This window comes from Ostrea edulis, chromosome 1 (genome assembly GCF_947568905.1).
Source record: "Ostrea edulis chromosome 1, xbOstEdul1.1, whole genome shotgun sequence".
In the NCBI taxonomy this organism is placed as follows: domain Eukaryota; kingdom Metazoa; phylum Mollusca; class Bivalvia; order Ostreida; family Ostreidae; genus Ostrea; species Ostrea edulis.
In genome coordinates this window covers 7,021,833-7,093,921 of record NC_079164.1, presented here as the reverse complement: position 1 = coordinate 7,093,921, position 72,089 = coordinate 7,021,833, and the positions used below count along the sequence as shown (strand labels likewise).

The window sequence follows — 72,089 nt, the reverse complement described above, 5'->3', positions numbered from 1 at the left end:
TCCAAAATCAAAGTTCTAAGCATTCGACAAAGGAAAACAAAGACAATTGCACTGTATGATGAACAGAGTTCCCAGATAGCATGACTACGTTGGGCCAACATTGGTAAATGGTTGTATGGTGGGCGTGGGGTAGACACGTTGGGCCAAGATTGGGCCAATGTTACCATGCCAATCTTCTCAACCATGTTGGGATTTCTATGTTGGCCCAACGCTGGTTCAACTTAAACTAACTCCTAGTTGCTTTATTTTCCGAGAATGTTGGGATTCTGAAGTTGGTCCAATGTTGAAATGCATCTTTAACAAAGAGCTGGTAATAGTACGCTGGCCCAGCGTTGGCCTGGTGTTAGCATGAGGTCTTTTATATATTAAGTGTTTCAAGTTGGGGTGATTACAATTGGCCCAATGTTGGCCCAATAGCTGTACTGCGAACTACATATATGTAAATGCAAGCTGGGGAGCATTACGTTGGGCCAACGTTGGTTCCACGTTTGTAAACTTTTTATCTTGATGTTGTGATTGCGTAATGTTAAAGAATGCTGCATTGAAGAGGCAGATTCTGATATAGTTAGAGGACATTCCTTGTTCATGCATGCAATTGGATGACTACATCCATTTATATTTGTTTTTAAGAACTTAAGAATGTGACCAACACATTGAATAGTTGTTGTTGTTTTTTTTTCTATTATTTAGATTTGAAATCCTAAGCTCAAAATTTTAACCCAATCTATGAATGAATGACTTGTTTCATGAATGTTGCATTAGAAAACTGAATAAAAGTTTTCTTATAACAGTATAAGTTCCCTGGGACAGGATGTGAGTAAATATATAAATCAAGACACTTCAACCAGTTTTATAATTACATTGAAACAAAGCTCAGGCGAGTTGTTAAAACTGGGGAGTCGCAGCGATTAGAACACCAAACTGTGGGATGAGCTGTCAAATTCAATTACTCACAGGTGGTTGATGAACTCAATATGCAGAGCAAGTGAAGGGCTTGGGGGTAATTTATGGAGTGGAGCGGAGTGGAGTCGTGGAGTCATGGAGAGGAGTCTCTGTGCATTATTATCAGCATTACATGTATCTCCCAACCGCCACTCTAATGTGGCATACTATAAAACCTGGCCTGGCCCCATTGGCCTGGCCTGGCCTCAAAATTGGCCTGGCCCCAATTTTGGCCTCTAATTATGTTCCATTCCAAATTTTGGCCTGGCCTCAAAAGTTGGCCTGGCCTCAAATTTGGACTCTAAAAAATTTTTGGCCTCAACCAAAAAGAATAAATTTTTTTATTCAAAATTTCGATTGAATTCATTGATTTATTATTGGTTTTAGTTTTTCAAAGTCATAGCACATAAATTATATGTTTCTGTTGTTTTGTAAATGTGCACTTTAAAATAATCATGAACTACCACCCATCTGATTGATTTTATCGAATATCTATTGATCAGTTTATTGATCAAATCTTTTCCCTTCATATCTGTATGTACTAGTATACACCAAAAAAAGTATATATAACTAAAATAAATGAAAGATTGGCATAGTGATTTTTTTTCAGAATTATGATTAATTTCATTGATTTATTATTGGTTTTGTTTTTTCAAAATTGTTGAACATGAATGTTATGTTTGTGTTATTTTGTGAATGTGCACATCAAAATAATCATGAACTACCACCAATCTGATTGATTTTATTGAATATCTATTGATCAGTTGATTGATTAAATGATTTTCCCCTTCCTAACATATGTACTAGTACACACCAAAAAAGTATACGGAAGTAACGAAATTATTGGCTTATTGATTTTTTTCACAATTATGATTGACTCCATTGTTTTATTATTGGTTTTGATTTTTCAAAATTGTTGTACATAAATGATATGTTTGTGTTGTTTTGTAAATATGCACATTGAAAACTCTCATTTTACTAATGATCCACTTCACTTATTGATAATGAATTAAAAAAACAAATTCACACTAGTTTAATGATGAAACATCACACTTCAAACACTGCAATGTAGTGTACCGCCTTAATCACTCTCATTGATAAGAACAATGAGTTTGATATCTAGGTATAAAAATACTACCATAAATCATACAGATTGAAACTACAACTTTTGATGAATTAAGGATGTCCACATCTGTTTAAACTATTTGAAATAAACATGTAACACTAGTACTGCAGTGGGATATCAGATTATTTACAACATTAATTTAACACAGAGTTCTACAGCCCGGGTCTTGACAGGAAGTCAAGGTTGAGGTTAATCTATGGTATAGGGTTTGAAATGTCACACAGCTCTGCACAGAACGTTTGTTTTCATTAGTTATCAGAATGAAAAGATGATTTTGATGACAGTCTAAAAACATTAAGAACAAAATTAAAGCTGCACTTTGTGAATTTGTAGATGCATAAACTTTTTTTTATCCATTATAAGACAATATTATGAGCAGTACATGTATCTGATATTTGCTTAGATATAGCTGCTGCAGTGGTTAGATAGAGATACAAACGAATTTTTTGTTAACTAATGCAGGCTTTGATATAAAATAAGAAAAGGGCCGATGGACAGGTTGTAATTAGTTCTGTTTTACTGTTGCTTTATCACAAAACCAGAAAAAAAAATCACAATTTTGAAACTTCAGACAGACAATTTTGTATACCTTATTTAGTTTAGACACAATCATAAGATGAGTTACTAATTAAAATATTTCTGTTGTATCAAACACACCCTATTTGCAAATGTTGGACTGCTCCATTGTTTCTGTACAATGGAATTTCCAACTTCAGCCAAAGTTTTCATCACAATCCTTTAATATGGTGATAGATATTCCCTTTATCCTGACAGGGCACGCCTTCAGAGCATGGGAACTTGTCACTTTTGCAATGAATATTGAAACTTAATTATGAAATCAAGAAAGAAATGTTTATAATGCATCATATCCGTTTTAATCAACATTGTTCATTCTACGTAAAGTATAGAAGACTAAAATACAAATCTAAAATCCTTAAATCATTGGCTATTATCATTATGCTAGCAAACACTTCACTATGTTTATTTTGATTTTTTAAAAATGTCGTTTATCATGCATTGGAAATTAAACAATTACACTAAATGCGTGGTATCTGCACATTGAAAACATTAAGACCACATGCTCTAGCTGTTCTGAATGTGCGCTGCTCATTATAATGACAACACAATTGTAACACTTTCAAAATATGTAAATTGATATCAAATTGAATTCTATTGAATACAAAATATATCAATAAATCAATCATTTCATCAGTATACTTTTTGGTGTACTAGGAAGGGAAAAGCAAATGATTTTGTCAATAAACTAAACAATAGATAATCAATGAAATCAATCAGATTAGTAGTAGTTCATGTTTATTCTAATGTACATATATCATTTTATTTCTACAACTTTGAAAAACTAATACCAATAATAAATCAATGAAATTAATAATAATTCTGAAACAAAATCAATATGCCAATTGTTTCATTAGTTGTGCAATCGGTTTTGTTGTGAAGGGAAAAGAAAATGATTTATTCAATACACTGATCAGTAGATAATCAATAAAATCAATCAGATTGGTGTTAGTTCATGATTATTTCAAAGTGCACATTTACAAAACAACAGAAACGTACCATTTATGTGCTATGACTTTGAAAAACTAAAACCAATAATAAATCAATCAAATCAATAAAAAAATTTGAATAAAAAAAACATTTTGGTTGAGGCCAAACATTTTTTTAGAGGCCAAATTTGAGGCCAGGCCAACTTTTGAGGCCAGGCCAAGATTTGGGATGGAGCATAATTAGAGGCCAAAATTGGGGCCAGGCCAATTTTGAGGCCAGGCCAGGCCAATGGGGCCAGGCCAGGTTTTATAGTATGCCCTCTAATGTAACTCTCAACACTCTCATCCGGCACAATGGGTGTGCTGGAATTTGGTTCAATCTGTTTGTTCTACTTTAGTTGCACACACATCTGTCAAAGCCCCTTCATCCCCTTAGGTGTGAGGAAAATTTTCCTGTCACAAGCGCTAACAATGAGGTCAGATTTATGACCTGCAATGCCAGATTTTAACACTGTGCACTGCATGGCTTTGGCAATGGCATTTCCTATTCATGTGTTTTTATTAAAATAGCTGAGTATTTTTATTTTTTTTTTTGGGTTATGAATTATAGATTGATATAACATATCAATATTATTGATAAATTGACAGAAGTAAATCTAGTATTTTATTGGGTAGCACATGAGACAGATTAAAATGGAAGGGGTTTAGCCTCTCTCCACAGCAGTGTAAGAGGGGCTAAGACATTACATGATTTTTTAAACTTATCTTATTTGATTGGCTATAGTTATGTTGCATAATTAACAGAGCCATAATTCAAGTGCAATTATTTTATGCTAATAGTCAAATTACGCTAATGCTATATTAATTTCTGGTTAAGAGTTGCAAAGTCGTGGTCAGTTAATTCCTTCAGTACTGCATGTTAATTCTTTTATTTTATTTGTAAGCAATTTTATCAAAGTCCTGTGTTGTGGTTTGTAAATGTTTATCCTATATATGATAAACATGAATTTTATTCATTGACTCCACTCCATGACTCCACAACTCCACTCCACTCCACTCCACTCCATAAATTACCCCAAGCCAGTGAGAAGTGGGAGTTTAAAATTTTGGATTATTCAACTGTTACATGCAGCTGCTTCTTAAAAAAGATGTAAGTATGAATATATTTATAATCATCTTTAATATATTTCAAATTTACTGTGTAAATTGTTCCCATTCTTATCATGTTTATGCTCAAAGGCACTTGAAGTTAAAGTAAATATTCAGTACCTCGTGCTAGGTGCCTGTATTTGGTTGGGTTCACTTCAATACTGTACAATACATCGTTTGGTACATTTGTACATGTATCTAAAGGTCGTTTCAGTTAACTAATATAAATAATATAAATATATGTTTCTGATTTAAAGCTTGGAAAACGTGTATGCATTGGAGGCGACAATGTTCAAACATGTGTTCAGGGATACTGTCCTTTTTGATGGCGACAACTTTAGCATTGCAATTAAATTGCAGTGGGAAAGGAACAAATAGAGGGCAGTCAAGTAGAATTAAGAGACATAATAAGTAAGTAGTAGAGCACTGAACATCTTTCTCGCAACTTGTCTCCATCTAATGTTTATTGTATATACATGATCATGTTTTTGATAGAGATACTAAGGTTTATAGACCAATATGCACCTGTAATATACATGTACGTTATTGTCTTTAAAAGACTTAATTATATGATCTATATGTTGGATTCTGTACCAATATTTGCTTTGTTTTCAATACCAAATTATTTGTATTTTCAATTAGAGGCTGTCAGGATAAAAAAAATTTGAAAGAGCGGCAAAGGCAACAAAAGGACAGTGAGGAAGTGAGCCAGGATTAAAATCTTTTAAATCATTATTTTCCAGAAATGTCTACCATCATCTATTTCAAACCTATTTTGTAACTTTTGACAATTTAATTCATATAAAAATCATTTTACAGAGAATCATTTGTAATGTTTTCTTTCTAAATTTATGCATTATGAATGCAGGTCAAAATGTAGACTTGCTCAAGTCTCTATGTTTAATAATCATTGCTCTCTTTGGTGACATTAAGTATGGTAGAGAGCAGATATTTAGACTTCTGAAACACAAAAAAATTGAACGAAATGATAAAGTAATAAAAACAACATAGAGACTTGAGCAAGTCTAGTCAAAATGAGTATTGTACTTTTCCAAACAATCATGGGGAAAGGTCAATATAAGTATAATTTACAAATATATTTTCAACAGGTATTCATTCAATTTGTTTTCATAGATGTAAGTTACTAGTATAGCCAACAATTGACCAACAAAAAAGAAGCTTTAGATCAATAACCGCCAATATCCGATCTATCCTTTCAACCAATGAAGGGCCAACATTGGGCCAACCTATAACCAACCAGTCTATTCGTCGGCTGTTAGTTGGCTTACAATATTATCTACGTTGGCCAAACAATAATGCCATCATTTCAACAAGGGGCCAACATTGGGCCAACCAAAACAACCAACTACCAATATTGGCTGTAAGTTGGCTTACAATTATACCTACATTGGCCCAACAGTATGCCAACATGTTGGACCAACGTTGGGCCGATGAGCAAAATGACCGTGGGCCAACATAGGACTACCAACAGTGGCCCAACGTTGTAAAAATAATTGGGCCAACGTTGGCCCGACATTGTCTTGCTATCTGGGTTGTCAGTGACATAAATTGTCTGACACATGCGCAGTGCCTTTCTTTCGCATTTCCCCCCAATTTTACTATCAGAAAGACAATAATCATGAATCGACATTTTCTGCTAATTTGACGTTTTTTAGCTCACCTGAACCGAAGGTTCAAGTGAGCTATTCTGATCACATTTTGTCCGGCGTCCGTCTGTCTGTAAACTTTTTACATTTTCTACTTCTTCTCCAGAACCACTGGGCCAATTTCAACCAAACTTGGCCAAAAGCATCCTTGGGTGAAGGGCTTTCAAGTTTGTTCAAATGAAGGGTCATGTCCCTTTCAAAGGGGAGATAATCACAAAAATGCAAAAATAGGGTGTGGTCATTTAAAAATCTTCTTCTCAAGAACCACTGGGCCAGAAGAGCTGAATTTTACATGAAAGCTTCCTGACATATTGCAGATTCAAGTTTGTTCAAATCATGGCCCCTGGTGGTAGGATGGGGCCACAAGGGGGGGTCAAAGTTTTACATACAAATATATAGGGAACAACTTTAAAAATCTTCTTCTCAAGAACCACTAAGCCAGAAAAACTGAGATTTACATGAAAGCTTCCTGACATAATGTAGATTCAAGTTTGTTCAAATCATGGCCTCCGGGGGTTGGATGGGGCCACAATAGGGGATCAAAGTTTTACATACAAATATATAAGAAAAATGTTCTTCTCAAGAACCACTGAGCCAGAAAAGCTGATTTTTACATGAAAACTTTCTGACATAGTGCAGATTCAAGTTTGTTCACATCATGGCCCCCGGGGGTAGGATGGGGCCACAAGGGGGATCAAAGTTTTACATACAAATATATAGTTAAAATCTTTTTCTCAATAATCACTGAGTCAGAAAAGCTGATATTTACAAGAAAACTTTCTGACATAGTGCAGATTCAAGTTTGTTCAAATCATGGCCCCCGGGGGTAGGATGGGGCCACAAGTGGGGGGGGGTGTCAAAGTTTTACATACAAATATAGGAAAAACTTTAAAAATCTTCTTCTCAAGAACCATTGGGCCAAAGAAGTTGACATTTACATGAAAGCTTTCTGACATAGTGTAGATTCAAGTTTGCAAAGGGTAGTTTGGGCCATAATAGGGACTAAGGCAAATTTATATGGAAAGTCTTCCGATATGGGCCAAGGTGACTCAGGTGAGCGATGTGGCCCATGGGCCTCTTGTTTTGTTTTGTATTTTGTTTTGCTTCAGATCCACTCTGATCATGCAGCTCGAGAGAAGAGGCCCCTGGACTCTGATTTATATATTCAATCAAAATGTGTATTATTCTATTTGTTCTTTTATTATTCAACTTCTTTACTATCAGCTACAACTTGTATTGCTTTAAAACGCGAAATCTTAATAAATGTGTGTGTGTCAGTAGGTACTGTGTCAGAAGAGCTGAGCAAGGAATGAAACACACGTGTAGTTCCTAATTCTTTGATTTACGGTGATTTCATTATGGCCAGTTCAGAGCAAACAGCCAACGTGTTTGTCACTCCACATATATCGTAATGTGTTCCCTGAAAAGGCCCCAGACCTCGTGTATCATCTTCGCAAGCCAAGTGTTTTCGGTCCGCTTCGATCCCCAGCGGGGAGCGAAGCGGACCGAAAACACTTGGCTTGTGAAGATGTCGTGTATCGGATCACAGGATTTCTCCAAAATTACTTCAACAATTTCACAGCCCCCAGAAACAATGATGAGACTTTTATTTCCCCCACAGCTACACAGTCGTATTGTTCTGTCTGTAGATCAAACCCATCAACAGCTTCCAGTACCTAAAACATTGTGCACGCGTAGGAGAAATGCACTAGGCATTTAAAAAATACAAGTGATAGATATCCTCTCCGAACTATACTTTTAACATTTTTCAGAAAGAGCGCTATACAAGCAGTTACGTCGGTCGATAGATCCAGATTTCTTGGAAATACAACAATACTACTCTCATTTTGGTGTTCAAATCTTTTTTTGCAAAAATGTGATTGAAGTCTAGTACTACATATTTCAATGGCAGAAAAATTAAGGTTTATAATAAACTGTTCTTGTTAATATTTGTGTTAGAAAACCCATCCAGTAGCTCTGAATGAATTAAAATTACATTATTGCATTTCCGTACTAAAATTGATTTCTATATAATGCTATATATATTCAATATAGATAGTAGATAAAAGTTAAAGTATATACTTGAACATCTCAATTTAATACTATGGTCATAGGTGTAGCTTGGGTTCGAATATTACCGAGGCAGGGGGTGCGCCCCTCAGAAGCTATCGACATTTTAACAACGTAAAAGTTTTTTTTTTTGTTTTTTTTGTTTTTTTGTTTTTTTTATCGAGGCAGCTGCCTCGGTTGCCTCATTGGAAGCTACGCCACTGATGGTCTTGTAAATCATTGACTTCAGTTGATGGTTGCGAAGCCCCTGGCGATACTGTGGGTTTCCGGAAGTTGGAGTATTCATTTAGAACAATGACACAAATAATCAAAGTTTAATTAATGTAGTACTTTTTTTATAAAAAGAACTTAATTTAAAAAAGTTTAGTGTGGATTCTGGTTGTTACAGCCTTGTTGAATCACACGTGAAAAACATAATATTACACTACACAGATTACACGAGAGATGTCAATACAATACACTACACAGATTACACGAGAGATGTCAATACAATACACTACACAGATTACACGAGAGATGTCAATACACTACACTACACAGATTACACGAGATATGTCAATACAATACACTACACAGATTACACGAGAGATGTCAATACAATACACTACACAGATTACACGAGAGATGTCAATACACTACACTACACAGATTACACGAGAGATGTCAATACAATACACTACACAGATTACACGAGAGATGTCAATACACTACACTACACTACACAGATTACACGAGAGATGTCAATACAATACACTACACAGATTACACGAGAGATGTCAATACAATACACTACACAGATTACACGAGAGATGTCAATACACTACACTACACAGATTACACGAGATATGTCAATACAATACACTACACAGATTACACGAGAGATGTCAATACAATACACTACACAGATTACACGAGAGATGTCAATACAATACACTACACAGATTACACGAGAGATGTCAATACACTACACTACACAGATTACACGAGAGATGTCAATACAATACACTACACAGATTACACGAGAGATGTCAATACAATACACTACACAGATTACACGAGAGATGTCAATACAATACACTACACAGATTACACGAGAGATGTCAATACAATACACTACACAGATTACACGAGAGATGTCAATACAATACACTACACAGATTACACGAGAGATGTCAATACAATACACTACACAGATTACACGAGAGATGTCAATACACTACACTACACAGATTACACGAGAGATGTCAATACAATACACTACACAGATTACACGAGAGATGTCAATACAATACACTACACAGATTACACGAGAGATGTCAATACAATACACTACACAGATTACACGAGAGATGTCAATACAATACACTACACAGATTACACGAGAGATGTCAATACAATACACTACACAGATTACACGAGAGATGTCAATACACTACACTACACAGATTACACGAGAGATGTCAATACAATACACTACACAGATTACACGAGAGATGTCAATACAATACACTACACAGATTACACGAGAGATGTCAATACAATACACTACACAGATTACACGAGAGATGTCAATACAATACACTACACAGATTACACGAGAGATGTCAATACACTACACTACACAGATTACACGAGAGATGTCAATACACTACACTACACAGATTACACGAGAGATGTCAATACAATACACTACACAGATTACACGAGAGATGTCAATACAATACACTACACAGATTACACGAGAGATGTCAATACACTACACTACACAGATTACACGAGAGATGTCAATACACTACACTACACAGATTACACGAGAGATGTCAATACAATACACTACACAGATTACACGAGAGATGTCAATACAATACACTACACAGATTACACGAGAGATGTCAATACAATACACTACACAGATTACACGAGAGATGTCAATACAATACACTACACAGATTACACGAGAGATGTCAATACAATACACTACACAGATTACACGAGAGATGTCAATACAATACACTACACAGATTACACGAGAGATGTCAATACAATACACTACACAGATTACACGAGAGATGTCAATACAATACACTACACAGATTACACGAGAGATGTCAATACAATACACTACACAGATTACACGAGAGATGTCAATACACTACACTACACAGATTACACGAGAGATGTCAATACACTACACTACACAGATTACACGAGAGATGTCAATACACTACACTACACAGATTACACGAGAGATGTCAATACACTACACTACACAGATTACACGAGAGATGTCAATACAATACACTACACAGATTACACGAGAGATGTCAATACAATACACTACACAGATTACACGAGAGATGTCAATACAATACACTACACAGATTACACGAGAGATGTCAATACACTACACTACACAGATTACACGAGAGATGTCAATACACTACACTACACAGATTACACGAGAGATGTCAATACACTACACTACACAGATTACACGAGAGATGTCAATACAATACACTACACAGATTACACGAGAGATGTCAATACACTACACTACACAGATTACACGAGAGATGTCAATACACTACACTACACAGATTACACGAGAGATGTCAATACAATACACTACACAGATTACACGAGAGATGTCAATACAATACACTACACAGATTACACGAGAGATGTCAATACAATACACTACACAGATTACACGAGAGATGTCAATACAATACACTACACAGATTACACGAGAGATGTCAATACAATACACTACACAGATTACACGAGAGATGTCAATACACTACACTACACAGATTACACGAGATATGTCAATACAATACACTACACAGATTACACGAGAGATGTCAATACACTACACTACACAGATTACACGAGATATGTCAATACACTACACTACACAGATTACACGAGAGATGTCAATACACTACACTACACAGATTACACGAGAGATGTCAATACAATACACTACACAGATTACACGAGAGATGTCAATACAATACACTACACAGATTACACGAGAGATGTCAATACACTACACTACACAGATTACACGAGAGATGTCAATACACTACACTACACAGATTACACGAGAGATGTCAATACACTACACTACACAGATTACACGAGAGATGTCAATACACTATGATTAACGTGTTCCTTTCATTTTAGGATTTCTTTTGTTTAAGGAACGAATTAGACAGAAATCAATTTTTACTTGATAATAATAATGAATGAATTATTCCGGATATTTAAAGAACCTGTATGAATGTTCAGTCATGCGGTTCAATAGACCCGGTCTACTCATAAGAATATGGTCTTAATTGTACAAAAATTGGGGGGGGGGGTGTCAACCCAACCCCCAACCCCTCATATAACTTGCTTAATAAGTACATTATTACTTTGCAATGAAGAATATTCATAACTTAGGCTAAATAATTTTAAACTATAAATAATATGACGTAAACTACATTACCTTTATCAACAAATGTATATTTTTATCTATAAGTATTAAAACAGTCATAAGCATGTATGGGTTTATCTAGACTTGCTCAAGTCTCTATGTTTAATAATCATTGCTCTCTTTAATACTTTTAAATAATGCCAAACATCTATGTTTGGTGACATTAAGTATGGTAGAGTGCAGATATTTAGATTTCTGAAACACAGAAAAATTTGAACGAAATGATAAAGTAATAAAAACAACATAGAGACTTGAGCAAGTCTAGGGTTTATCTTAAAATTGAATATTTTGTAGTATAATTTAATGTAATTTTATGTACTATTCCGACTCCTTAAAGGGACATGGGCACGATTTGAGGTGAACATTTTCAAATTTTATTTTTCCAATTTTAATGTTTAGAATGCTTAAATAAGGTATTTCTAATGGTCAGCTAAAATTTGAATGTCAATTGTCGAGGTACATGGGAGATACAGAGCTCACAATTCTTTGTTACATGTATGTAAACAAGGCTCGTGCCAGGTTTTATATTTTTACATTCATTAGATATACTAGTAAAAGTTTCGTTTAAAGCAGATTTTTTTCTATTTTGCCTCTTAATTCTTAACACAATTAAATTTTTCTAGTGTTTGGCACATCTCATTTTGTTTTGAAGATGCTGTTTTTAATTAAGCAATCTAATGTAAACCAACACATGGCACAAGCCTAGTTTACATGACAAAGTGCGAGTGCTTTAACTCACTTATACCCCCAACAACTGATATTCAAAGTTTGGTTGACCATTAGATGTACTTTAGTTCAGTATTGTAAACGATGAAAATGGAAAAATAAGATTTGAAAATTTCCAGTTCAAATCGTGTCCATGTCCCTTTAAAATATTTTATATTTCTATCATCTATATGCAATGCAAAGCAACCGATAAAATTCCCAAACATTACTTGTAGAAAATAAAGGTCTTTAAAAATCTATAAATTCTGTGATTTAAATTAGTACGATAGAAATTTTATAATTAATTAAACATTTCCTATAACCCACTAGGGGCCTCAAGGCGGCCCCCAGCATCATAAAGTTGTGCCCCCTAACCACCATTCCTAGATCCGCCCCTGGGTTAGTCCCACTCGAAAATTCTTTACTCATTTGGCGGTAAAGGGCTGCAAAATTTAGGCCTATGCTCGGCGCTCATGGCCTTTAAGAGATTTTTATCGTGCCACACCTGCTGTAACAGGGGACATCGTGGTTTTTTTTTTTTTTGTGTCCGATCCTTGCTCGACTGGTGTCCTTTGCAGTTTTGTGATCAACTTTTAAAAGTATTATATGTATAATATGCTAGGACAATGGTGTACACGTAGGCCCTATTGCACTATATCTAGAGTTAATTACATTTGACCGAGACTTATGTTCAATGTCAAAACCCATCTTCGCTAGCCAAGGGTTATCACACGCGTAGCCAGGGGGGGGGGGGGGGGGGGTTCGTGGGGTTCATACGAACCCCCCCTTGAAAACTACTAAGCACTATTAAAGTCGGCATTTTGTTTGAATTGTGACTATTAAAGTCGGGATTTTTTATGAAAATCATGAAAATTCATAGTAAAAAAGGCATGATTCCAAAATTCAAATTAAGTGCCAGGAAATTGCTAGATTGCAGGATTTTGCACCAAATACCCCAGAGCTTCTGGGGGCCTTGAGCGACCCCCAGACCCCCTGCCGTAGTGGCAACTCGCGGTGCGAGGTGATAGACTCGCGTTGCGAGTCTATGTAACCCCCCCTTGAAAATTCCTGCATACAGGCCTGCGGTTTTCAGTCCACTCCGCTCCCTATAAACATCAAATTATTGGATCTCATCACCATTATGCAATGGTATACAAAAATATAAAGACAAAAAGCTGTTTTTTGTTGTTGTTGTTGTTTTTTTTTTTTTTTTTTTTTTTTTTTTACATTTAGTAAATAATACATGTGTGTAATAAAGTATTTATCAAGTTAGAAAAAAAAAAAAAAAAAAAAAAAAAAAAAAAAAAAACCCCAACCCCAAAACGTGTTATCATTAATGTGAAGTATGGGCATTCCAGGTAGGGGAGTACATTTTATTATTTTCTTAATGAAACTGTACGGAGTTTTCTAAAGGTTTGTTTAAAAGTAAAGATATTTTTAATATTTATATGTATTTGTTTAGGTGATAAAACTTTGATTCTTTGCTCACATTGCTTCACAGTTGAGTACATAATGAACTTCATCTCCAATGTAAACATGTACATGTATATAGCTGACCTTAATCACCTATTCCTAATTACAATGAAAACCTTACGTTAAAAATAAACCGTTGCTTATGGTACACATTTCTTTGAACTGCTGTTTATCAAATTGAAATTACTGGCATGTGATTGTCGTTGTTCATGACCCTTCTTTTATTTGGTGAAATTGTGCTGCACGTGCCGTGAAACAATGTATCGACCAATCTCTCGACGAGTGGTACGAATAACACAGGTGTATATACGGATGTCGAGAATTTGGGCGTCATAAAAAGTTGTGAACGTCTGCAGGGAAGTCTACATACGGATATGTACAGAAAACACCAACGTATCATTAAACAACAATTACAAGAATTGAATGATTGATAGCTAATTTGTAAGTAATTAATGGGGTGGGGGCATGCATGCTGGCCAAACGAGAAGGTTTTTTGGGGAATCATTTCGGAAATTATTTCTTTGTTTTATCGACGGAGGTACAGGTGACATCCACGGAGATCCTCCGTGGACTGAATTCAATGTCTAGCTCGCGCGGAAAAAAATTAGGACTTCAAAGGTGCCGACAATTTTAAAGGTCCACCGTGTTTGGAGCAAATTTGTTCCACCGCGTTGTCTTCCTCTGTCATATGTTTTTGTGAAGTCAATGTGCATCTCTGTGGGCCTAAAATAATACTTTATTGTTTAAAGCTCCCTATAGTGTTTTCCAATATTTACTCTTTCTCTGCTCCTTTCCCTTTCCGATTTCCTCTGACTCCCACATCGGCCCCTTTCCACTTCAATCTGTGCAGTTTGGCACGCCTAAAGCTCTTACGTAACACCCAAATCCCGTGAATCACGTGTCACGAAACCCCAGCAGTCGCGTTAGAAGGAATGCTGAGAAAAGCGTGCGAAACTTGAAAGTTCAGATTGGAAACTATTAACTGTTATAAGGTAAGTATGTTTGAAATGAAACATGCATTATTGTGCAAAGGTGAGTGTGAAAGTCATAAAGCAGCTGAAAATGAAACAGGACTGTGGAAAAACATGCTGACCGCTGCATCGACAGCGATTCGGCCTGGGTACGCCGAGAAAGGCCTACACTAGCTGCTTTTTTGAAGCCTTTTTTGGCAGGCGGATCTAAACCAAGTGCTTAAATGGAGTGTAACAAAAAATATATCATAAATTTAAAGTAAAGCTTGGATAAAATCATACAGTTGTCCTCTGTAAATTTATTAAAAATCTATATACAACTGGATTTTTAAAAAGTGGTGATGAATCCTATTTCCCGGCATTTGACGAGTTGACACATGCGCAAAGCTACGAGAACGGCCATGATACCTTGAAGGACCCGAAACACGCGCATGATATATAGATTGGTAAGAATGTTGTGATTTTGTTAGTTTAAGCACGTGTGATATTCGAATTAACATTTTTGAGTTGTTTGCAGAAACTTGCATTGCGCGAGAACTGTTGTATGCTGACAGTATACCGCATACCAAGAATCAAGATTGTTCAACAACCCGCAATAATATACATGTAAACCATCGAGCATATACCTCCTATTTCTATATAGATGAAATCATTGATAGGATTGATGAATGCAGAATTTAGAAAAAGATATTGTAGATCTAGTGCACATATTCAAACGTAAACAAATGAATTATATATTGTAAACAAAGAACGACTGCTCTCCCTTTTCTAGTTTTGTTTTTGTTCGTCAATGCATGGCTATATGTAAATGAATGGAATAATAGGCAATGCGTTGATTTGAGAATATATAGTAAGATGTCAACAGCCAATGTTCATCATGCTAAACTTTTAGGAAATAGGGCAGTGACCTACATGGTCTGAACACAATTTCACAAACAAACCTTGTAAAGGTTGAGTTTCACTTTAAGGTAATATCAGGCTAAGGTATGTAGGCCTAATAAAAGTGTGTGGTTCCGGTAAGGACGACTGTCCCAAGATTTTATCCCGACCCTAAACTTTTTTTTAATATAATGCACATTGTTCAAGATTTTTTATGAGAAAGGGATGCATAATGTATACATTACCACTGTAATATATAGGTTTTTGATCCGTTTTCTTTCCAGTGAAGCTTGACTGTTAAGTTCATTATACTAAATATAGCCCACATATAGTTATTGGTATGCTTTTTCACGCACATTCTTCACACAAAAATAGATCTCTAGAAAATTACTACAGAACGTAAAATCTGGGAAATGAGAATCCTGTAATCTGCAAGTAATCAAATTATGAATTGCCCGAAGGTTCGCTGTATCTAAATTTTCACCTTGTATGTGCGTGATGCCATTTTCACACAATTTCTAGGCACATACTAATTAAAATAAATGAAGCTAGGTTTGGCCCTAATATGCCACTTTAAACATGTTAGTTATTTTAGGTTTATGAAAAGGTTAACCTGAAAGCTTTAATTTTGATCTTGTGCAAAAGAAATGAGAGCCGCAAAGTTTATGACATGCAATTATTTGTATTTACCCATCTCGTGCAGCAAAATTAGAAGGGTATGTTTGAATTTTTCTTACCACTACAGTCTCTAAAGCATTGTTCACCAATTGAATTTATGGCTTTGATCATTATCACCGCAGTCTCCATACGAGTAAAAGATTCTGGAGAGGGACGTTACAGGGTTCCAACTTCGACTGAATACCTTATGCAGGGTTCCCAGTAAGTTAAGAAGTAGCAGGTGAATTTAGAAAAAGTAGTCGGAAAAATATATGAGGCGCGAGGCACTAGGGGGGGTCTGGGCATGCTCCCCCGGAAAATTTTGAAAATTAGAAGGCTGTAGGAGGCATTTCCCTGAATTTAGGCACTTGAATCTAGCATCAAAATCATCTGTAAAATATCAGCAAAATGTGTTATTTACATTCAAGTGACTAGTAATTTATTTTTTCTATAATGATAAGGAGATTTTATCGTAAGCCAAGACATGTTTTGTCGACAATGTGCACATGTTCATGGACTCATGGATGCGTATTTCAGGGCTCGAAATTAACATGTGTCCGTCAGGCTGTGACTGGCGGACTGACTGACATGTTTTAGTCAGTCCAATGGGACTGGTTAATTTTCTAACTTCAGCATCATTTTGGAAAATATACTGATGAAATTTTATACACACATTTGGCATGCTTCGATCTGTAGATATCAGATGAATCTGATTCGTAAATATAAATCCCACATTTAAGTGTTACAATATTATCTGAGGCATATTGAATTTAATTTCATTTTAATAACATTAACGAAATATGTTTAATTATTTCTGGAAAACTCTGTTGGACTGGTGAATTTTCCTGCGGACTGGTTGAAATTATACACCATCAGTCCGGCTGGACTGGTTACATAAAAAGTTAGTTTCAAGCCCTGCTCCCATTGAATGCTTCCTAACGTTGGTTTCTTTGCAAAATGACCCAACAGAACTGTGATTTTCTCTATGCTTCACTCTACTTTCGTTTTGCATTAAAGAAAATGGGGATGGGAAATTTTTTTTACTGAAAACAAAACTGGTAATAATCTTTATAAAGTGAAAACTGACTTCCTGTTGTGTTTCGTTCATTCTGTTTAAAGCGTTGTTTACCGTACATTTTTTGGTACCAATATCCTCCATGTGGAGCCTCTTGGTAAAATTAAAATAAGTTTCAAGTCATTGAATTAATAATGATATAGCACGACCTTGTTTTGTAATCTATAGAAAGTAAGCAGTGATTTTACTCAAAGTAGGGGGCAAGAAATCGCCGGATGCTGGCTCTAAATGAGAACCCTGCTTAGGGGCCAAGTGGGCCCCTGAACAAGAAATCCTTTTAGCCTATATGAAAGTTTAGTAGCCCACACATGGAAATTAAATACCACGATTTTGTACAAGAAAAAAGAAACATCAGATCACATTGCAATTCATTTAAAAACTAAAATTATCAATATTCAAATTGTGTTTCCTTCTCCGTAATTCTTTCAAATGCCCCTCTCTCTCATTTCATCAACCTATCAAAAATATCAGAGTTCATGGACTTTATGATCTTCGCGGCGTCTGACTTTAACGCACGTTTCTTCAGACTTATGTGATTTCAAAATTTCAAAGCTTTACAATGCTGTCAAGTTTATAACTCAAGTAAGCTGTCACAACGATTTGACCTATTGTGTCATGTTTTGTACACACAACATGTCATCCCCTTCAAGTCCATGGACTTAATGATTTTGCAGCGTCCCATTTCAACACATGCTTCTTCAGACTTTATATGCGATTCTGAAAGTTCTAAGCTTCACAATGCTGTCAAGTTTATAACCCGGGCAACCTGTCGTAACGATTGGACCTTGTGTGTCGTGTTTTGTACACACGGCACATGCCATCCCCTTTTTGTTGTCTTTGAGCCATATTTTCCCCCTTCTTTCCATATTGGTATAATCTGATGCTTTCTTTTTACTTGAAGTAACCCTTGTGTTGTTCAACTTCTACTGGTTTATGTATTGGAAGGTTTGATGTCCAAGGACTGTCTCGCAAAGTGGCAAACTCGCAACCAGAAATTGAACTTCGTTTATATACTCAGATTGTCGGAAAGAAAAATGTTGATCGGACAATTATGGTCGCCATGAGAGCGACGAGAATGGAAATTTGGGGTGCCCACAAGCAAAGTATAGTCGCCAATGCGAGTGGGTGAGCGGTAATTTGGAACCCTGCCCATTGAATAAACAGACTTGTTCTCCCAAGGACTGCAAAAATGCACACATTTATGTGTAAGAGCAATGGAGCATCAACCTGGAATGCCTGCATTTTGAAATTCCATTAAATTTCGCTGATGCAATTGCCCACATGGCAAAGACAAATTCCCATAACTAAACTTATTATTAGTGGCTTCCATCAATATCTATGATTTGAATACGATCAGATGTGGAGAAATATAAAAAGGAAATTGTTAAATTTTGCACTTGCAACATCTCTATGCGTTGGTTTTAAATATTTGGTACTCGATCCCAAATCAGAAAAGTGCTTGAATGTACTCATTTAGATACGCAGATTCAAACCTTAAGTCAATTTTACAACTACATTTTAAAATCATGTGTGTTTTGTAGTTAAAGTTGTGGATTTATGAGTCCTTCAGACTCTTGATTTGTGTTGATGGGTTTCCAAATACATCATTACAACTTCTCATTTGCAGATTTAAATAAATATGTCGGGAAGAGGACGAGCGCGAGCTCGAGGAAGGGCCCGAGGTGCATCAGAAGACCAGGCTAGACGTCCAGGAGAACAGACCGCACCACCACGGGAGGTAAGTAGTCGTAAACGCCAGGGACAGATGACCAGGACAACAGACCGCACCACTAAGGGGTAAAAAATCCTGACCGGGGACATGGCTTAGAAGGAGGGTGTGTGTATGTAATCCTGAGATTGCTGTTAAGGAATACAATGTGTAATTCATGCAATGCTGTACCATTTCTTTGTAGCAACCACCTTCGTCAGCTCCTGCACCTGCTCCGGCTGGTGGACCCCCAGCAGCCAGTGGTAGAGCCTCTTACAGGGGTGGTGCCAAGGAACCACGGCCGGGGATTGCCAGCGCGAGTGGAGATGTACCGGTGGATGCTATGTCTAAGTTGACTGTAGGGACACGAGATGTAGGGGAGAAACGTGATCGCATGTACTACTCAGATCCTGAGACAAAGCCAGCATGGTTAAGTGACAAGAAAGGTGAATAATGTGATGAGATTGTATTGCATGTGTACAGTCCCTGAGATGAAAGTGGCTGGGCTCGTTTACAGGAAAGAGGAACTTTGGGATCAAAATTACTTGGAAATGCAGTGCTCCCTTGATAAATTGCCAACTTTTATTCCATGATAAATTTATGCAGTAAAGCAGAAGTGGCAATATATCAAATTCTCTTGTTACTGACAATTTAATGAGCAGTCAAAAAAAAATTCTGTAAATTTATTTGGGCTCCATTCTGTTTAGACATTTAGATAATCTTGAGTTTAAATCGGCAATTAATTGTGATTTACCTGACCACCAGAATACATTGTCCAGACTGTCACACTTTACCATACAGCTCTCAAAAGTACAGGTGTGGTAACTGGTGGGTGTCAGGTAATTGGCATTATTATGGAGGGTGAACTACAAAATTTGTTCTTTCAAAATTTCAGACAGTAAGCGTGAGTGACATTATAGGGGGTGTTCAGTATATTGAGGAAGCACTGTACTTATTAAACGTAATTTAAAAATTTTGATGAAATTAAAAATTGAAGGCACTGATAAGTCCTTGAAGTATACATGATTTGTCGCCCAGTTTTGAAGTGAGGACTTTCTATTAGAGTTTTTTTTTATGGGTATTAGAGATGTGCATGTGAGGACTATTACAGAGTGTTTGTATGGGTATGGGTATTAGAGATGTGCATGTGAGGACTATTACAGAGTGTTTGTATGGGTATTATAGATGTGCATGTGAGGATATTACAGAGTGTTTGTATGGGTATTAGAGATGTGCATGTGAGGATATTACAGAGTGTTTGTATGGGTATTATAGATGTGCATGTGAGGACTATTACAGAGTGTTTGTATGGGTATTATAGATGTGCATGTGAGGACTATTACAGAGTGTTTGTATGGGTATTATAGATGTGCATGTGAGGACTATTACAGAGTGTTTGTATGGGTATTATAGATGTGCATGTGAGGACTATTACAGAGTGTTTGTATGGGTATTAGAGATGTGCATATGAGGACTATTACAGAGTGTTTGTATGGGTATTATAGATGTGCATGTGAGGACTATTACAGAGTGTTTGTATGGGTATTATAGATGTGCATGTGAGGACTATTACAGAGTGTTTGTATGGGTATTATAGATGTGCATGTGAGGACTATTACAGAGTGTTTGTATGGGTATGGGTATTAGAAGTGTGCATGTGAGGACCTTAACAGTGTTTGTATGGGTATTATAGATGTGCATGGAGCAAGAATTTTTGATTTTCATAAGTTTTGATAAAATTGCAGATTGTTGAACCAAAAGTTATGAATAAATTTTGCAAAATTCCTCAGTTTTGAAGCCAAGGTCTTTGCAAACAATTTCAGTAATGCCCAATTGTCATCAGTTTCACAAATACCTCTTATTCGCTTACCTAGTTTTTAAAAACAAGTAATGCTATGAATTGTTTAATGTGCAGGAACCTCGGGAACCCAACTACCAGTTGTTACAAACTATTTTAAGCTGGAGATGGCACCTGACTGGCATCTGTACCAATATCATGTGGAGTTTAACCCCCCAATCGATTCCAGGAAGATGAGAATGGCCCTTCTCATGCACCACGAAAACTTACTGGGAAAAACAAAGGCCTTTGATGGAATGATTTTATACCTCAGTCATCGTCTGCAAGAACAGGTTTAAAATTTGACAGATTTTTAGGCCACCTGAGCTGAAAGCTCGGGGTAAGCTTTGCTGATTGCCTGTTGTCCGTCGTCTGTCCATCTATAAGCTTTTTACATTTTTCGACTTGGCCTATTTCAACTGAACTTGGCAAAAGGCATCTCAATGGGGAGATAATGATTCATCAGAAAAATGAGGTGTGGTCATTTAAAATTTTTCTCAAGACCCACTGGGCTAGAAAAATTTACATTTTAATGAAAGCTTCTGGACAAAGTGCAGATTCAGGTTTGTAAAACTCGTGGCCCCAGAGGTAGGTTTGGACCACAATAGTGATTAAAGTATAGGGAATATTTTGAAATATGTGCCAAGGTGACTCGGGTGAGTAATGTGGCCCATGTGCCTCTTGTTCAAATTTAGTATGAAATATGTGACATGGGGATTTCAGGACTAATACACCCCAAGGTCTTGGAGGGAGGACTAGTCCCCAAAAAATTTACGAATTTTCAAAAACCTTTTCTCATATGCAAGAAAAACCGAATACATAGTCATATGATCATCAGGGTAAAGATTCTGACTTCAGAACGGGACCAAATTTGGCATAGTGCCCATATGCAAAACCTTTAATTCTATTGATTTTGAATTTAAAGGGAGTTGATAGTCATTTACGAAATTGTAAATTTCATGATCCCACGGGTAGGGAATATTGTATCAGGGTGGGGCATTGACCTCTAACCTTAAACATAAACATGGTATAACTTGAGAACTGGGACCGATAGAGACAAGGAAGCGTCAGAAATGATAAAAGGGTGTAGTGACCTACAAACTAGTATCCTTATTGACCTTGACCTTGATTATAAAAAAACTTGTATAACTTGAGAACCAGAAATGATAGAGACATGGGATCATCAAAAATGATAAGAGGGTGTTCGGACCTACAAACTAGTATCAAGGACAAGTGGCACCAGTATTGCTGAAGGAAAAAAGGGGGATTTCAAATCAAAGCCTTCATGATCTAGATTTTTTAAATGAAATGTTCGTATGTATTTTGCCAAGGGAGAAAAATACTAGACGAAGCCACTTTTATACAGCCAGTACTTTATTTGGGAGACTATAATCAATAGATGTAATCATATCTTGTTACTACTATTTAGACTACCAATGAAGGCTGTGCAACTTGGTATTATTCAAGATTACATTAAAAAAATTACTAAAATTTTGTTTCTTCTGTGGTGTTAAATTCATAAATTCACCACCAAACCCCTTCTCCTATGGAGTAAAATGCATGTTTTTCTTTCAATTTGAATTTTGTTAACATTTGAAGGTGACGGAAGTATACAGTCAAAGAAATTCTGACAGCGCACAGATCCGGATCACCATCACACGCACGAATGAGCTGCCTCCATCTTCACCTCAGGTCATGCAGGTGTACAACATCATCTTCAGGAGGTACATTTATATAGGCTGCACAGAAAATCTTTTTACTGCAGATACTTTCCATGATTTTCACCATGGATATTTTATGAAGGATTGATAAAAGCAAACCCTATTTTCTTTAACATCCATTGTAAAACTGTCTTATAACAGGAATACCTGTAAAGTGCGAAACGAAATCGTTTTGCACTTTACAGGTACCCCTTATAACAGATGCATAGAGATTGTGATTCGAGTTTTAGAAGTTTAATGTGAGTTTTATACTTGTCATAATTTGTATAATAATTTGCTTATTTTTAGAAGATGTGAATTTTTTACTTGCCATAATTTGTATAACTTGCTTATTATTAGAAGTTTGATGTGGATTTGATACTTGCCTTAATTTGTATAATAATTCCTTATTTTTATGCCCCCCTTTGAAAAAGAGGGGGCATATTGTTTTGCAACTGTCGTTCGGTCTGTAGACCATGTGTTGTCCGCTCAATATCTTGAGAACCATTCACTTGATGATAATGATATTTCATGTGAGGGTTGGTTATGAGTAGAAGAAGACCCCTAGTGTTTTTCAGGTCCAAAGGTCAAGGGTCAATCTACTCTGGACATCGGAATATAATGTCTGCTCAATATCTTGAGAACCCTTTGCTTGAAAAACATCAAACTTAGCACACTGGTACATCCGAAGGAGTAGATGACCCCTATTGATTTTGAGGTCATATGGTCAAGGGTCAAACTGGGCAAAGGAATATACTGACCATTCAATGTCCAGAGAACCCTTTGCTTGACAGACATCAAACTTGGCACACCAGTACATCTTCAGAAGAAAATGACCACTATTGATTTTGAGGTCACATGGTCAAAGGTCAAGGGTCAAACTGGACATAGGAATATACTGTCTGCTCATTATCTTGAGAACCCTTTGCTTGACAGACATCAAACTTGGCACACTGGTACAACTTAAGGAGAAGATGATCCCTATTGATTTTGAGGTCACATGGTCAAAGGTCAAGGGTTAAACTGGACATAAGAATATAATGTCCACTCAATATCTTGAGAACCCTTTGCTTGACAGACATCAAACTTAGTACACTGGTGTATCTTCAGGAGAAGATGACTCCTATTGATTTTGAGGTCACATTTTCAAAGGTCAAGCGTCAAACTGGACATTGGAATATACTGTCTGCTCAATATCTTGAGAACCCTTTGCTTGACAGACATCTAACTTGGTACACTGGTACGTATTCAGGAAAAGATGACCCCTATTGATTTTGAAGTCACATGGTCAAAGGTCAAGGGTCAACCTGGACATTGGAATATACTGTCCGCTCAATATCTTGAGAACCCTTTGCTTGACAGACATCAAACTTAGTACAGTGATGTATATTCAGGAGGAGATGACTCCTATTGATTTTGAGGTCACATGGTCAAAGGTCAAACTAAACAGTAATATACTGTCCACTCAATATCTTGATTACCGTTTTGCTTGACAGACATCAAACTTGTACACTGGTACATCTTCAAGAGAAGATGACCCATATTGATTTTGAGGTCAAAAGTCACTTGTTGAACTGGACATAGTAATATGCTGTCTCCTATATTTTAAGAATTATTTGCTTGATTGACACCAAACTTGGTACACTGGTACAGCATAAGGAGTAAATGACCCCTATTGATTTTTAGGTCACATGGTCAATTCACTCTTGACATAGGAAGATATTGCCTGCTCAATATTTTGAATTGATGATACTACTATCAATTAAGTGATGTGTATATATAACCCTTTTCAATTTTGCACCATGGGGGGCATATGTGGTTTACAAACATCTCTTGTTAGAAGTTTGATGTGCATTTTATACTTGCCATAAATTGTATAATAATTTTATTATTAAAAGTTTAATGTGAATTTTATACTTGCCATAATTTGTATAATAATTTGCTTATTATTAAAAGTTTAATGTGAATTTTGTACTTGCCATAATTTGTATAATAATTTGCATATTAAAAGTTTGATGTGAATTTTATACTTGCCATAATTTGTATAATAATTTGCTTATTATTAAAAGTTTAATGTGAATTTTATACTTGCCATAATTTGTATAATAATTTGCTTATTATTAAAAGTTTAATGTGAATTTTATACTTGCCATAATTTGTATAATAATTTGCTTATTAAAGGTTTAATGTGAATTTTGTACTTGCCATAATTTGTATAATAATTTGCTTATTATTAAAAGTTTAATGTGAATTTTATACTTGCCATAATTTGTATAATAATTTGCTTATTATTAAAAGTTTAATGTGACTTTTATACTTGCCTTAATTTGTATAATAAATTGCTTATTATTAAAAGTTTGATGTGAATTTTATATTTGCCATAATTTGTATAATTGCTTATTATTAAAAGTTTAATGTGAATTTTATACTTGCCATAATTTGTATAATAATTTGCTTATTATTAAAAGTTTAAAGGGAATTTTATACTAGCCATAATTTGTATAATAATTTGCTTATTATTAAAAGTTTGATGTGAATTTTATACTCGCCTGAATTTTTATAATAATTTGTTTATTTTTAGAAGTTTGATGTGAATTTGATACTTGCCTTAATTTGTATAATAATAATTTGCTTATTTTTGTGAATTTGATACTTGCCTTAATTTGTATAATAATTTTGCTTATTTTGATTCTCCAGAGTGTTGGCCACCATAGATATGAAACAAATCGGCCGAAACTACTTCAATCCCAGCTTGTCTGTAGACATTCCGCAGCACAAGTACGTACATCAAATTGTTGTGGATCCTTCCATATAGCAGTTAGGTTGCATAGACAAGTGCTATGGTTTTCTGTTCATTGTTTTTCAGACTTTCAGTCATGCCTGGATTTGTGACTGCCATTGCAAAGCACGAGTACGACACGTTACTGTGTGCTGACATCAGCCACAAGATCACCCGTTCAGACACGCTACTGGACATGATGTACAACCTCTACAACCAGAATAGAGGAGACAGTTTCTATGATGATTGTGTGCGAATGTTTGTAGGATCCATTGTCCTCACACGGTACGTGAAGTCCACCGCTATTGGGACTGTTGAATGGTTCTGTTTCTTTGAATAATTTGTTTGCGTCTGTCTTTGATTGGCTATGTTATGGTGTGAGCTTTCTTGTCTGCCCATTTTATCTTTTCACAATGAAGCCAACAACAAAAGTTGTTGAGTTTCTGCTAACGTTCCAGAAGAAAATAGGGTAGGTACATGTAGGTAGGAAATAATTTTTTTTTCAAAGTATGTGCAAACATTGTAAACTCTAACAAGTTAAATGTTCTTTTGAATTTTATACTTTCAAAATAAAATTTTGCTTAAATTGCATTGCAAGTAAACTTTCAATCATAACATTTTACCTGTTATTGGCTGAGGTTTATTTCCATATGTTTTTTAAGAAACAATATTTTTCAATGAAACATATAGGGCCTAAAAACAAAAATTGTGTGTTTCAGGTAACCCGACCTAACTTACAAAAATGCGCTGATCCTAAAGATTTTTTAAGGTATTCAATGTATAATGACCATATTTCATATCTAATAAATGGATGGTGGAATATTTGTAATGGTATCATTTTGAAGGGTTCATCAAATAAAAATAACCCACCACAAGAATTTTCAAAATTTTGTTTACTGCTTGATTTATTTCACCTAGAATTTAACATTGAAGTATACGGGAAAAGCATGTTTTATTACAATATTTTAAAAACATATATTTTCACACTAATCTCTTGGTAGAAAGTTACATACACTTTATTTTTATGAAAATATGAAATAAAATTAATCATTGACCACACACATTTTTAGAAAATTAGATTTTTCATATTTTTACAAAGGGCAGACAACTCTTCCAAAAAATTTTTCATTATCTTTTCATTATACATGGAATACCTTAAAGTCCGTTTTTATCCGATTAATATTCCTATTATTTCTGTGTTAAAATACGTTTTTATTAGAATATTTTTTTCTCATTCTTAAGAAATGTCTTCAACAAGATAAGTAGGCTTACAGTGAACATATAACGATATTAAAATCAACATGCAAGCGTTTTAATGACGGATCCGATGGCATGGCAGGATGTTACGTGGTCATAGGGTCAAGGATATTGCACTTTGATAACAAGAATTCTGTAAAACAACTAGTCCAAAAAAAAAATGGCATCAAGTTTAATACTAATTCGAAAAATGTTTATTTTCCAGGGAGCAAATAAAAAAAATATATTGCAATTTCCAAGTGTGGAAAAAATGATAGGTGCGAGGCAAATTTCACAGGTCGGTCGGAGTACATCAAACAAATTAATTTTTTATTTTAAGCCTTAGTGAGAATTTTTGCCTGTTCTACAATGTATCAGAAGAGCGATTCTAGGCCCATGGGGCCTCTTGTTTAATGTTAATGCACCTATTATTTAAAGCCTTTCATCAGTGCATGCTCTTTTAAAGGCAATGAAGTTTTAAGAACACATCTTGTTATATCCCCCCCACCCCCCCCACAACAAGTTGGGGGGGGGGGGGTATACTGGAATCTGGTTGTCCATCCGTAGACGCAATGGTTTCCGGGCTCTAAAGCATTATCCTTTCCACCTTCCGTCATCATATCATATATATGGACTACCCATGGGATGAAGATGTTCCCTATCGATTTTGGGGTCAAAGGTCAAGCGCGCTGGACATCTAAGTAGCAATATGGTTTCCGGGCTCTAAAGCGTTATCCTTTCCACCTGCAGTCACCATATCATACATATGGACTACCCATGGGATGAAGATGTTCCCTATCGATTTTGGGGTCAAAAGGTCAAAGGTCAAGTGCACTGGACATTGAAGTAGCAATATGGTTTCCGGGCTCTAAAGCGTTATTCTTTCCACCTACAGTCACCATATCATACATATGGACTAACCATGGGATGAAGATGTTCCCTATCGATTTTGGGGTCAAAGGTCACGTACACTGGACATCGAAGTAGCAATATGGTTCGGTTTGTCATGCCATTTGTTTTTTACACTCAGAAAAGAGGTAGTTCATACCTATTACCAACACCCTTTGGGAGATTAGGGTAAGCGTGGGGTATTCTTAGTGAGCATTGCTCACAGTACCTCTTGTTATACCCCCCCCCCCCCCCCCCCCCGCAACAAGGGGGGGGGGGGTATACTGGAATCGGGTTGTCCGTCTGTCTGTCCATCCATCCGTCCGTCCGTCTGCAGACGCAATGGTTTCCGGGCTCTAAAGCATTATCCTTTCCACCTACCATCACCATATTATATATATGGACTACCCATGGGATGAAGATGTTCCCTATCGATTTTGGGGTCCAAAGGTCAAGCACACTGGACATCGAAGTAGCAATATGGTTCGGTTTGTCATGCCATTTGTTTTTTACACTCAGAAAAGAGGTAGTTTATACCTATTACCAACACCCTTTAGGAGATTGGGGTAAGCGGGGGGTATTCTTAGTGAGCATTGCTCACAGTACATCTTGTTTTATACTGTTACTGAACATTAGAATTTATCTTAGATATTCAGAACAGGAAATTTTTTCTAGATTTTGTAGCCCATGAAAGTAGTGATACTTTTCCACTAGTATTGAGGTGACTGATAAGGCATATGGGTCTCTTGTTCAAGCAAAAACTGGGCAGAATACCTGCTTTTTAGCATTGGGAATGGGGCTTATTTTCTTATCTCTACAGACCTTAAAAAAGTCCCTGTTACAACCACCAAGCATGGTCAGTAGATGCATCTTTTGGGGAAGATGGGTCATGAATTAAAATATGTCACTGGCCTGATTATTGGAGATTGATCACTACATGCATGTATAGTCATATCCTGTTTGGATTAGCACTGAGGATAAGATGATGCATTGTGGGGATAATGTGACCCGAAAGGTGGTTGCTTTGGCCTCATTATACCCCCCCCCCCCCCGCAACAAGTTGTGGGGGGGGGGGGGTATACTGGAATCGGGTTGTCTGTCCGTCCGTCTGTAGACGCAATGGTTTCCGGGCTCTAAAGCATTATCCTTTCCACCTACCGTCACCATATCATATATATGGACTACCCATGGGATGAAGATGTTCCCTATCGATTTTGGGGTCAAAAGGTCAAAGGTCAAGTGCACTGGACATCGAAGTAGCAATATGGTTTCCGGGCTTTAAAGCGTTATCCTTTCCAACTACAGTCACCATATCATACATATGGACTAACCATGGGATGAAGATGTTCCCTATCGATTTTGGGGTCCAAAGGTCAAGCGCACTGGACATCGAAGTAGCAATATGGTTTCCGGGCTCTAAAGTATTATCCTTTCCACCTACAGTCACCATATCATACATATGGACTACCCATGGGATGAAGATGTTCCCTATCGATTTTGGGATCAAAAGGTCAAAGGTCACGTGCACTGGACATCGAAGTAGCAATATGTTTCGGTTTGTCATGCCATTTGTTTTTTACACTCAGAAAAGAGGTAGTTTATACCTATTACCAACACCCTTTGGGAGATTGAGGTAAGCGGGGGATATTCTTAGTGAACATTGCTCACAGTACCTCTTGTTTTAAAATTTTATGGCTATATAAAGTTAAACTGCATCCCGATCATGTCTACCACACTGTTGGATTTGGGTGGTGTGCTTTACTGAGGGATTGGGTATGCAAACATAGGTATGCATCCTGTACATGTACCCTAGCCCTGGTGTAGTATGTTTTATTTACTGTGTTGTAGGTATAACAACAAAACGTACCGTGTTGATGATTTTGACTGGGACAAGAGACCAGATTTTTCCTTCAAGCTGAGAAACGATGTCAGCATTACTCTTGCTGAGTATTACAAAAAGGTAAATTATTGTCATCAAGAATTGCTCTTAGACCCTCTGATGTTTAGCAAATTATTACCCCGTGTAAACTAGAGTATTTCACAAAGTTCAGTGATTTTATTAAATTTTGTACATGTCTACAACAAAAAGATCGATTTATTAAGTGCAATGTGCATGTTGTCCAAAACTGAAATTCACGACTCCTGGGTCCAGACCCCAGGGTCGTAGCTAAGTTAGTCGTATATTAAAGATGCATTATATTTCAGGAAATTTTCTTCTATGGACATGAAGCGGTCTATATTAGATTACAAAATTTTACGATTAGTTCCGGAATTGACTTGGATAAAGATTGGGAAATCTTCATCATGCTAAGTTCTCTTGCAAGAGTATGAGGCTCCTCGAAGTTTAAGAGTGAAAATTTTTTTCTTCTGAATATTTTCAGAACTACAATATCACAGTGACAGATATGAACCAACCTCTATTGGTGTCCAGACCAAAGAAAAAGGACATCAGAATGGGTCGCACCGAGCCAATCTACCTCCTACCAGAATTGTGTACTCTGACAGGTAAAGCAAGAGTAGTCACATTTGTAAATATTGTATACTACTTTTTTTGGAACCACATTACAGTAGAGGATTACTTTTGCTTAACCAAACGCAGGCCTGGATTTCTCGGAAGAAAACCAGCATAAAAGATAATGTCAACTTCTAACTTGGATGTTTTTTAGCCGAGTTGCGTAGCAAATCTCGGCTTTTAACTTGGTGAAGGATGGGCATCCAGGCGGGCGGCGTCCACAATTAGCTTGTCAGGTCTCAAACTTTCATACTTGTTGGTGCATCTATGTGAGACTTGCATTACATGATCACATCCTTAAGAGGAAAGTGTCTATTTATAATCTTGGTTTGTTTGGGTTTTTCTTTTTTGCATTGATGCAAATTGTGCTAATGCAAAATGTAATTTTTATCATATGCATCGTTATCGGGCACATAGAATCAAGGAAAGAGGACACCTAGAGGGTCTGTCCCCCACCTTTATCAACAATATGTATTATTTTGTAATGCAAATAAACGATGTATTGGGTGACCCCAGCTTGAAAGTTCTGATACACTTGTAAAAGACGCACACCACCACCAATTAAGAAAATGAAGATATTGTAAGGCATTCATAGTAGAGGACTTTAACCACCCAAGGATTGAAGAAAATGAAATTTTTGAGGCAGTCAAAGTAAAAGACTCTTTAACCCCCACCCTTGAATGAGGACTTTGAACATTAGACAGACAATCTTGGTTTGTTTGGGTTTTTCTTTTGTTTTGTTTTATTGGTGTTTTCGTTCATCTTTTATTATTATTTTGAATGGCAAGAAATTTTGAAGAATCCCAATTTTTCATTTTTTCCTCCTGTTGTAACCCCCACCCCCACCCCTTCCATGAAAAATGATGATACATGTCTGGTTATTACATTTTACTTTGCAACACATGCATGCATACTATTTGTATTGTGTAGAATTGCACCCTTTACCAAGTTTTCCTTCATTTACAGTGTAAGAAATGGTAAACCAAAATCACAAAACAAAAAGGATGAAGACCAAGATATTTTTAAGCGTAGGAACTTCATTCATGAATACATTAATACATGTACAGTGTATTGAAAAAAATCGCATGCATGCATTGCAGTACTATAGCATATGTGTGTTTTAACGTTTGTGTAACATGCAATAATGATTATTTTCAGGCTTGAGTGTAATTTATTCAAAATAGGTTTTATTTTATATTATCATATACTTGGTAATGATTATGCAGATTCTGCACTGCTTGATACAAGTGACGTCACAACAGCCAATTTCAACGACCGAAAATCTATATCAGATCGACGTGCAAAAATGCATATCAATCCAGAAATTACATATTCGCTCGTAACAATCAATTTATCAAAGTTTTTATCATAGTAAATCAATGTATCAGCGTTTTACTGTAGTAAATCAATGTATGAGAGTTTTTATCATAGTTTATCATAATTGATATATCAAACTTTTTACAATCAAAGTATCAGCGATTTACCATTATAGCGATTCCATATACCTAATTTTTACCAGAGTAAATCGTATGAAGATTTTCACCATAGAAAATTAATATTTCAAAAGTAATATTCTTTGATCTGCCTTTAAATGCAAAAACGTAACCCGCATGTGATAACAAGAATATTGTATAAAATCAGCTTCAGACTAGATCTACATATATCAAATTCTAAAAAAAGAAAGAAAAGAAACAACACACATCAAAAATACTATCCCGTTTGTATGAAAATTTTAAGGATGAAACATGCAATATGTTAAATATAATAATAATATTACACTCTACATGCCAAAATCCATATCATATGTCATATCAACCCTCGGTTTGATATGGGGACACTCGGGCCGATATCAGACCTGATTTTCTTCCGCTTTTTAGTGGAATTCCGCTCTTTAAATTTGTGCAATCCGTTTATAAATATGTATTCCGCTTTTTAGCTCACCTGAGCTAAAAGCTCAAGTGAGCTTTTCTGGTCACCCGTATTCCGGCGTCCGTCTGTCTGTAAACTTTTAACATTTTCGACTTCTCAAAAACCACTGGGACAATTTCAACCAAAGTTGGCACAAAGCATCCTTAGGTAAAGGGAATTCTAAATTGTTATGTTAAAGGGCCAGGCCACCTTCCAAGGGGAGATAATCAAGAAAAGGTAAAAATACAGTAGGGTCATTAATAAATGTTCTCGAGAACCACTGGGCCAGAAAAGATGAAATTTATTGATAAGCTTTATTAGGTAGTGCAGATTCTAAATTGTTTAAATCATGGTCCCCGGGGGTTGGATGGGGCCACAATAGGGGATCAAAGTTTTACATACAAATATATAGGAATAATCTTCTCAAGAACCACTGAGTCAAAAAAGCTGAAATTTATATGAAAGCTTCCTGATATAGTGCAGATTCTAAATTGTTTAAATTATGGCCCCCGGGGGTCGGATGGGGCCACAATAGGGGATCAAAGCTTTACAAACAAATATATTGGGGAAAATCTTTAAAAATCTTCATTTCAAGAACCACTGAGCCAGAAAAAATGATATTTACATGAAAGCTTCCTTATATAATGCAGAGTTAAGTTTGTTCAAATCATGGCCCCCGGAGGTCGGATGGGGCCACAATAGGGATAAAAGTTTTACATACAGATATATTGGGAAAATCTTTTATCGCAATTCACCTTTGAATTAGAACGCTTTACCCGATATAGTATTGCGCTGTGTGACGACACAATTGAATGAGACGATTGAACAATTTGAATGACATGTTTGATGTAATACAACAAGAGTTTTCATTGGCCGATTACAGCCCGCCCACTTTCTTGAGCGGATTCAGTGTAGCTGGAGAACTGTAGCTCTCTAAAAAGATCCACCTCTTATAAAAACCTTCCGTTGACGGGTCACAAAAAGCTGCGGACGGTTGAGGCCTGATATTGGTGTATTCTTGTGTTGCTGTCTCATAAACCCAATATAAAAAAATCTTAACATATTTTCCTACTATATACTTGTATCCAAACATACCTTTAAATATTCATTAAAGCCACACACGACCCGAAAACTCGCAGCTTCAAATCATTTCGTTTGTTGACGTAGCCGGTCAATTCAAACTCTTGCTATTGGTATCTATTCATAAAATTGGTTGTAAGTTATGTATTCACTCTTCATTTATTAACACTAACAATTAATAGAAATTAAAATATTTTTTGTACCAGTTTTTGTAAAGGTAAAATAAGCATTAACGAAAATGCTACATAAGCTCATTAGATGGAGACCGGCCGACGCGGCCGCCCTTGACTAATGAAAGCCGCATCGCCGTGAGTTTAGCTATTTGAATAATTATCATCTAATAGGACTGGCGTACGTGGTATATTATTTAAACTATTTAGCTAAAATATTTGTGGGCTATACACATCTAGACGCTATTGTGCGAGTATGGAAATGAACCGGGATTCGAATTGACTGGCTACCTAACATGGTTACGTCTACGAACAAAATCATCAAAAGCTGTGATCAAGTTTTTGGGTCGTATGGGGCTGTAATAAATATTTGAAGGTATGTTTGGACACAAGTATAGTAGGAAAATATGTTGGGAATTTTTTTTTATATTAAATTTATGAGACAACAACACAAGAATACAACTTTTTCTCTTTCTTCCTTTGAAGTTTTTTTTTCCATCTGGCCGACATGTTTTCAAATGCTGACTACTCCCGTATAAGGGAATTTGGCCGGACTTATACCTATGGACCAATGAAAGTTTCTGTTGCATTTCACAACTGTATTACAAACAGATTCAATTGTGTCGTCACACAACGCAATACTATATCGGCCAAAGCGTTCTAATTCAAAGGTGAATTGCGATAAAATCTTCTTAAGAACCACTGAGCCAGAAAAACTGATATTTACATGAAAGCTTTCTGACATAGTGCAGATTCAAGTTTGTTCAAACCATGGCCCCTGGAGGTACAATGTAGGATGGGGCCACAAGGGGGGATCAAAGTTTGACAGATAAATATATAGGAAAAATGTTTAAAAATCTTCTCAAGAATCATTGGGCCAAAGAAATTCGTATTTACATGAAAGCTTTCTGACAGTGTAGATTCAAATTTGCAAAAAACAATGGCCTACAGGGGTAGGTTGGGACCATAATAGGGACTACGGTTTTAGATGCAAATATATATGGAAAGTCTTCTGATATGGACCAAGGTGACTCAGGTGAGCGATGTGGCCCATGGGCTTCTTGTTTAAAATAGACATACATGACCGTTTTTGTCCGGTGAATCTATTTAAGATCCTTTTATACTATCTTTCATCATTGGACGTAACACGCAATTTCATTGGTTCTTGTAAGCTAGTAGTGAATGTTTAACCAATCATTGGTAGTTTAACTTAGAATGTTGGTCGCGGTAAAAATTCGTAATGGATGCCAAAATTCTACGACCTGGGGTGGAGAATAAGTGTTCAAGAAGTTGATAAAGGTATCAAAACCCCATGGGGGGGGGGGGGGGGGGTTGGAGGTTGGAGAACAGGTGAACGATGATTAATGTTAGCGGGAACGGCTGTTGCCAATTATGCGATGATATAATCAATTACTCGTCACGTAGATGTTTTGCACTGGAATAGTACATCAACAAGAAAATTGCATGAAATCTAGTCGAGCCAATCAAAGCTTTTCTGGTAACTACAAAATAATATAAATCCATTGATTTATGATAACAATTAACGGATTTATCAGTACCTTTTCGCAGGAACCAAAATTCGTCTCAGTAATATTTTTTAAAGTCTTATTCTTACTTCCAATAAGTGTCAGTACCTTTCATGAGAAGACGAAGTAAAATGGTTACATCATCCGTAATTCCCCCTTATTCACCTCATTTAGCAATACTTAATGATTAATATGTTATATAGGCACTATGTAAAGATTTCCCAACTTTTATAACCCCTAATTCCCCCTTATTCACCACAGTTAGCAATACTTAGTATTATGTAAAGATTTCCCAACTTTTATAACCCGAATTTTCTTAATTTTCTTTATGGTAATTGCTATGAAGATAGCTCATGATATCATTTTGACTTTCTCAGTTAACTTGAGAGTTTTCTAAATCAAGAGGAAGGCTAAGAACCTACAACAAAGCTTCAAAAAAGGCTAGACTGACTCGCATCAAACATGTCAGATCAGTGTACTGACAGTAGATGAAATTAGGAAACAAAATAAAAAGTGAATTAAGAATTGAAATGCTGGAAGAATACAGTCATGCATATTTGTAAATGCATATAAATTGTTGTGTCTATGTAATAAGGTATGTTGATTAAAATCCTCTTTTACATTGATACATGAATTCATATCAATTATTATTGCTGTTATAATCTAGGTGTAAAGAAAATATATGTAAGAATTAAGAAAGTATATGTAACATAAAAGTTTTGTATAAGAAATAAACAATTTGAAAGTGAAAAAGAAGTGCCAGGAAATGCTCAGAATGCAGGATTTTGCACCATTTACCCCAAAGCTTCTGGGTGCCTAGGCGGCCCCCAGCCTATTAGGGGTGATCTTTAAATCAACTTTTTTTTATTTGCTTGCAAAATCAGGTCTGTGTGTGTGACCAGAGAAAAATCCGCATGAAACGAAAATGGCTGGCGCCCCCCCCCCCCCCCCCCCCCCCCCCCCCATAAACTGAGGTGCCACCACCCCCAATGTTGAGTTTCTGTTAAGTTTAGTGATGACTGATGAGTTTATTTTTTGTTGTAGGACTAACTGATGAGGCCAGAGCTGATTTTAATGTAATGAAGGATGTTGGTGCTCATACCAGGGTACCCCCAGAAGGAAGGAACAGAACATTGCAGGGATTTATAGACCAAATCAATAAGTAAGAATTGGTTTTGGAGGGCGGGGATGTAAAGGAGAGGTTTGCAATATAATTTTATCTATAGAAAACATGGCTTCCTTTGCCATCTTTAGGTTGTCTGCACTCACTGAATATTTAGGGCACCTGTACTCGTTATGAGATTTACAACCTTTGGGTTTTGCCTGGACAGGTCCCAATCAGTAATACTGTATTAATGTTAGCGGGAACGGCTTTTGCCAATTATGCGATGAAGAAATCAATTACTCATCACGTAGATGTTTTTAACTTTTAAATTAATGAATGCAGTAATGGTCAAACGCCATATTGTTGCAGCATACTCTCGTATTGGATATAAGCAGAAGTGAATAACGAACAAACCCATGAATGTTGTGATAATTTTCAAAAGATGGATTAATTTTGTTTCCATTGACTCCAGGTTCCTAATAAATATTCAGATTTCAGTTTTATATTTACTGATGTACTTTTCAGAAAGGTCGGAACAAATTTGTTAAAGACATAAAGGTTTTATAGGCAAGAGGAATGCAAATACTAGTGTATTCTGTTATAAATTTCATTTTGAAATTACATGATTTCTGCAAAAATATTTCTTGTAAGAATTAGTAGTAGTTAGAAGCTGCTTAATGTGATCTCCGCTAATAAGTCGTTATGACCAGACCCATGTGAACAGTGCCGACTTTGTGAATTCATGAATTGCAGCAATCGTACGGCTTGGGTTTGAAATAAACATGTTAGTCATTTATTTTATTTCCAACAAGGGAAGTAATATTCCTTGAACATGAGATTATATGGTTCATAGTGTGAAGAATTGAGATAAAATGTCTCTTAATGTAAGTTTCCGGTAAACCGACCATTCCTCGAAAAACCCTTGTTTATTTGGTCAAAGAGCTGGTATTATATTATGTAAAGCCTTTCATCAGTATAGGCATTTTCACGGGCATTTAAGTTTTAAGAACACATCTTGTTATACACTGTTGCTAAATATTAGAATTTAACTTGATATATATGCAAAACGGGATTTCCTAGCTTTAGGCACTAGTGATACTTATAACTAATACTCGGGTGACTGATAAGGCTTGTAGACCTCTGTTTTATAACTAATACTTGGGTGACTGATAAGGCTTGTAGACCTCTGTTTAATAACTAATACTCGGGTGACTGATAAGGCTTGTAGACCTGTTTTATAACTAATACTCAGGTGACTGATAAGGCTTGTAGACCTGTTTTATAACTAATACTCGGGTGACTGATAAGGCTTGTAGACCTCTGTTTAATAACTAATACTCGGGTGACTGATAAGGCTTGTAGACCTGCTTTATAACTAATACTCGGGTGACTGATAAGGCTTGTAGACCTGTTTTATATCTAATACTCGGGTGACTGATAAGGCTTGTAGACCTGTTTTATAACTAATACTCGGGTGACTGATGAGGCTTGTAGACCTGTTTTATAACTAATACTCGGGTGACTGATAAGGCTTGTAGACCTCTATTTTAGTCTTGAGAACTGAAATTGTTCCTATCATTTGTACATACAGCTGTATTGCAGACTGAAATTTCTCGAAATCTATACCCAATGAACATAATATGATTTTCAGGGGTCACATGAGAAATTGCAACTGCTGTTTTCAAATGGAGATGTTGATTCATGTAGATATTAATGTACCGTGTAAGTAAAGTATACATTGTTTGGTACATATATTTAGGAATGAAAAAGTGCAAGCAGAAATGGGAGGATGGGGTCTCAAGTTCTCACGGACGCTGCTAAATCTGAATGCCCGCATCGCTCCTCGAGAGAAAGTTATGCAGAAAGGTGGTGTTGAGGTAAGTCTCTAATGAACCAAGAGAAAAAGTAAAGATGGTATAGCATTAGACAGATCACATAACCAATGATGCATGTTTACCTAATGAGAGGGGCTGATTTCAGAACCAGATTGTTAAAAATGTGCGAAGTGGTCCATGACTGTCATTGTGTTTATATTTTGTGGAGTCTGCCATCACTATGGACACTTTTGAGGCATCTGTGTGTTTTAAACTGTTGCTGAATGTTAGAATTTAACTTAGATATGCAAATAGGAAAACTTGTACCGATTTCTAAGCTTTACGATGAGTGAAGTGCTCGGGTAACAGACTGATGAGGCTTGTGGGCTTCTTAGCTTTACGACAAGTGAAGTGCTCGGGTATCAAATTGATGAGGCTTGTGGGTTACTTAGCTTTACGACAAGTGAAGTGCTTGGGGTGTCGGACTGATGAGGCTTCTTGGCAAAAAAAGAGAGGTTTTCTGTTCAACAACAGTCGCTCTAAAGCAAATGCAAAAAATTCATGATGGTAGTTAAACGAGTAGATTAATAACAAGGAAGAAACTCGTTTGTCATTTATTGCAATTCACCTTTGAATTAGAACGCTTTACCCAATATAGTATTGCGTTGTGTGACGATACAATTGAATGATACGATTGAACAATTTGAATGACATGTTTGATGTAATACAACAAGAGTTTTCATTGGCCGATTACAGCCCGCCCACTTTCTTGAGCGGATTCAGTGTAGCTGGAGAACTGTAGCTCTCTAAAAAGATCACCGCTTATAAAAACCTTCCGTTTACGGGTCACAAAAAGCTGCGGACGGTTGAGGCCTGATATTGGTGTATTCTTGTGTTGCTGTCTCATAAACCCAATATAAAAAAATCTTAACATATTTTCCTATTGTATACTTGTGTCCAAACATACCTTCAAATATTCATTAAAGCCACACACGACCTGGAAACTCGCAGCTTCAAATGATTTCGTTTGTTGACGTAGTCATGTTAGGTAGCTGGTCAATTCGAACTCTTGCTATTGGTATCTATTCATAAAATTGGTTGTAAGTTATGTATTCGCTCTTCATTTATTATCAACACGAACAATTAATAAAAATTAAAACATTTTTTGTACCAGTTTTTGTAAAGGTAAAATAAGCTCTTGATTAACGAAAATGCAATGCTACATAAGCTCATTAGATGGAGACCGGCCGGCGCGGCCGCCCTTGACTAATGAAAGCCGCATCGCCGTGAGTTTAGCTATTTGAATAATTATCATTTAATAGGACTGGGGTACGTGGTATATTATTTAAACTATTTAGCTAAAATATTTGTGGGGTATTAGTACACATCTAGACGCTATTGTGCGAGTATGGAAATGAACCGGGATTCGAATTGACTGGCTACCTAACATGGCTACGTCTACGAACAAAATCATCAAAAGCTGTGATCAAGTTTTTGGGTCGTATGGGGCTGTAATAAATATTTGAAGGTATGTTTGGACACAAGTATAGTAGGAAAATATGTTGGGAATTTTTTTTATATATTAGATTTATGAGACAACAACACAAGAATACAACTTTTTCTCTTTCTTCCTTTGAAGTTTTTTTTTCCATCTAGCATCTGGCCGTCATGTTTTCAAATGCTGACTACTCCCGTATAAGGGAATTTGGGCGGACTTATACATATGGACCAATGAGAGTTTCTGTTGCATTTCGCAATTGTATTACAAACAGATTCAATTGTCGTCACACAACGCAATACTATATCGGCCAAAGCACTCTAATTCAAAGGTGAATTGCGATAAACTACATTTAATGTTGTGTTTGAAATGTTGTTTAAAATGTATCCAGAACAGGATGTATGAATGTGTTTCTGTGGAGAAGTCTACTACGTAAAAGTCGAGACTTTACTGGTATGTGGAAGGGGGCGCTTCATCTTGATTTTTCTCTTTGTAGTTGAGTTACAGACAAGAAGATGCTGACTGGGGAAGGGACATGAGAGGGAAACAGCTGATAACACCAGTTAACTTAGAGAACTGGGTGATTTTGTTCATTAGGAGGAACAGCGCACAGGCTCAGGACCTAGTGCAGACCCTCAGCAGGGTAGGACCACCCATGGGAATGAACATCGCCACACCCACTGCGTAGGTTTTTGCCATTTAGTATTGAAAAAGAAATCCAAACACTCGTGTTTTAGCTCAAGCTCAGCTGAGCTGAGAGCTCAAGTGATCTTTTCTGATAGCCTGTTGTCTGTCTGTAAACTTTTTAGCTAACCTGAACCGGAGCTCAAGTGAGCTATTCAGATCAAAATTTGTCTGTCGGTGTCATTGTCATTGTAAACTTTTCACATTTTCATCTTCTTCTCCAGAACCACAGGGTCAATTTCAACCAAACTTGGCACAAAGCATCCTTGGGTGAAGGGCCTTCAAGTTTGTTCAAATAAAGGGCCATACCCCTTCAAAGGGCAAAAATGCAAAATTAGGGTAGGGTCATTTAAAAATCTTAAGAACCACTAGACTGGAGGAGCTGACATCTACATGAAAGCTCCCTGATAAAGTGCAGACTCAAATTTGCTAAAATCTTTGCTCCCAGGGGTAGGATGGGACTACAATAGGGGATCAAAATTTTACATAGATATATACATAAATAGGGAAAAACTTTGAAAATCTTCAAGAACCAATGAGCCAGAAGAGCTGAGATTTCCATGAAAGCTTCCTGACATAGTGCAATTTCAAGTTTGTTTAAATCATGGCCCCCCGGGGGTAGGTTGGGGCCACAACAGGGGATCAAAATTTTACATACAAATATATAGGGAAAATATTGAAAATCTTTTTAAGAACCACTGAGTCAGAAGAGCTGAGATTTACATGAAAGCTTACTGACATGGTGCAGATTCAAGTTTGGTCAAATCATGGCCCTTAGGAGTAGGTTAGGCCAGGCCAAAAATAAAAATTGATTTGTTTGATGTACTCCGACCGACCCGTGAAAATCGCCCCTACCCAATCATTTTTTTCAGTACTTTTAATTTTTATTATTTTTTTTAAATTTGGTTTCCAGGGAAATAGACATTGTTTCATTTTAAAGGTTTATATTCTCTATAAGAAACTTTTTTGATGAATGTTTTATAGCAATAATTATTAAATCTGTCTTGTCCAATGTTTAATGAAAACATCAATAAATTTCTAAGTCTGCGTTTTTATGACAATAATCAATTTTTTCGATACTGCAAAAAAATAAAAATAAAAAATTACCTACCTACCTACCCACCTTGAAAAATGTAGGTCGGAGTACATCAAACAAAAATATTTTCAATGATGGCCCCGCAATAGGGGATCAAATGTTTGAATAGAGGGAAAATCTTCTTTTCAAGAACCAATGATCCAAAAAAGTCAGGGATTTTCCACACCATTTTGGGAATGGGGCCTGAGCCTTTAAAATTGGGAATTTTAACAGCATTTTGTCCAAATTGGGAATTTTAGAAATTCACAGTTTTACAACATATTTCTTAAAATACACCTTTTTTCAATAAAAAGATGAACATTTTTAGCTCTTCTGAGCCAAAGGCTCAAAGAGCTAATGCTATGGCCATTTGTGCGGTGTGCGTAAACTTTTTAGAAAAAGGGCTATAACTCAAGAACCCCTTGGCCAATTTCTTTCAAATTTGTTACAGGGTATCATTGGCCCAAGGGCTTTCATACATACTAAATAAAGGGATGTGACCATTTAACAAGGGGAGATAATCAGGAAAATACAAACAAAAGTAGTGGTTGCTAAAAAATCTTCTTCTCAAGAACCACAGGGCAGATTATCACCAAACTTACACATAAGGATGAGGATATGTTGTAGATTAAAAATTGTTCAAGGCATTACCCTGGGGCAAAGGGCATGGTCTCAAGGTCACTTCAAAGTTGACCTAAATTAAAAATTTTTTTAAATTCCTTAAATCTTAGATATTTTAGTCATTATAAGGACTAGGATCATCAAATTTTGACAGTTGATGCATCTTAGGACCTTGTGTCAAGATGTCTCAAAAGTAGGTCACGGTGACCTACTTTTTGAATTTTGCAGGTATTTATTTTAAAATTAATTTTGATGCATATCTTGGACACTTTGAAGCCTATGATCATCAAAACTTGTCAGTTGGTGGATCATGGGACCTTGAAATGCGTCAACTGAAAAATAGGTCACCGTGACCTACTTTCTTAATTTGATGGCTTATCATTTATAGATATATTTTAAGTTGTTATTTCAAATACCGAGAGGTTTAGAATCATCAAATCTTGTAAGTTGATGCATCTTGAGGCCTTGAAACATATTTATTAAAAAAGTAGGTCACAGTGACCTACTTTTTGAATTTTGCAGATATTCAAATTTCACATTTTCAATTTTAGATGCATATTTTGGGCACTGTAAAACCTAGGATCATCAAACTTTGTCATTTGATGCGTCTTCAGTCTTCGGTTTGTGTCGACCAAAAAGTAGGTCACCGTGACCTACTTTTGGTATTTGACAGCTAAATTACTATATTTCAGACACTATTTGACCTACAATCATCAAACTTTGTCAGTTGATGCATCTTGAGTCTTCGGAGTGTATCGACCAAAAAGTAGGTCACTGTGACCTACTTTTGGCATTTGACAGTTATATTTATATATTTCAGTCACTAATTGACCTACAATCATCAAACTTTGACAGTTGATGCATCTTGAGTCAATGGAGTGTGTCGACCAAAAAGTAGGTCACCTTGACCTACTTTTGGAATTTGACGGCTATATTTATATATTTCAAATACTATTTGACCTACAGTCATCAAACTTTGTCAGTTGATGGGCCTTGCATGTTCGAAGGGTTTCGACCAAAAAGTAGGTCAACTTGACCTACTTTTGGAATTGGACACCTATATTTATACATTTCAGATACTATTTGACCTACAGTCATCAAACTTTGTCAGTTGATGCGTCTTGCATGTTCAAAGGGTGTTGACCAAAAAGTAGGTCACCTTGACCTACTTTTGGAATTGGACGGCTATATTTATATATTTCAGATACTGTTTGACCTACAGTCATCAAACTTTGTCAGTTGATGGGTCTTGCATGTTCGGAGTTCGCTGACCAGAAAGTAGGTCACCATGACCTACGATTGGAATTTGACAGCTATATTTCAATATTCAGATACTAATTGGCTTAAAATCATCAAGCTTTGTCAGTTGATATTTCTTGGGTTCTCAAAATGTGTAAACCAAAAAGTAGGTCACATTGACCTACTTTTTTTGACTTCTTAGGGTTTAACTAAAGATTTAGAATACTAAGAGGCTAAGAATAGAAATGGTGGGGTTGTACAATTTATCAGAAGAGCGATTCTAGGCCCTTGGGCCTCTTGTTTCTTCATTCATGGAAGTTTTTCTTTTCTTAACATTCTGTTTTTCATTGCAATCAGGGTTAAATGACACTTAAAACTATTTTTCAATGGTGCATGGAGTGACAGAACACCAGCTTTCAAATTCCAGAGTGACCCTAGCTTCTAGTTCTCAGATGGTTCTTCAAAAATGTCAGGAAGAGAAAATAGACAGCATTTCCCACATTTTACTTGCATCAATACTAATAATATTGTGTATTTATACTTTTGAATACTAGATGAAATTTTTTTCAATAAAAAAAAATCAATGGAAATATTACTGTAAAGTAAGGAAATTAAATAAAAGTTTAATTGAATTTAGATTTAATCATGGAGTTTGAATACATATTGTATTACTCTGAAATTTAATTGACATAAACAGCACAACCATACATAAATTATTTTTTTTTTTTTTTTTTTTTTTTTATTATATAAAATCATGATCCAAGTTCATCATGAAACTCTCTGTGATACTATCTATGCCAATACACTTGTTCAATCAGTAAGAAAAGCACCAGGCTTGGGAAGTTATATTTTCATATCCAATAAAATCATTTTGTAAAGTAATTTATTTCTAAATGTACATATGTTAATATTAATGATAAAAGTAAGCTAAATTGAACTAATGCTGCTTTATACAATATCATCATTTCTGGTGATTAGACTCTCCAAACGAAGTGTACTGCTTCAAAGATTAAAAAAATTATTTTCCAGGGTTTGACATTTACTTTTTTGAGCACTAGACCAGTCGGGCTACTTCAAATGCATTTTACTAGACCTGACCTTACATCCACTAGCCCTGACCAACTGTACAGAAAAAAGTGATAGTTTCTCCATATTTAATTACTTCTAATGACAAACGTTAAGTTTGAACTAATCCTTATTTGATTGTCTCAAAAACATCAGTCTCGTCAATCAATTTGATATGCTTTAATTTTCAAACACATTTTCTGTTTCGTTAAATTCTACTCGGCACGGGAATTCTTTAAACCATTTAGAATAAAATGATCTCGACCGTTGTTTTTTTAAAAAAAAATTCTATTTCATAAGCCCTGCTTTGTTTCTTCCCAACCTTTTCCTTTTCTTTCTTGGGACATCTTTCCTTGAGGACGAGACGTCGTATTTGAATATAGAGACATTCCCGCACATATGTCAACACCGAAAAATGGCTCTTTACGACGTAATTTATTAATTTGATAAACACTTTCTTATATTTAATTCAAATAAACGGTTTTTTTTAAAAATGAATTCAATTTATATCTATTTATCCGAAACATAACTTTACACCCATCATCGAGTAGATGTCGTAAAACATCACTTCCATAGTGCAGATTTAAGTTTGTAAAAATCATGGCCCCCAGATGTAGGCCACAGTAAGTGCCAGAGCTTTGATATTTTACACGAGTATTCCTTGGGGTACCTGTAAAGAACGAAACGAAATCAAACGTATCGAAACCCACCGAAACGAAACGAAGCCTACCAAAACGAAACAGATTGTATAACCGAACTCTTTTAATTATAATAATTAAAAATGGTATCTTAGGCCCCTGTTAAAGTTTACACATATAAATAAAATTCGCGTCCCCTTTCAGTCTTCACGAAAAACTTTGTAAAGCCTCCCAGTATAATAATTGTGCAAGCCCGAACAATATTTTGCAGGCCCAAAATGTTTTTTTTTTTCTAATTTGACCTCTTGTTATTTGCTGATTCTACTCTATAGACACATGCACAGTTCTTCTACTGTAGGAAAATACAGGTCAAGATGATCATAGTTAGAGAACAACTAACATTAAAAGGATTATCTTATTTTTCAACATATTAATCCAGTATATGCGAAAGTTTTTGGACCACACAGGACATTCGGTCTAGTGTAATCAATGAACACACAGGACCGAACCAAATTTTGTCAGACCGAAAAACCTAATGTAAAAAAGTGAAAATGCAAAACCAAGGGAATCTTATTTATTATACTAGTAATACTATATCAGGAATCCCTTCCGTATAATACTTTAGACAGTCTATGCGGTTTTAATCAATTCATTTACGTATTTGGATGTGTGCTATTTTTTTTTTTTTTTTTACTTATAACAAACTCCGCATCAAGATAGTAAAGCTCAAAACCGGACATTGAGACATCGGACATTCCGGTCCGGTGTAAAAAATGATGCATCAGACCTGAGGCACTGCACATCGGTCAGGTCCGACGGTCCGATGTCTTTCGCATAGACTGATTAATCTCGCAGATACATCAGCAGCTCATGTTCAACTCTGTTTTGTATACACCACGTACAAAACATTTTGTTTTCTCCAGAATCACTTAAATGTTAGCCAAGGCCTACCCTCGCAGTGTTCGAAATTGGTTTAAAACTTGGTATAGACCACAGGTCTATGCCAAAATAAGATGACTTAGACCTCATCGAATTGGCATAGACCACAATATTGAAAAAATAATAACATAAATTTAAAACATTTTCATTTACTTCTAATATACTTAGAAAGTGTATTTTCTTTCCATTTCTGTAATATCATCCTTTCCTCATAATGTTTATCAGACGTCGACTGACCATGCAAGGCCCTCTTGGATAACTTTATTGCTTTAAATCTAGAAAATTGGCATAGACAATTTGGTCTATCTCAATTACAGTTGGCATAGACCAGTGCCATTTGACATAGACTCGGTCTATGGTTAATTTCGAACACTGCCCTCAGTCCAATGGGGCATGAATTTTCGTTTTTTTCTCCTCGTACGACAGTTTTTTTTTTTTATCGGATGGTTGTGATTGTGAAATATGCTTGGGTGGTTTTGAATTTCCCGGACGAGCCCCCTCCGTATACTTCAAAAAAGGCAGCATGGTTGATAATTTTTCTATGCGAAATTTGACTACTAAGTCATGACATTTAGTCTGAGTCAATCTCGCGCTTTATTTGTAATATATACAGAACATACAAGAAAACATTTACAGGCCCACCGGACTCCAGGGTTTAATATTTTAAGAAGCCCGATCCCGATTTTACTGGCATCGGGCCACTGGTTAACGTCGAAGACTGCCCTTTGATGTAGATCCGAAGGTAATTGCACATGGTATTCATGTGCTTTGTGTTGTCGTCGTCGTCCCCCCCCCCCCCCTTCGAACTTCAAGCCGAAAGTCTACATCAAAGGGGGAGGCGAATTTTATTTATATGTGTAAACTTTAACAGGAGCCTGAAATACCATTTTTAGCTCACCTGAACCGAAGGTTCAAGTGAGCTATTCTGATCACATTTTGTCCCGCGTCTGTAAACTTTTCACATTTTCGACTTCTTCTCCAGAACCACTAGGCCAATTTCAACCTAACTGGGCCAAAAGCATCCTTGGGTGAAGGGCTTTCAAGTTTGTTCAAATCAAGGGCCATGCCCCTTTCAAAGGGGAGATAATCGCAAAAATAGGGTGGGGTCATTTAAAAATCTTCTCAAGAAACCACTAAGCCAGAAAAGCTGATTTTTACATGAAAACTTTCTGACATAGTGCAGATTCAAGTTTGTTCAAATCATGGCCCCCCGGGGATAAGATGGGGCCCCAAGGGGTGGATCAAAGTTTTTGCACACAAATATATAGGGAAAAACTTTAAAAATCTTCTTCTTAAGAACCACTAAGCCAGAAAAGCTGAGATTTACATGAAAGCTTCCTGACATAATGCAGATTCAAGTTTGTTCAAATCATGGGCCTCGGGGGTTGGATGGGACCACAATAGGGGATCAAAGTTTTACATACAAATATATAGGAAAAATCTTTAAAAATCTTCTTCTCAAGAACCACTAAGTCAGAAAAGCTGATTTTTACATGAAAACTTCCTGACATAGTGCAGATTCAAGTTTGTTCAAATCATGGCCCCCGGGGATAGGATGGGGCCCCAAGGGGGGATCAAAGTTTTGCACACAAATATATAGGGAAAAACTTTAAAAATCTTCTTCTCAAGAACCACTAAGCCAGAAAAGCTGAGATTTACATGAAAGCTTCCTGACATAATGCAGATTCAAGTTTGTTCAAATCATGGCCCCCGGGGGTTGGATGGGGCCACAATAGGGGATCAAAGTTTTACATACAAATATATAGGAAAAATCTTCTTCTCAAGATCCACTGAGGCAGAAAAGCTGAGATTTATATGAAAGCTTCCTTATATAATGCAGATTCTAAATTGTTAAAATCATGGCCCCCGGGGGTCGGATGGGGCCACAATAGGGGGTCAAAGTTTTACATACAAATATATAGGGAAAATCTTTAAAAATCTTCTTCTCAAGAACCACTGAGCCAGAAAAGCTGAGATTTATATGAAAGCTTCCTGATATAGTACAGATTCTAAATTGTTAAAATCATGGCCCCCGGGGATTGGATGGGGCCACAATAGGGGGTCAAAGTTTTTTTGTTGTTGTTGATATAGTGCAGATTCAAGTTTGTTAAAATCATGGACCCCTGGGGATTGGATGGGGCCTCAAGGGGGGCATCAAAGTTTTACATACAAATTTATAGGAAAAATCTTCTTCCCAGAACCACTAAGCCAGAAAAGCTGAGATTTATATGAAAGCTTTCTGATATAGTGCAGATTCAGGTTTGTTAAAATCATGGCCCCCTGGGGTAGGATGGGGCCACAATAGGGGATCAAAGTTTTACATACAAATATATAGGGAAAATCTTTAAAAATCTTCTTCTCAAGAACCATTGGGCCAAAGAAGTTCACATTTACATGAAAGCTTTCTGACATAGTGTAGATTCAAGTTTGCAAAAACCATGGCCTCCAGGGGTAGGTTTGGGGCCATAATAGGGACTACGGTTTTACATGCAAATAGATATGGAAAATCTTCTGATATGGACCAAGGTGACTCAGGTGAGCGATGTGGCCCATGGGCCTCTTGTTAATTATTATAATTAAAAGATTTCGATTATACAGTGTTTCGGTAGGTTTCGTTGCGCACTTTAAAGGTACCCGTATTCCTTGTGACAAGACCTTTCTGTGGGTACGAACATTTTTTACCCTTGGAGTTGGACCTAGTTTTTGAAAACTCTTAATCTTGCTATTAACTATTGAACAGTAAGAGCTAGAGCTTCAATATTTCACATGAGAATTTCTTGTGAGAAGAACTTTCTGTGGGTACCAATATTTTTTAGCTCAAGTGAGCTTTTCTGATCACCCGTATTCCGGCGTCCGTCTGTAAACTTTTCACATTTTCAACTTCTTCTCAACAACCACTGGGCCAATTTCAACCAAAGTTGGCACAAAACATCCTTAGGTAAAGGGAATTCTAAATTGTTAAAATAAAAGGCCAGGCTACCTTCCAAGGGGAGATAATCAAGAAAAGGTAAAAATAGGGTAGAGTCATTAAAAAATCTTCTCAAGAACCACTGAGCCAGAAAAGCTGAGATTTATATGAAAGCTTCCTTATATAATGCAAATTCTAAATTGTTAAAATCATGGCCCCCGGGGGTCGGATGGGGCCACAATAGGGGGTCAAAGTTTTACATACAAATATATAGCAAAAATCTTTAAAAATCTTCTTCTCAAGAACCACTGAGCCAGAAAAGCTGAGATTTATATGAAAGTTTCTTTATATAATGCAGATTCTAAATTGTTAAAATCATGGCCCCCGGGGGTCGGATGGGGCCACAATAGGGGATCAAAGTTTTACATACAAATGTATAGGGAAAATCTTTAAAACTCTTCTTCTCAAGAACCACTGAGCCAGAAAAGCTGAGATTTATATGAAAGCTTCCTTATATAATGCAGATTCTAAATTGTTAAAATCATGGCCCGCGGGGGTCGGATGGGGCCACAATAGGGGGTCAAAGTTTTACATACAAATATATAGGGATAATCTTTAAAAATCTTCTTCTCAAGAACCACTGAGCCAGAAAAGCTGAGATTTATATGAAAGCTTCCTGATATAGTTCAGATTATAAATTGTTAAAATCATGGCCCCCAGGGGTCGGATGGGGCCACAATAGGGGGTCAAAGTTTTACATACAAATATATAGGAAAAATCTTCTTCCCAAGAACCACTAAGCCAGTAAAGCTGAGATTTATATGAAAGCTTCCTGATATAGTACAGATTCTAAATTGTTAAAATCATGGCCCCTGGGAATAGGATGGGGCCACAATAGGGGGTCAAAGTTTTTTTCTTGTGTGTTTGTTTTTTGTTTTTTATATATATAAATATAGTGCAGATTCAAGTTTGTTAAAATCATGGACCCCGGGGATTGGATGGGGCCTCAAGGGGGGCAACAAAGTTTTACATACAAATTTATAGGAAAAATCTTTTATTAAAATCTTCTTTTCAAGAACCACTGAGCCAGAAAAGCTGAGGTTTATATGAAAGCTTCCTGATATAGTTCAGATTATAAATTGTTAAGATCATGGCCCCCAGGGGTCGGATGGGGCCACAATAGGGGGTCAAAGTTTTACATACAAATGTATAGGAAAAATCTTTAAAAATCTTCTTCCCAGAACTACTAAGCCAGAAAAGCTGAGATTTATATGAAAGCTTTCTGATATAGTGCAGATTCAGGTTTGTTAAAATCATGGCCCCCTGGGGTAGGATGGGGCCACAATAGGGGATCAAAGTTTTACATACAAATATATAGGGACAATCTTTAAAAATCTTCTTCTCAAGAACCATTGGGCCAAAGAAGTTCACATTTACATGAAAGCTTTCTGACATAGTGTAGATTCAAGTTTGCAAAAACCATGGCCTCCAGGGGTAGGTTAGGGCCACAGTAGGGACTATAAGGTTTCACATGCAAATAGATATGGAAAATCTTCTGATATGGACCAAGGTGACTCAGGTGAGCGATGTGGCCCATGGGCCTCTTGTTACCCTTGACCTTGTGACAAAACCTTTGCGTGAGTACCAACATTTTTGACCCTGTGACTTGGGGAGTTTGACCTACTTTTAAAAAAATTGACATTGGTGATAACTTCTAAATTGGTAACGATTAGAGCTCTCATATTGCAGATGAGCATTTCTTGCGACAAGATATTTCTACTGGTACCAAGATTGGAATTGGTCATTTTTGTTTCACAAATACATCTTGTTTTTTTCAAAATCTGTCAATGGCATAGCAAAATATAATTTTTGACTAAGAAAAACATTTATTGTACAAAAACAAGAGAAACCTAATAACACAACATTAGATAATCACTTTTTTGCAAAAAAATGCATCTGGAAGAATAGTTGTCTTGCAAGACACATTCATATGCCTGTTTTGAGGTTGAAAGTGTTTGATATAATCAAATACTGGTGTTATTACTGAAATATATAAAGTAATTTTCATTGAATTCAGTGTTTACTGACAATGCCCCTTTTAAGTTCACTACTGGACTTTTTTTGATGTGAAATTTTTCTTGTTAGATGTGAGCTGCCTGATGACAGAACAGATAGCTTCTTGGGTGCGATGAAAGACCACGTCACTCCTGAAACCCAACTAGCAGTGATTGTCCTTCCTACTAACAGGAAGGACCGTTACGATGCCATCAAAAAGTTCTGTTGTGTGGACCACCCCGGTGAGCTGCCCTTAACCACTGATTGTACTGTTGGACACCTGACACAAATGCTTTCTGATACTGTAAAGACTTCTCATATATAAAACATGATTGCATGTGAACGACATCTATTGTGAATCGTGTCAATTGCGTTTTCTATAAAACTTATCTCGAATACAACTGGTGCTTGTATGTATGCTTCCTAATGAGTTGTGTCGTCTGAGGTGATAAGTAATGACAACAACCTCCAGGCAATCCACCGTAATGTGAGGGTCAGCAGGTCAAGGTCATACAGGAGCAATAATTGAATGCAGGTGTTGCTGTATGTTGTGTATTTAAGATGAGGTGCAGTCAGATCTGGTGCACTAATTTGTGTTGTTATGGCTTAAAATGCTTGAACTGTGGTTGATGATGAATCGAGATAGTCGTGTTTTAGCAAAATCATAAATTTGCACTTGTTCATCACTGTGAAAGCATCTGATATTTTAATCTGTCTTAACTAAATAGATAAATAGTATTTGTTCCGGTACAATTACAGTTTGATCCAAAAGTTTGCAGGTTACTATGCGAGATCTTAAAGATGGTGCCAAATGTTGCCTGTAAACTATGATTTTGAATTGTACAGAAATAATTATTTAGTTGGTGATTTGTTACTGCAGTACCCAGTCAGTGTGTAGTCCAGAGGACATTATCAAAGAAGCAGATGTTGATGTCAGTGGCCACAAAGATCGCTATTCAACTCAACTGTAAACTGGGTGGAGAGGTCTGGTGTTTAGAAGTTCCAGTAAGTAAAAACATCACACCACATGCCAGTATTTTGTGTACTCTATATGTAAAAACAGCGCACCTATATATTTACATAAAAGCAGCCCATCACAAACCCACATTGTATGTATCATTTAATTAGAAACAGCCCACCACAAACCCACATTGTATGTATCATTTAAATAGAAACAGCCCACCATATACGTGTGCTAGTACAATATGTATTGTCTGCGTAAAATTGTCACACCACTAACCAGCTTTGTGTGTGTTCAATGTTTTAAATCTCTCTGTTTGTAGTGTTTGTAAACCTTTCCCTATTTTGTAAACCTTTCCTTGTGTAGAAGAATGCTGTAGTGTGTGCATGTTTTGGTGTTCCTTGTCTAATGGATGTCCGAGATTTCGACGTTTGATTTTACCCAGACTGTCAGTAACTCAAGTGTTCCTTGTATAGTGAATGTTCGAGATTTATGACTGAAGTTGCATTAAATATTTGATTGTACACTGTAGCTTAAGAACATGATGGTGGTGGGTATAGATTCTTACCACGATTCGAGTAAGAAGGGCCGATCTGTGGGTGGAGTGGTAGCCTCCACGAATCAAGCCTTAACCCGATACTATTCCCGATGTACGTTCCAGCACTCCATGCAGGAACTCATGGATGGCCTGAAAGTTTGTATGAAAGGTTTGCTCATCATTCATTTTGAAAATCAGTATAGAAATGGACATGCTTTCATGGAATTGAATATGATCAAGGTAAGTTTAAAATGGAAAGGAGTTGATAGGGCTGAAACACTGGGCAGGATTTGTTAGGTAAGTATATAATGAGGGACCAGTGGCAATGTAAACACTGGATAGGTCTTGTTAAGTAAGCATATACTGAGGGACCAGTGGCAATGTATATAGCAAAACTAACCTTCAAGGAATTCACAGGGACAACCATCAAATTCCTCATAATCAAAGCCTAAAAGGAAGTTCATGTAATATTTATAAATTCCCTTGCATTGAAGATATGCTAATTTCTTCAAAGCATATTCTGTATTTCTAATCACGAAAAGACTAGAGGTGGGATAATACCCGGATATACCTGATGGTAGTGGGTATAAATTCTTATTATGATTCAATGAGGTGGGATAATACCTGGATATACCTGATGGTAGTGGGAATAAATTCTTATTATGATTCAATGAGGTGGGATAATACCCGGATATACCTGATGGTAGTGGGTATAAATTTTTATTATGATTCAATGAGGTGGGATAATACCTGGATATACCTGATGGTAGTGGTTATAAATTCTTATTATGATTCAATGAGGTGGGATAATACCTGGATATACCTGATGGTAGTGGGTATAAATTCTTATTATGATTCAATGAGGTGGGATAATACCTGGATATACCGGATGGTAGTGGGTATAAATTCTTATTATGATTCAATGAGGTGGGATAATACCTGGATATACCTGATGGTAGTGGTTATAGATTCTTGTGATTCAAGTCCTTTGCTAGAAGTGGTGAGATAAACCTGACTTAGTGGTGTGATACACCGTACTAGATTTAGTGGTTGTACAATGTAGATACATGCATCACATTTTATGGATGTAAGGCCTGTATTGTATCTATGTATACAGGACAGCGTTTAGTGGAAGAAAAAGTTGTATTGATCTGCATGGTTACTGCCCCTAACTGTACTAACCATTCTATTGCTTGTTTCTCTAATTGCATGTCACTTGTATGATTGTTCAGGCTCAGATTTTTCCAAACAAAAAAAAATTAATCTCAAACTTCAGTTAAGTTTTCCTTTATTTCAGGAGTCAAAATTTGAGTTAAATCTCGAGACTTGAGTTCAGATTTTGACTCGAGTTGATTTGGAGAAATCCGGACCTGGTTTTATTTTGCTTTTTCAGTGCAGATAACACTGAGCTGTTGTTCATGTCATTATTTTACAGGTGTTCATTTCTCGGAATAGAGAGTGTGTCTACTTGAATTTTCCTTGCAGGAAGTAGTGACGTATCTGTTGTTAATTAGAAGGGAGAATTTTAAACCCACACGAATATACATACATCAGACATTTAAACATATAATGAGATGTACATCAACTTCTGTATATAAAGACAGAAGTTTTATAAATGTATCCCAGAGAGGAAATGGGGAAGAGCTGTTACTGTCCATTGTAAATTTTTTTTACACTTTTCAATTTTGTTCTTGGAACAGCCAATTCATTTTTAACCAATTTTGGTTTGTATTAAACATCTATGGGTAAAGGGAAACAGAAGTTGGACTCTGCTACCATGGGGTTTGAGGGTTATGGCCAGAACCATTAAAATTGAAGTAATCTTTAAAAATGTCTATTTCTAGACATCGAGCAAACTATTGGCATGATTCCCAAGTTCAGGGTTCATGCTCTAGGGTTGGACAAAGTTGGTCAAACTGAAATTCATATTCCCAAGGTACTGTATAGAGTTCTTGCCTCAGGGTAGAACTAAGTTAGGTCATATATGAAAGCTTCATTATATTGTAGAAAATCTTATATATTAATGGGTATCGAGGAGACAAAATGTTTGCATGATTATAATGGGCTTTATGCCCTCTACCAAACTTGTGAAATTTATTACCCCAGGGTTAGCCCTCTACCAAAATTGTGAAATTCATTACTCCAGAGTTAGCCCTCTACCAAAATTGTAAAATTAATTACCCTGGGGTTAGCCCTATACCAAAATTGTAAAATTCATTACCCTGGGGTTAGCCCTCTATCAAAATTGTGAAATTCATTACCCTGGGGTTAGCCCTTGACCAAAATTGTGAAATTCATTACTCCAGGGTTAGCCCTCTACCTAAATTGTGAAATTCATTACCCCAATGCTAGCCCTCTACTAAAATTGTGAAACTCGTTACCCCAATGCTAGCCCTCTACTAAAATTGTGAAATTCATTACCCCAATGCTAGCCCTCTACTAAAATTGTGAAATTCATTACCCCAATGCTAGCCCTCTACTAAAATTGTGAAACTCGTTACCCCAATGCTAGCCCTCTACTAAAATTGTGAAACTCGTTACCCCAGGGTTTAGGTACCATGGTAGTGCTAGATAGGTTATATACATTATGTATCAAAAATGTAATAAAAAATCTACATGTACGCTACCCCTGAACATCAAGCAGACATGATTACAATAAACAGTGTGAAATTTGTAAGGCTTGGGTTAAGGTGCCAGGATAGGGCTTAGTTGGTATGTTGAAAATGTGAGATATTTTAGAAAATATGTACTTGCCATAAAGCAGGCAAACTGTTTGCATAATTGTTACGAGGAATGAGACTTCTCAGAAAATTAAGGAATCCTTTGGCCTTTTAGAACTTTGAAACTTCCTCTCCTATAAAGGATTCTAAATTTATCAATTGTGTATGATAGTTTTAAATCACTGTGTGTGTTATTTAGTACTAAGTATAAGAATGTACAAGTATCAAAAGCACATTAGTAACAAAATAATTTCTAAAGACCTAAAAAATATGTATACTTGATCGTTTAGGCCCATGGGCCTCTTGTACCTGTGTTTTTCATTTGTATGTTTATTTTCTATTTGTTGTATGTTTGTTTATTTTTGTACCTTTATTTTTCATGTCAAGGAAGACAATTTTGTTTTGTTTACTAACCGCAGCTCTCCCTCTGTTCCAGTTAAAAAATATCATGGTGGTAGGTATAGACACTTACCATGATTCTGCCAAGAAAGGCCGCTCCGTGGGAGGGGTAGTCTGCTCTCTGAACAAAAATCTCACCAGGTATTACTCGCGTACAACGTTTCAGCACACAGGGGAGGAGCTCGTGAAAGGATTACTCACATCTCTCAGAGGTCAGTTTCCACCCAGACAGTTTAATGACTGGGAATCTTTAAAATAATACTGCAGGTTTAATAGTAAGTACGATGAAGTTTAGACTGAGCCTCTGCAATTGCACACAGGTGTATGATTAGGTAAGAGTTAATTGTACATTGTATATCGACATTAACAAAGTTGAATAGTAGAACTCTGAATGCATGCTGTATACAGCTGTGATTGATATGGATGAGAAGACGTAGAAATGCTCATTGTAGGGGCCTTGCAGAAATACCACGAGGTCAATGGTGTTCTGCCAGAGAGGATCGTTGTCTTTCGTGACGGTGTGGGTGACGGTCAACTGAAGGCCGTGTTTGAGTACGAAATGCCCCAGTTGCTCGAGTGCTTCAAGAGAAGTGGTGGACAGGACTACAAGTAAGGATGCAGGAAAATTTATCTGTGTGCCTGGGTTTAGAGAGTAAAGATGCGGGAACATTTATCTGTGTGCTTGGGTTCAGAGAATAAGGATGCGGGGACATCTGTGTGCCTGGGTTTAGAGAGTAAAGACACGGGGATGTTTATCTGTGTGCTTGGGTTTAGTGAGTAAGGACGCGGGGACATTTATTTGTGTGCCTGGGTTTAGTGAGTAAGGATGCGGGGACATTTATTTGTGTGCCTGGGTTTAGTGAGTAAGGATGTGGGGACATTTATCTGTGTGCCTGGGTTTAGTGAGTAAGGATGCGGTGACATTTATTTGTGTGCCTGGGTTTAGTGAGTAAGGACGCGGGGACATTTATCTGTGTGCCTGGGTTTAGTGAGTAAGGACGCGGGGACATTTATCTGTGTGCCTGGGTTTAGTGAGTAAGGACGCGGGGACGTTTATCTGTGTGCCTGGGTTTAGTGAATAAGGATGCGGGGACATTTATTATGGCGTCGAGCTTTGCTCGAACGGCATCTAGTCAGCGTGTACGACTGAATCAGCTGAAAAGTTTACGCGACCGAAGGTGTCAGACTATCGATGCTTCCGCGGAAAAATCCCGCGCGTTTTGTAATGGCGTATGAATATCTGTACTGTTTAATGATTTACGAAATTTTAAAGTTGTTAATGAGAAACAAATGAAAATTATCACATTGATTTACTTTAACATATAAAAACTTTCACAAAAAATAAAAACAAATCAAATAAAAATTCCGATTTCAATGCGAACTACATTTGCAAAGTCACGTGATGTCTGAAACGATAGCGTGTCTAGACGAAAGATAGCGTGGGTTTTGTTTGTAAACATTGCGTGCTGTTGGCGAAATTTAAACTGAGAAATAGTGTATCGCGGATTATTTATGGTCATTATATTTTAGGGTAGGTAATGTTTATTTGACTGTAGCATTCTCAGTAGGGTATTAACGCATCTGTAGGTTTGCAAATCATTGGTCAACTCGGTATATAAACACTGGCACGTGTTAATGTTATTGTAAACAAACCAAGCGCGGAAGCATTCATTATTATAAGGCTTTCAAGTAAAGGTTTTTGTGGAGGTAAAAGTTACTTAATTAACAAATTTTTTTTTTAATCTGACTAGATTTTCATCTCTTGAGATGCTAGCAGTGATATATACTACAAATGGTCCATAGTTTACATTGTTGCACATATTTCTTATTAAAATTTTGGTTTAAAACTTATTTCTTGTTTTTATTATGTTATCAACAAGTACATGCAATGCTGCCCTTTACAACTATTAAAAGGAGAGTTCTCACAACAGTTGACTTTTTCACTAAATATCTTAATGCACAAGTTTTCAGTTCTTTGTGAATTACATCTGTGCCAAGGATTGTAGAGTACTCCCTTGGCTAGCAAAGAGGTGTGAATAATTGAGAGCAATGGTTGATCACCAAAATCTTCATTATTTAATAACATTAGATATTGTAAATAATCCTTTGAAAAATATTCTGAAGAAATGAATGGAATTGTAAAAAAATATATCTGTAATTGAATTTTTTTGTGAAAAGAGCTACTGTACAGATGTATTAGAAGCATTATTCCTGTATGAAGGATAAATATTCTTGGTATTGCTTGAATTCAAAGCTGTATGTGTGTTTTTAATACATGTACAGCTAATCTTCGTTATCGGGAATATGTAAATAGAGTTGCCAGTCCAAACCACTTCTTTTTTGTGTGTGTGTTATCCTTGTTACCGCAAATCCTTGGCCATATCTCAAATTTAATTTCAGTCCTGTTGAATTTGCAATAACAAGGTGTGACTGTAGTCAATGGCATCAAAATATTCACAGGTAGAAGACTCCATTGAGATTTATATAAAGCTATATCTACTCTGTGTACATACAATAAGGGATGAAGCATTGATAAACTGGACAGTACATAGTTTCATTATAATCTTTGCTTTCTTAGCACGACGCCATTGTGGCCCTTCAGGCCTTTGATTTGTGTGCCTGGGTTTAGTGAGTAAGGACGCGGGGACATTTATCTGTGTGCCTGGGTTTAGTAAGTTTAATGTGGTAATATACAGCTGTAGGGATTTTTATAGGCCCGTCTAAGATGGGCGGTATTATGGTATGGCATTCTCGTCTGTCTTCTTTATCGTGTCCAGCTCATGATTTAAGTACTGTGAGGTTTAAAATCATCAAACTTCAGCTGGGTCAACTTGGGTAGAAATACCTTCTATAAAGTTCTGTCCTTCTGACCCCTGATTTAGGTACACAACCAAATAAGGCAAAATTCTGAATAAAACAATTTGACAATTATTTGGCAAAGAACAACACATATATATCAATACACATTTTGGGTGTGGTACTATCTACTGGAATGGATAAATTGTATGTTTGTGCCTTGAGAGAAGAAAAGTATGTCTGAACATTGAATTATAAATTTGCCAACAATGACTGTATCCGTAGTTTTGCTTTATTCTTTCCAGTCCTAGAGTTGCAGTGATAGTAGTGAAGAAGAGGATCAACACGAGATTCTTTGTTAAGTCTGGTCCATCTTTAACCAACCCACCACCAGGAACAATTATCGATGATGTGGTAACCAAACCGATCTGGTGAGTTACACTGTAGTGATTGTGAAGCTAGAACAAAGCATTCAATGTGAAGCTAGAACAAAGCATTCAATGTGACGCTAGAACAAAGCATTCAATGTGACGCTAGAACAAAGCATTCAATGTGAAGCTAGAACAAAGCATTCAATGTGTGAGAAACGTGCTTCCAAGAAACTAGGGCTGGGACAATTCGGGGTTAGCTCAGTTCGATTTCGATTCAGAACAGCACGATTCGGTTATTTTCGATTCGGTTCATGTTGGGTCCAATTTATCTAACGACGACACAAAAATTAACAATTTCAATGAAAAGCATACTTGATTTAATTTTATTCAAGTTGTATAACTATATGTTGTCATTTGTGAACATCAGATCTATTTATAACATCAATCTATAACTTTGATAGAACAAAAAGAAAACATTGACAGTCCATTAAAATTTGTTATATATAGAATATCACACTCTAATGTTGATCTCGGACCTGGGATTGGCCCCGAGAGTTGATCTCGGCCCGAGCCCGTAGGGCGAGGGCTGATATCACTCGAGGGGCAATCCCAGGTCTGAGATCAACATTAGAGTGTGATATTGTTTATATCATATACCTAAAACACAACAAGTTGATAAACATTTTTTTTAAATTGGAAAGGGGGGGGGGGGGTGTTATTGACCCAAACATAAATACGTGGTATACTGTACAACGATATTTGACTATTTCATTCCTTCAGTGAGTTTACTTTAATGGTTACGTTTCCAGTACTATTGGCATTGTGAAACATGCTAAAGTCTGGGTTTTGTAGCTGATTAATTATGGGTCCACAACCCCTCATGTGGTCTAGAATTAACTGAACTGCTTGGCTGAGAAACTCGTCATATCTACCGTTGTGTTGTTCATGTAAATGTATATTCTATTAAGCAGCTCCTAGGTGCTTGCTAATTGATATTAAAATTGGAAATAAGCTGTGAATTATTTTTATTTATTTTTTCGGATTTACCAAACTCGCCCGTTTTCAATATTTCATATAATTTGTAAGAGTTGTAGAACTTTGTTTACATGGCGTTATCGTATGAACGGGAATGTTTACAGATCTGATGCTGCTATTTCACCTTATACTGAAGTAAGTTGGGTGGTTTTTTTTTTTACCGTTTCCCATCTGTTTAGCAACTATAAGTCGTTGAAATACGTCGAAAGATAATGGTTCTACTTTTCTCGTTTTATTGCCAAGTCCTCGGCCTGAGGACTCGGCATTAAAACGAGAAAAGTCTCGGGATTTTAGATTTCAGAAATCGTTTTAAAACAGTTTTCTACATCAAAATTGCTGTAAATTAACATTTTATCTCCATTAGGACCGGGAATTTCTGAAAATGCTTCAGTATCACCCTCCATAATCCTCCTACTGTTTTCTGTCGCCTAGAACGTTGATTGTTTTGAAATGAGGTTAAACGTGTTATTGTTCTAAATAAACAATTGTTACTTGGGTTACCCCCCTTTGCTTAGATACTCGCTACAATTTAGCGCTGTTTTTGAAAACGTTTTTATTTAATTTTTCTGCTTAAATTAAATTTTGTCGTGGAAGAAAGTATTGTATTTGAAAAAAATTGTGTCTAACATCATTTTTTTCATGTAGTTATGTTAGATTTCAAAAAATTAAAGAAGAAATAGCCATTTTAAATTTGAGGGCGAGACAGACCCTTGACAACGGGCCGAGACAGAGATATCTCGGCCCTTAGGGCGAGACAGCCCTACCTACCTGCAGCTGTCTCACCCTAGCCAAGATAGGTGTATCAGGGCTGATACACTACTAGGTATATGATATATTAATGTGTTGCATAATTTTTGGATTAATTAAACAAATCTATAGTCAATCCAAAATGTATATGATATTGTTTTCATTGATATTTAAAAATTCAACAATTTTATCAATTGAGTCATTGAAAATCTCTCCTTTATTCATTTACTTATCTCATATTCAAAATATTTAATCTGTGTCATTACCTACGATGTTGATTTCACTCTAGGACTGATAGAAATGCTAAATGTCATGTAATGATGAACTGCAGTGATCTGCCGGACCATATTCTGTTGGTATCTGAGTGATGAAAATGCTAAATCTCGGCACAGTAATGATTTAAATCTCTGTTGCATAAAAATCCACATTATCTACACATCACTCGGATGCCATATTTGTTTTTGGTATATGAAAAATCTAAACTGAACTGAAATCCGGAATTTGTATTCGGTGCATCGAATCGAATGGAATGAATCGCGATGCACCAAAATTTTCGGTGTGTCGCACAGCCCTACAAGAAATGGCTGTTGTGATACGTATAATTATAAAGTGTTAAACAATAAAGTCCTCCTTAGGAATGAACAAAATTTTGATTGCTGCCTGATTTATTGCGGTATTCAGTAGGGCTGGGTATCGTTTGGAAAATTTCGATACGATGCGTATTGCAATACAGAGAGACGATATGCGATAAGTATTGACGATACAATATAAGTAGATTTACACTTAATTTTGAGGATTAAAATGATTAAATAATAACAAAAATAAAGCTTCGCCTATTCTTTTTGTTTCATTTGCATAGTGTTAGCTTGAATTAATATATCATAAAAGACAATTGTGCATGAAATTATTATCTATTTGCTTTTATCAATATTGTTAACATATTTTCTTTTCATGAAAACAAGGGCATCCATATTCTCTGGCTTTAAACAAACCCTAAGGCCTAGATAAATAAAGTGTGTGTTTCCGGTTCCCCGGCCGACCCTAAAATATATTAGCCGACCCTGAAAAATTTATACACTGATTTACTTCCCAGGGGGCAGCGTGTTTGTCTTGCCAAACATATTGCTGGCAATTACGATAGGAAAATGCAGACATCAAGAGGGAAAAAACTTTATGACTACGGTAAAAACAATGAATCATTGTTTAATATTTTTGAGAAGCATCATGAAGGGCCATCTGATTGGCCAAAACACTGCGAAACTACAATATTATGTTGGCCAAATAAATCGCATTCCAAAAATATGGAGCTGTATGAAGTTCAGGACAGTATTTCTGTTGGTGATTTAGCGAGATTTGAAATGAAATATTTAGAGTTTATTTGTGAACCAGACGTTGACCCTACATTAGATGCAGGGTTGTTAGTGGCAGCTGAATCGGCGACCAAAAAAGCTATTGATGCCTTCCAGGTTTTAATGTCGAAAAGACGAACATTTCAATGTTAAAAAAAAATATCCAGGTAGCTTTTGCATAACTATGTCAGTGTAATATGCATCTCTCAAAATAGTTTTACATGTACACAATATGCTTTAATCCTGATATAAAATGTCATATTGTCAAAGTTGAATTTTAAACAATAAAATGTTCAAATAAAATAAAATATTTACCCTACCTACCTACCCTATTTTTTTCAGGCAGGAATAGGAAACGCACTGTTTATTTATCTTGGCCTAATTGCTGATACAATATATCCCACTCTAAGTCTAAGGCAGCAGAGGAAATTATGTTCAGGATGAATCTGCACATATGAATTATAACTTCATTTATTTGTTCATATATTTCTTCATACAAAAATTGCGACTGCAGATCACGTTCGACTCTGATCACTACATACATCATTCATCGATAGACTTCTTGCCATTTTTCTGAGTTAGCTTTACATGTCTGATGTCATAGCAAATGTGTTGTTAAATTACTTGTACCACCAGAGCTTACGACCTCTGTTTCACAAACGTTACACTTTGGTTTTTTCTAGCTACAAATATGTAATATTTGAAAAGTGAGACCACGGTATCATCACCACGCACACACTTTCGACACATGTTTGTGTTGTATGCAGTCATAGTCTAGGTCACCTACACGTTTGTCAATGCAGTGTTCTACGAGATAAACGTCTAGGAGCATTCTACGATAAACATTTACACTCCATAACGAGGCTTATCCGAATTCTGATAAAGCAGCTGATTGGTTGATGCATAACGATGACGGACGCAGTCCAACAGAAGATAAACAAAGTTTTATCAGATTTAAAAATCGAATTCTCGCTGAAACCTTTACAGAAAGAGTGTTTACTTAAATTAGCAAATAGGTCAGGCGTGTTGGAAGTATTACCAACAGCCTATGGGAAATCGCTATTGTATACGATTCTACCGCAATTAATGTTTGAAGAAGACCTGCATTGTAATACTAGTTCTCGTGAAATCAGCATAATTCTGGTCATATCGTCACTGGTTTCTCTAATGAAGGACCAAGTTTCGAACTTGCAAAAACACAACGTTTGCTTTCTTTAGAACAAGCGACACATAAACTGACATTTGGAACAACAGCTGTGCTCTTTGTTTTCTTCGGTGTTGCCATTTTCGTTTTTCGATTAGCGCCCCCTCGCGGTGTAATATTTTTAAATAGAACGCTCCAAGGCGTTTGAGTGGGAAGTCAAACGGTTTGCGTGACCTAGGCTAATGCAGTCAAGGAGCAAATGACATTTAGATAGTTCGTTCGTATATTTTCAATTTATTTGTTAACTCGTTCATGAAATCTCACTGTAAGATACGTTAATAACCACGATACGAGACTCACTGTATCGGTTATCATATTGCACAAAAATACCGATGTATATCGATAATCGATATATTGATCCAGCCCTAGTATTCAGGATGTTCTTGTTGCAAGGATCATCATTTTCTTTCAGAGAAATTAGAGGCTGTTGAACTTCATTTAATATTTAGTGACACAAGATATAAAATGAATATTTTTGGGAGAGCATTCATTGTCCCTCAGTCAGGGTCATGTTCTTGGGCAGGGACAATATAATGATCCATAGTAAAATCTAGAAAATCATTTGTTCCTGACATTCCAATAGGAGTATTAATAATTAATGAATTGCATCCGTTATTGAAATGCACCCCCTGGATTACATTTCGAATAAAAAATTCATAAGTAGCATTTATGAATAAGGGCATCAAATATTGTGAACAAGTGATCCTTCGCCCTCTTAGTGCTAAACAACAGAGTCGAACCTTTCAAATGATGCTCATTAGTGATGTACCAATTGTCGCCTACTTTCGATTGTCGGTCGCTATAACTGAAACGATGTGAATAATCGATTGTCATTTCGAAAATCGCCGACGTCGGTATTTTTAAAAAAAATAATACGTATATTCCTGCCGTGACTTATCAAAAATGGCTGACGAAGCTGAATCATCCGATACGATTGTTTAACGTTTCTCTTGAGAATCTTTCACTTATATGGAGACGTCACTGACCATTGTCGGTAAAGGCCTGCAAAATTGCCTGCCTATGCTCGGTGATTACAGTCTTTGAACAGGGAGGGAACACCTGCTGTGACACAGTGCCTCAGATTTTGCATCTTACAACGAGGCTCTATTCTGACCCGGATCCCATAAGAACAACAAAAGTCGAGATCTATCCCTATCCCGGGAAAATAAAATCGAAAGTATGGGATTATTAACTTCAAATTTCTAATGATTTTGGATGTCTCCATATGAGTGGAAAATTCTCGAGAGAGATGTTAAACAAGATACATGTATCTAATAATTTTATTCTAATTAAAGTAATTCCACCCTCCTGTGATGTCATCAGATTTTACAAAATCAATGATTTATTTAGATTTATGCATGATAGGAACATAAATTATGTTGGAGTCTTTTCCTATAGTCATTGTAAAAAATCTTGTTCAAAATAAAATATTTCAAAACTCTTAAGTTATAGATGAATAATCAATGATACATTTCAAAATATTGAATCCAAGGGCAATAACTCTGTTTCTATTGATTTCTTTATGAATTCTATTATGCGATAGATTTCCGATATTTTTTACAGACATTTTGTATATTTTTGTAAAGATACAGTTTCATGATATTGTTATGAATGCTACTATATCGTCAAAACCAGTTTGTATGGAATTTTGATAACGATGTTTTAGGAAAATCGCAATTTTCTGATGGTGATATGTGATTCTGTTTATGTACATCTCACATCTTAAAAAGTGTAATGACCTATGTATTTTATATGATAATTTGTTAGTTTTAACCCTAATGAATGGAAATAAATGCACATTTTAAACTTGTATCAGATAAAACTGCGAGTATGGAGCTACCTTAACTTTATCTAGAGTAAAAAATAAAGTAAATTTAATATATTTATGTCATAAATTTGAAATTTTGTCCATCACTAATACTTATACCCTTGTCTGGGAAACGTGTAATACAGAGACCAGTTCTCAAACCAAAATGGATATGTATTGCTTCTGAAGAAACTAATATGTATTGCCTCTGGATTAGTCTTTTCTGTCTCTAGGATTGAGATTAATATTAACTTGCATTTTCTTTTCGACTTTTGAACATGGAACATTGAAAATTGTGTGCTGAATGGTTAAGGTAAAAAAAAATCTGTGTTGTAGGTTCGACTTTTTCCTGGTGTCTCAGTCAGTCAGACAAGGAACAGTAACTCCAACCCACTATAATGTGATCTGGGATACCACTGGACTAAAGCCTGATCACCTTCAGCGATTGGCTTACAAAATGACCCATCTGTACTACAACTGGCCGGTAAGTCATCAGTCAACTCAGGAAGTCAATTAGAATGCTACTAATGGCTACATCACCAGTCAATTCAGTGCTAACAATGGCTGCATCATCAATTTAGTGCTAATAATGGCTACATCATCAGTCAGTTTAGTGCTAATAATGGCTACATCAGCCAATTTAGTGCTAATAATGGCTACATCATCAGTCAATTCAGAAGTCGATTATAATTGCTTCCACATTCTCTCTCAATCACTGGATAAAGTTGTGCCATTCAGTCACCTTTCCGTGACCTCCAGAAGACTGAATGGCACAGTTGCATTCTGTGCATATCCTCAATCAGTGGTAGGTATGAATAAACCTGTAAACAAGGGGTCAAACTGATCAAAGTCGGAACTCCAAATACTTCATTCATGTTGTGAAAAAGATACCCAGAGGTCTGATCTGTGAATTTGTTTTACAGGGAACAATTCGAGTCCCCGCACCCTGTCAGTATGCACACAAGCTGGCTTTCCTGGTGGGACAGTCTATTCATAAGGATCCCCACATGTCGCTATCCGACCGTCTGTACTTCCTGTAGACCCTGCCAAGAGGGATGTGTGAGAACTTAGAGGGATGAGTGCCGGTATTGGCCAGTGGAGCCGTTTTGTTTGCATGAACTGAAGAGTTGTATAAAATCAAAAGTAAAATAGAAGTGAAAGACAGGACTGAGAAATTCCGTAACGTCTCTACATTACGTTTAGAAACATGCTCAGGAATAGTCGAATAATTCCATTCTCTTGGAGGAAGAAACGGAGCAGTACTTCGACATCTGAAGAGTTGCCACATGTGTTCATCTTTTTTTAATCCTTAGAACTAGATTTTATATGTAGTAGGATTGTTTGTATATTGTTTTAGATTGAGACTGAATCTCTCATTGTTATTGATCTAGTTATATGATGTCAATGGTGCTGAATACTTGGAGAACACCATGCTGGATACTCTATATTAAATGTATGTAGAGTATGAAATCGGAAAGATTCTGATTGTAGAGATGTTTCACTCTTGTTCATTCCTAGGGGAGAGAGAGAGGAGGAGGAGGGGGGGGGGGATAGCATTTGTTGAAGAAGAAAAAATTGGGTTATAGAGAGGGGGGGGGGGGGGGGGGGGGGGGACTTGTTACTTTTTGAAGGGTATTATTGCAATTGTATTTCATAATCAGATTGTGCAATGTAAAAAAAAAAAAAAAAAGAAAAACCCTAGATATTTCTCGTTAATAAAATTTTAAAGACTATGTTCTTTTTCCTGATGTACCTATAAATCAAGATTATGTAAACCTGTATCAAGAGTATGGGGAAGGTCTCTTGGTGCAGAAAGACCGCATTTTCGTGTATGTTGCAGAATAACCTCTAGCAATTATTACAGGGATGTATTGTGTTCTGTCACTGGCTGGCTGTTAATCAGCCTCAGGCAGGGGTCATGTTTTCCACTTTTTTTTCTGTAACAGATGCATACATGTACAACTTTGAAATTTGGTCACAATTTCTCCCTCAAGAATTGTAAGAGTGAATTTGCATTTCAGCTGGATTGGTCCATCCTTGACCTACTTTAGGGCTATAAATGTGTCAGTTTCCCAGACTTTTTAGTCCCCTACCGAGCAAGTCGAAGGAGACTAAGTTTGCGCTCTGTCCGTCAGTCCAATTTTCTGCACTTTTTAGCTCAAGCGAGTTTTTCTGATCATCCGTCTGTCTGTCCGTCCGTAAACTTAATATTTTTGACTTCTCAAAAACCACTGGGCCAATTTCAACCAAAGTTGGCACAAAGCATCCTTGGGTAAAGGGAATTCTGAATTGTTAAAATTGACAAAGTTCTGATGTTACTATCATCCTTTTTTTTTCCAACGACGAATTTTCTGTTCATATGAGCCGTATAAAAGATGAAATAACACCTGATCGTAATTGTTGCTAGTGTATGATATGTCTTGCCTGCATATCAATCGCAAATAAACAATACAAATAGATACAAGTAAACGTGGTCTTTCCGGAATTTCCTTCCGCCATGTTGGAATGGTGGTTACCATTATTATCATCAGTTTAATACCAGTGACTAAAGGGACACTTTGTGGACGCAATTCCACCGAAACCGCTCACCGGATTTTGTTCAAATTTTGTAGGATGGTTAGTCACCATATGTAGTTGATCATAATGCACCGCCATTTTGATTCGACAAATTTTACAGGAGTCATGGGACTTTAGTGCTTTCAACTTTTTTGCGGCGTTGCGGGACATGGCTACGTGTAGCAATCTTGTTTTTTGGTTGTGCTTGCAAATATTCTTTTGATATTTGGTACATCAATTTGCCATAAGTTACAGATCAAGTTCGAATTTGGTCCCGGTCCGTTGATTTTTCATTAAGTTATGGCCCTTGGCATGAATTGTTAGTTTACATCCACGTTACTATTTCTGTAGATAAGTACTACACTCGTTAAAACTTCTAGCGTAGTAATACAACAATGTAGCTAAATTATCCATGATCACCTACATGTCACAGTTTATTATTTCTGTAGATAAGTACTACACTCGTTAAAACTTCTAGCGTAGTAATACAACAATGTAGCTAAATTATCCATGATCACCTACATGTCACAGTTTATTATTTCTGTAGATAAGTACTATACTCGTTAAAACTTTTAGCGTAGTAATACAACAATGTAGCTAAATTATCCATGATCACCTACATGTCACAGTTTATTGACTTGGTTCAAGACCTAAACATAAATTTTGTCTTTTTTCTTGGTCTAGTCTCTACTGGAATAGTAGTTGATTTCCAACCATTCCTATCCCTTTTCCCTTTGACCATAGCCTACATAATGAACTTTGAATATTGTTGTGGTACAGTAATGTTTGTATCTGTTTTCCGGGCTTTTTATGCCCTCCCCGAAGATGGGGGGGCATATTGTTTTTGTCCTGTCTGTCATTCTGTCTGCAACTTTAACCTTGCTAATAACTTTTGAACAGTGCCGAGATCGAAGATCGGAGGGGCATATTGTTTTTGCCCTGTCTGTAATTCTGTCATTCTGTCTGAAACTTTAACCTTACTAATAACTTTTTGAACAGTAAGTGATAGAGTTTTGATATTTCAAATGAGTATTCCTTGTGACAAGACCTTTCCGTGGGTACCAACATTTGTGACCTTGGAGTTTGACCTACTTTTTGAAAATTTTAACCTTGCTAATAACTTTTGAACAATAAGTGATAGAGCTTTGATATTTCATATGAGTATTCCTTGTGACAAGACCATTTTTTGACCCAGTGACGTTGACCTTGGAGTTTGACCTACTTTTTGAAAACTTTAACCTTGCTAATAACTTTTGAACAGTAAGAGATAGGGCTTTGGTATTGAACCTTGACATTTAACCTACTTTTAATTTTTTTGTTTTACATTGGTCATAACTTCTAAATGGTAAATATTAGAGCTTTCATATTGTACACATTTCTTTTGACAATATCTTTCTACTGGTACCAAGATATTTGCCCTTGTGACCTTGGCCATCTTCGGAATTGGCCATTATCGGGGGCATTTGTGTTTCACCAACACATCTTGTTTTTTCATTATGAGTACAGATATTGCCCAGAAATTTCGTCACAGACTTCCTCTTGGATTAGAAGTCCAGTTTGAATTTCGGCTGGATTGGTCCATCCTTGACCTACTTTTGGACTAAACATGGGTCAAACAGTTTGCCGGACTTTTATTCTTTACGGAAACAGATATCGCCCTGATATTTAGTCAAAGGCTTCCACTCTGAGGAAGATGAGTAGTTGGCTTATCAGCTGGATTGGCGCACTGATCTACTTAAGGTGTAGAAGTATGTCAGCTTTTCAGATTTTTTATTTAGTATGGTCACAGGTATTGCTCTTAAAATTTTGTCGCAACCTTTCCCTCGGAGAAATGCTTTAGTCGTAATGAGTTCACATGTCAGGTGGATTGGTTCACCATGACCCACTTGAAGGCTTTTTTTATTCATTATGGTTAAAAGTGGAAACTCTATTAATTTCCATTCAATATAATTTAATTTAATTAATAACCAAAGAAAATGTATATGTTGCCACCTTTTTAAAGATGTCAGACATACAAAAATAGAAGTATACATCATCATCAGAAAACCACACATTTTCGGTAAACAGAATAATAAAAATCGATTAAAACTTCTTGAAATGACAAAATTTAAATATCAGTTTTAAAACAAACCCTGCTAATTCATAAATATGTATAGATTTATTGGGGAAACCAATGTATAATAGACATCCAGTAGAGGAAATTCCAGCATAGTAGTTATTGCTCTTGAAGATTTTTGCAAAAACCTATGAGGATCGATCAACCTTAAATATTGTTTAACTTCCCTCGAAAATATTTCACTCGTATGGGGACATCTGCGAAATCGAGACCTGTGCTCGGCGCTTATGGCTTTTGAGCAGGGAGGGATCTTTATCGTGCCACACCTGCTGTAACACGGGACCTCGATTTTCGCGGTCTCATCCGGAGGACCGCCCCATTAAGATTAGTCACCTTCTACGACAAGCAAGTGGTACTGAGGACCTATTCTAACCCGGATCCCATCGGGACTGTGAAGAGAAATGATAATAAACAATTCTCTGAAAATCCTACTTCTTGGTAGTAGTGATTATATTGAGCATCATTGCAAATTTTTTTTTGGATGATTCATTGATATTTTTAAAGCAACATTTTCATTGGGGAAAAAAAGAAATCAGATGACCATTTGATTAAACAACTTCTGATTTGATCTGAGGAAGTCTATTATAGTGTGCGAAGCAGAGGTGTTGGTCCCGAAAGAACGGTTCTATTTAGATAATGACATCAACTGCTTTGAATATACATTTCAACAAAAATGCACAATTAAACCTGGAAGAGCCGTTAAGTCATCGCCTCGATATGTCTATACATCGACCTCGGAATACATGCAGACGTTGAGTTATTTATATAAGGTGAAGATCATGAACAGTGATCAATCTAATAACTCCAGTTATAAGACATACAAAATGGAGAATTTGACAAACGCGGGTAAAATCGGATTTGCAATATGCATGTGTTTGTTTTTGTCCTCCAATGGAAGGGGACATAGAAATACCGGCCTCCGTCCCCCTTGACTTTGTAAATGCAAAGTCGTTCTACGACACCGCTCAACGGAACTTGTGCATTGTAGGATTGTTAATCGCCATATGTAGTTGATCATATTGCGCCACCATTTTGATTCGACAAATTTTACAGGAGTTCTGGGACTTTAAAGTTAAATTTTAAAAAGCTAATTTGTACATGCTACAATAGAAACACAGTGGACGCAACTCTTCAGATTTTGTTCAAATTTTGTAGGCTTGTTAGTCACCATATGCAGATGATATTGCGCTGCCATTTTCATTCGTCAAATTTTACAGGAGTTGTGGGACTTCGTTGAATTTGTACACGCTACGCTAAAGGAACAGTTTGTTGACGGAACTTCTCGGAGACCACTGTATGCATTTTGTTCAAATTCTGCAGGATTACAAGTCACAATATGTAGTCGATCATATTCCACCACAATTTTTATTTTTCATTTGTCACAAGAGTTGTGGGACTAGTGTACTTTAAGGTTGATCGATCCTCATGTGATGTCATGGGGTTTTGCAAAAATCTCAATAAATTAAACTTTGTGCGCATGATAGAAATATATCTTTCTGAGGCATTTTATTCACTGGATATAATAAAAATCTGGTAAACTATTAATACTGAAAAAGTTTATATATTATCCATAGATAATTATGATTTTAAAAATGTTGTCAAGGGCAATAACTCCTATGCTGGAATTTCCTCTACTGGATGTCTACTATACATTGGTTTCCCCAATATACACAATTAATCTATACATATTTATGAATTGGCCGGTTGTTTTGTTTTTTTAAAAACTGTTGATATTTAAATTTTGTCATTTCAACAAGTTTTTATCGATTTTTATTCTGTTTAACGAAAATGGGCGATTTTCTGATGTTGATGTATGCTTCTGTTTTTGTATGTCTGACATCTTTAAAAATGTGGCAACATGAACATTATCTTCGGTTATTAATTAAATTAAACTATCTTGAGTGGAAATTGATAACGTTTTTTTCCCACTTTTAACAGTTAATAGGGGGCTGTAAGCTCGCAAACGAGATGACGCGAGATTTGAGTACTTCCGGTAACGAACAAACCTTTACGGTTTGCATGAAATCATACAAGTTGAAAATGTCCTGCAGTTTTTATCGTTGTTTTGGTCGATGCAAAGAATTGAACGTTATGGGGAAAGTTGTGCAGGTCAGTATAAATGCATTCTAATACCGGTAGTAACTTGATTTCCATTAGATAATACATATCTTGGTTTTGTTTGTTACCACATCTAAGGCCTTCATATCGATCATCAGTCTTTAGTTACATATACGATCAAGTAGATCTAAATAGATTTACATGTATTTCTTTACAATCCACAAATCAAAATGTACACAGTTATACGTCACATGCAGTCACGCTTGACATTGTATAAATCAAATGTTTATAGAGGGAGGAGCATGATTTTACGATCTATAGAGAGAATTTTTACCAAACAAAAAAAAAAAAAAAAACACCATTCCTAGACACAGCAGCTGTAGCACTACTAAGTAGTACTCTTTCCATGACATACAACAACACTTTATCACTGATTTCTTATCGGCGTCGCGAGTGCATGACCTTGATTAGCTGCAATAATATAGCCATTTCCTTTTTTTTTTTTTTTTTTTAAAACAAAGAGGGGGGGGGGGTAGATTAATAAACTCGGAATGGGCTACATTATTGCAGCTAGACCTTGATAAATGTAATATTTACACAATTTTCAAAAAGAAGTGATAGTATTTAATATTATAAAACAATAAATTATTGTTTTTAGAAAGTGGATTCATTGAGATTCGGTGGGTACTTGGTGGAAGGGGAGTGGGATGTAATTTGATTACATGATACGTTATGCTTTAAAGTTCG

General features: G+C 36.3%; 1 protein-coding gene and 1 long non-coding RNA gene across 6 annotated transcripts; both read left to right on the top strand.

Moving 5' to 3' along the window:
- Positions 1-3,878: 3,878 nt before the first annotated feature.
- Positions 3,879-5,474, top strand: LOC125665655 (uncharacterized). The gene is made up of 3 exons (XR_007366305.2): positions 3,879-4,723; positions 4,980-5,133; positions 5,365-5,474. It is a non-coding gene; the product is annotated as an uncharacterized LOC125665655 (long non-coding RNA).
- Positions 5,475-14,984: 9,510 nt separating this feature from the next.
- On the top strand, positions 14,985-66,345 carry LOC125664287 (piwi-like protein 1). 5 transcript variants are annotated; one of them, XM_048896973.2, is made up of 19 exons: positions 14,985-15,110; positions 19,328-19,438; positions 19,614-19,854; positions 21,324-21,538; positions 22,845-22,969; positions 25,643-25,723; positions 25,812-26,009; positions 29,697-29,808; positions 30,230-30,353; positions 36,089-36,206; positions 37,909-38,026; positions 39,958-40,145; positions 50,776-50,927; positions 51,566-51,690; positions 55,341-55,515; positions 55,756-55,912; positions 58,405-58,530; positions 64,949-65,096; positions 65,536-66,345. In XM_048896973.2, exons 2-19 carry the CDS (start codon positions 19,340-19,342, stop codon positions 65,650-65,652), a joined length of 2,619 nt encoding a protein of 872 aa, XP_048752930.1. In that variant the 5' UTR covers positions 14,985-15,110; positions 19,328-19,339; the 3' UTR covers positions 65,653-66,345. The 5 variants fall into 5 exon arrangements, with proteins under 5 accessions (XP_048752930.1, XP_056008521.1, XP_048752929.1 ...); XM_056152546.1 differs by lacking the exon at positions 55,341-55,515 and adding an exon at positions 52,179-52,353 and having other exon boundaries at positions 15,013-15,110; XM_048896972.2 differs by lacking the exon at positions 14,985-15,110 and adding an exon at positions 15,425-15,535.
- The last annotated feature ends 5,744 nt before the right edge of the window (positions 66,346-72,089 follow it).

Coding starts and splice junctions, on each gene's coding strand:
- LOC125664287 (XM_048896973.2), top strand. CDS start 19,340: ATGTCGGGAAGAGGACGAGCGCGAGCTCGAGGAAGGGCCCGAGGTGCA. Junction 19,855..21,323: donor ATGGTTAAGTGACAAGAAAG/GTGAATAATGTG, acceptor TTTAATGTGCAG/GAACCTCGGGAACCCAACTA. Junction 29,809..30,229: donor TTGCTGAGTATTACAAAAAG/GTAAATTATTGT, acceptor GAATATTTTCAG/AACTACAATATCACAGTGAC.